Consider the following 71260-nt stretch of genomic DNA (forward strand, 5'->3'; position numbering starts at 1 on the left):
TTCTAGAGAAAAAGGGGTATAAATATTCAACACATGGGCAAATTAAACTTTGCCTAGAGTGCAGAATATCCAAGGTAAATTTTCTCTCCCTTCTCTCTTATTTTTCTTTTCTTTCTTTTCCCCTTCCCCTTTTGTTTTACACGGTCGGCACCACCACCACGCACCACCGGTCGACCACCACAGCCACCGGCACAAGCGCCAGCAGCCGCAACGGCACCGGCGGGCGCGGCAGCAGCCCAGCCGCGTGCCGTGGTGGCTGTTGCTGCTGCTTGAGGCTGTCTGAATTTTATTTTATTTTATTTTTTAATTCTTTTGCTTTAATCCTAAATCTAATTATTAATTATGGGTTTTATGATGATTTTATGATGTTTGATTATAGGTAATATGTAAATAAATTTTCAGATTTTGATTTTAATTAGCCCCAAATTGAAAACCCTAGGTTTCTAAATTATTGTATAATGATGGAATTTGATTATGGATATTTAAATATTTATTTTGGGTGTTTTAAAACAAAATTACAGCAAGTTTTAATGATTTAATAAAGCTGAAATTTTGGTTAGTAAGCCATAATTAAGTTTCTTGGAGGGATTTTTGATTACCCATTAATTGGGGTTAAAGTAAGGGGTTTTAAATTAATTTTCAGCTTGTTTTAATTAATTTATGAGTGATTTAATGAGTATAAATATTGCTGGAAATTTGTGGAGTAGATATTAATGTCTCCTTATGATTTTAAATTGTAGGAGATTTCCAAATGAGTGATTTCGCATAGTAGTGGCGATTCTAAGATTGTATTCAAGGTACGTTCGCGTATTTGGCATAATTTTTATGACGTAGTAACATAATAGGCTTTGATTAATTAATTCCAAATAGTATCATGCTAGATTATGGTTGGAATTTGTGGTTTGGTTGATATTGGTGATTGAATTGTGAAGCATGAATTATTTGGGATGGATTGATGGTTGAAAATAATTGTTTGGCATGTTGGATATGAACCACACTTTTATTAATGGCAGGATAGAAAGCATGTTTAATTAAACTACATGTTTAATTGAGTTTGGAATAATGAAAAGGAATGTTATTATGGTTCATATAATTTTTATTGATGCTATAAGCATGAGGAAAGAGCTATTTAAGTGTCTTTGAACACGAGGAATAAATTATATTTTGGTGCCTTAGTGCACTTAAGGTGTTTTCAACACCGAGGGATAGGATTTGTGGCGCATTATACGTTTAAGGTGTCTTTGACACCGAGGTAGATTTAAAAAGGGTTCAACATTAAATATTATGTGGTCACTAATTATTCAAGAATTAAATTGGTATGTTTGATTGTTTGAATAATTATAACGATTGATTGTGTTATGGTTTGAGAGTCATCACCAAGTCTAATAATATGTAAAACAACGTAAAGTGAAAGAGATTACGCACCAAAACTCTTGGAACGTATATACCTTGAGTATGAACATATGGGGGGGGGGGAGTTATGCGACTTTATGTTTGACCATAACTTCTATTGGGAGTACAGGACGCTATATATTTCTTTTTATTATTATGCGCAGGAATTCCGACACTTACGAGTGGTTCTTTTTGTAATACCCCGTATTTTTGAAACGTATTTTTAATTAATTAATTAATTAATTAATATTCTCTTAAAAAGGGTACTTTAATAATTTATTTTACTATTTGAATTTTGGAGCCAAAATGATATTTGAATTTTTGCGCCAAAATTATTTTAAAACTCAGTAAATATTTTGGATTTTGGATAAGATTTATTATCCATTTATTTTATTTTAAAAATCAGATTATTCATATATATATTTCGGATATTTTAATTAAACAAAATTATATTTTATTATTTATTTAAAAGGGCCGAAAATTCCTAAATTATTAACTATGATTTTCAGATTTTCTTTGTGTAGAAAATCTGATTTTCTTAGTTATTTTATTTAGTGAATAATTGGTATTTTCCTAATTAATTATTTTATACAAAATATATTATTTACGCAATCTTTTTTAATCCTTAAAATCTAGCAATTATTTCCCTAAAACTATAAGTGGAGGTCCAAAAATATGAGCATAGATATGCTCAATATTTTTGGCCACCATATGCTAATTTTGGGTTAATTATTTTGTTAGTTTTGTATTTTAATTATCTTCCTCAAATTCCTTACTTCCTTAATTCCTATTTTCCATCTCACAAAGATTTGATCATTTTATTTTCCTACCTTATTTCATCTTTGATTATTCCCCAAGAAATCTCTTTTACCATTTTATTTTCATGACAAACACACTTTCCTAAATTCTATTATTCTTAATCACCTTAATATCAAAAGTTTCCATATTTTTTTATTCACTTCTCCAAGTAATTTCCTTAATTTTTTTTACCATAATTCTTCCCACATTCTCTTGCCATAATTCTTGCATGAGCTAGCCTATAAATACCCCTTCATACCTCTCATATTCTTCACACCCAAAACCCAATTCTCTTCTTCTCTCTTCTTCTTCTTTTCCCTAAACCTTTTCATACTTTTCTTCTCCTCTTTTCATACAAATATTATCCCGTATACCTTTGAAGTCAGTTTTCGGGCACTTCTGGTCAGTTTTTTGGGTATTGATGTTTCACAGAAGATTTTTCCTCTCGAAAAATCCTTGAGGTTAGGTTCAAGAATCACCCAATTCGGAGTAATATTGAAGGAGTTATGGCCTCTGCAAGTTCTACCTATTCTTTCCAACAAAAATTCAATTCTCTTTAATCCTATTCTTTTATCTTCTTCATGGTTAGTTTTCTAAAATACAAATACCTATTTCAAAGCTATAATTTTATATCAAAGTAAAATTTAAAAGAGTTTTATAGTCCATGCACATTAGATTTGAGTTTATGTTGTGATAACCTTATGGTTATGTTATTTGCAAGGTGTATTCATGATTGAACTTTGAAAGTGCGAAGTGTTGATTGATATTCAGAATCAAGGTTCTTAATGTTCTTTTTGTGTGGTTTTGCTAGCAAGGATCAAGGTACGTTTAGGTGGCTAGATACCTTTGAAATTGATTGGTTCGAATAACATGTTTTGAATGATTTTATGATGATTGAATTTGATTTGAATTATGATTTATGAAATAATTATGTTTGGAGGTATTGATTTTAATATTTGTTTTAATAAAAGTATTTTGAATGATTGAGTTTTAAATCGTGTTTTGAATGGTTTGAATTACTTATTGTGTTTAAATAAAGGAATTGATTTTAAAAGGTTTGTTGAATTAAATAAAAGGTTTTTCAAGGAAGAGTTATTGATTTTGAAAAGTTATTAATATGAGATTTTATTCTCAAGTATCTATTTAAAAGGTTTTGATTTTGAAAGTATGTGGAATTATTAAAAAAAGGAGTTTGAATTATATTGGAATTTATTGGATATTAAAGGATTTATTGGATAAGCATGTTGGTAATCCTACTATGCGGATTTGGTTTATTGATAAGGCCTTGGACTTTGTATGATCGGGTCTTTCCTCAAGAATAGCCTTGTAATATAAGGAGACTAGCTTGGGGGGTGTGCACACTTGGGTGAGGAATTGGATTAAAAGAAATTGGTTCTTAATAAAGGAATTGGTATTATTAACTATTATTTTGAATATTGAATCATTGAAATTGATTTTGGAATAATGAGTTTTGTATTTATTGGCTTAATTATTGGAATTGATTTTAAAAGCATGTTTGCAAATAAATTGAGTTTACATTATCTTGCACTTATCGTACTTAGCATATTTTGCTAATCCATATTTCCTATTTGCTTTGCTTCGCCCTGTTTACCGTAATGGTAAGCAGTGTTGACTATTTTCAGGTGGAGTCATGAATGAGCATATGGGAGTCCCGAGATTTGCTTCACCTAGATTAGGAAATGTTGGTCTTTATGTTTTATTTTGGGTACTCATGACAATGGTTATTATTATGGTTTAATTAAAAAAAGAGTATTGAAGTTTCCGCTGCAAAGTATTGGTTTATTTAGTAAGTTTGGTAGCCTTGCGTAATCATGCGTCGGTAACACGCTCAAGTCTATCTCTACGGTATAATTATACGTATTATACAGGTATTTCCGTAGAGGGAGATTTGGGGGTGTTACACTTTTATACTGGCACAGTTAGCTCTCGTGTTAGTGCCCCTTTATTGGGGCAGGTTAGAGGGAAACCCGTTCGGTGCGTAATCAAGCTAAATAAATAAATTAGTTATTAATTTAGAAAGTCATGTTGTATGTTGTATGCTTGTAAACAGGTGCAACAAGGTAAGTTGTGTGATAGGATAAAAGCATGTTAGTGTGATTTAATACGCTTATGTACTCAGCTTTGCTGTTTGTGTGTTTGTTTGGCCTTATCTTTAATTTGGCCCTATGATGACCCATTTTAATGGAGAGTAGTGGAGGCAAGTAGAGAGAAGCTTTTCAGGTGATGAAACATTTTCATGATAGAGCATGAGTGAAGAGCGAATCATGCTTAATTTCCTTAAGTTTATGATGTGGTTTATTGCTTTGAATATTTTATTATTATATTTGTGAGACTAACACAAAGTTTTTAAGTTGTTTTGGTTTTAATAAGGGCCTATAATGGTTCCAAGTTGTGGGTTGACTTTGGTTTGACTTTACTTTCATTTGGTTGACTTTTTAAGTTGACTTGTTTTGAATGTTTTTTTTTTAAAGTAGTCTTCCGCTGTGTGTCTTTGATAGTTGTCTAGTCGTCATCACGGTGGTGGTAATGTCTTAGATTTTCCTATTTTGAGTTTTAAAAAGAGAGGTATTTTAAAAGAAAGGAATTTCTAGGGTGTTACATCAAGTGATTTATAAACAACTTTTATTAAATTAATCAACACTTTTAAAGATCAAACCTTTAAGTCCCCCAAAAATTATATTTTTAACTCATCACGAAAATCATTAACTCAAAATCTTTCATACGCAACATTTATTTAGACAATTATTAAATAAACATTCACCAACCCATGCATTCAAACTGTATCAAGGACTTAGCCACCTATACGTACCTTGTTCACGAGGAAAATTAAGGTACGACTACTAAACTTGACCACAATCGAGGGACTCCTTCTACGCAATTAAAATACCCTTAATTAATACTTCCTCCATTTTTTTTAGTTGCTACACTTTCTAATTTGGGAAATTTTAAATTAGTTGCTACACTTTTATATTTCCTTGTTTTAGTAAGTTTTTCTATTAAAATTACCATTTAACCCTTACTAATCTTTCCTAATCAATTCTAATTAGTTGCAATTAAATGACATAATTTTTTTTATTAATGATTTACATTAAATCAATTCTAATTAGATGCTGATGGTTTTAAACAGACTTTTCTTTTTTTTTTTTTTTTTTTTTTTTATGTACAAAGAGAATGTAAAAGAGGGTTAGGATTGAATGTGCTCTGTGTGTGCAGTGGCAGGTTCATTCATTTCTTACTTTCTCTTAACTTTAATTTTCCTTGTTTAATGAGTGGAAGGTAATGTTTATATACCAGGGGTTTGAATGTTAGATGTTTGAATGAAAAAAAAGGAGGGAATTTGAAAATGAAGATGAAGTTTCATTTAGGAGGGAAACTTTTCCCTCTTTTGGTCCTTGTAAAATCTGGCGGAAATACATGTCAGGGACCACAAAAAATTTCATTCCTAATTCCCTTTTCATTTGGTCCTCACCACCTTTAATGATATACACTTAAAACCAATTAATTACATTCATCAAAATTCATCTAGGAAACCGTGTTTGGCAAAGTGTAGCAACTAAAAAAACGGAGGAAGTATAAGGTTAACAAAAATAAACACAAAACTATAAATTTTACTCTACTTGTGCATGAACTACCAAAATATTAACTTTTAGAATTTAAAACTTTCAACAATCTATGCTAGTAGCATACTAGAATTATTAGTATCAAAATTTATATTATTGGTGTTTAAATTAAGTAGAATAATAATATTTTTGGTATCAAAATAATATAATAGTAATCATAATAATAATAGAAGAAAGAAGGGTGTTTTTTTAAAAAATAAAACATACGGCAGCAATGCAAGAGGAAGGGAGAAGGTTGTGCATGCAACACCTAAGCAGCAGCAGCGACCGAGGGAGGGCAGCGAGCCGACAACAAGGTGGTGGCAAGGTAGCCAGGTTGCAGTGGTGGAGGTACAGTAGCAGACAGTAGTTGGTGGCATCAGCTAATTAATTTGCGGTTGTGGTGTTTGTTTAAGTAAGAAGGGAGGATATATTTAGAGGAAGAAGAGGGTCGTGAGTTCTCAAGAATGTATAGGAAAATTTTCTTGTTTTTGGTGTGAGTAAATGGGAGGAATTAAGGGTCTATTTATAGGTGTTTAAGGGTGGAAAATATATAGAGTTCAAGAGAGTGTAGGATTAGTATGAAAACAAGATAAGTTTAATTAGTTAAATGAATTTGAAAGCAATTTAGCCTAGGTTAATTTATGTGGGAAATTATATGAAAGATGAGAAGAAAATAGGATAAATGTTGACTTGGTTGGAGTAAGGATTGAAACTAAGACGATCTAAAATTTAGCTATTTAAGAGTTAAGAAAAAATATAAACTATCATCCAAATTTTCGGCCACAAGTATTTGTACGTAAAATCTTTTCTCTTAATACGAAAATCATTAAGAAAATAATTAGTTTTGATAATTAAATCAATACAACTATAAAACACTTTAGATAATATCAAAATCGAAATTGGTTGTAAATCATAATTAAGGTTGTTAAGTATTATTAATTAAGATATATAAAATCTGAAAAATTATATAGTTAAGTTCAAAACGACGTACAACATAAATTAATTAATAAAATATGGACTGACAAAGATTATAATTAATTTAGAAATATGAAAATAGTTAATAGTTTGAATAATTTTGGATAGTTTTGAATAATTTTGGCATTGTTTGAATAATTTTGGCACCAAAATTTAAAATTTATTTTGGCTCTAAATTCAAATAAATTGAAGAAATTACTAAAATAATTAAGAAAATATTTCCAAAAAATCGGGGTATACAATTAATTTCTATTGTGGGTTACTAGAATGTTTATCATAAAGGTGGTGAAATCTAGGATATGAAGGGAGAGACATTTGATAGTTGTATCTCAAATAGTTTAGAAAGTGATTTGAATGATGATGTAGACCATGATGTATAGGATGGTATTTGTAACACCCCCAAATTACTCTCTAGTATTAACAATAATAATAACACAACTTTAGGGAGTAATTTGGGAGTAATTCCGCCACGTGATTATGTAAGGCTTAACAGAGACTTGCAATGGAAGAAAAGTACTTATCCTTTATTAATTATAATAATAATAATAATAGTAATAGTTCTGAAACACTTTTGAAGTAACTAAAACACTGATATTATATTTACTAAATTGAACTAGGTGATCACCGCCCATCGTTCCTAATGCAGCATATAATTCACGTCGTCTGATCGCTATCACCTATCCATTCATCATTAATGATAAGTAGGGTCAAGTCAAAACAAAAGAGAAATACGTATTAGCCAAAATGCTAAGTACATACAAATGCTAGACATGTAAAATCAATTTAGTTAATTAAACATGCTTTCAAAAGATCCGACTTTAATAAATCATAATTTATTCAAACCAATCATGAATAAAAGTTCCACAATCGTCATCTTTCAAAGATAGTTTCAAATATAATAGAATATGGGTTCAATCTCATTTTCGTAAATCATTTTTTCACCTAAGTGTGCACACCCCCCAAGCTAGTAACTCCTTACATAGTACTATCAAGTGGAAAGACTAGGTCATACATAGCCCATAGTCTTCAATTTTATCTCCGCATAGTGGGAGTCATAAAAATCCAATATATCCAATGAGTAAATCCGATAAATAATTATAAATCCTCAATACCCCATACCCGGGGTAATTCAAACAGTAAAAATTCCTTTTTAAATATCTCGAGTGTCAATACAAGTTTATAATCAACCACATAAAATATTTAAATATTTAAGATCAAAACAATTAAAACATGGTTCACCGAAATATATTTTATAATCATTCAAACATGGTTTGGAACCACTTATTATATAAATCACGTTGTATATAAAAGTCACTTTATAAAAGATCCAGCCACGTGTGCGTACCTCGATCTTTGCACACAAGTACGGAACTCCTAATTACGAACTCCAAAATCCTCCTACAACAAACCAATAATCCTAATCAACTTTTCAACTCATGGACAAAAGGACTTAACATACCAACTTTACTAGTTGTGCATGAACAATCGATTATTTTAACACTTTTAGGGGGTGTTTGGTTCACTTAAATAAGGCATAAGGTATGGGTTTAGAATGGTTTAAACCCATACCTTATGTTTGTTTTATGATTTTAAGAGTTTCAAACCCATATCTCAAACCCCCAAGGTATGGGGTTTAGAAACCTTGGGAGGAGGTGGGTTTGGCTCATTCCCATACTTTCAGGTATCAAATAAAAGAAAAAATTTGCATTCCATAATCATACCAAACATATGGTATTAAGAATCAAGTTCCAAACCCATACAACTATGGTTTCATTCTTGATTCCAACCCCATGCCAGTTTGCGAACCAAACGCACCCTTATAAATTCAATATTTGCTTTTATAAAATAATCTTTAATAATCCATTAAAGATAATAATAATAACAATAATAACAATAACAATAATAATAATAACAATAATAATAGTAATAACAACAATAATAATAATAATAATAATAATAATAATAATAATAATAATAATAATAATAATAATAATAATAATAATAATAATAATAATACTAAGATAGGAAGAAGTAGAAGCAGTACGTAGTAGTAGTAATAAATTAGTTAGTATAGAAATGTTGATAATCATTATTAGTAATAATTGTGACAATAGTAAGTAGTAGCGGTACGTAATAAGGTAGTAGTATATAATAGTGTGTGCATGGTAAAAATTTTAAGAAATATATATTTTGTTTGGGACTTACGGTCAACAACAACAAGGAAGGAGGTGGTGGCAAGGTGGTGGTCAAATGGTGGTAGCAAGTTGGCAACAAGGAGGTGCTCGTGAAGGAGCCCAAGACCACAAAATGAAAGCTAAAAGAAGGTAAATATGGAGGAGGAAGGAGAAAGGAGAAGAAGGAAGCTTTGAAGGAAGGAAGATGGAGTAAGAATGCCTTAATCCCATGGCTATTTATAGCCTCCAAATGGCATTATTGCAACCATATTCATTTATGGTGCCAGCCCGATAAATGCTATTGGCCTAATAAATGCAGCTAGCCCAATAAATGCTGCTGACCCAATAAATGCAGTCGGCCTAATAAATGTTGTGAATATGATTAGTATTAATATAAGGGTTGAATTTGATTATGAAAGGAGGAATAATTTGGTACTTAGTAGTTTGACTCGGAAGCAAAATACTGAAGGTTGAAATTCCAACAACTTTGAGTTGACTCATATAAATAAATCCTTTATAAAGCGTAATAAAATTATCTTTGTAAAATCATATATGGACTTAAACAGATATTTTTGTATAATAATGAATATAATATTTAAAATATTTCAGAAAGGAAAAAAAAATCATAATTAATAATGAGTAATGTGTTAAAAATACGGGGTATTACAATATTTCTTGAATAGGAGCCTCCTGAAATGTACCATTACTAGGGATGATTGTAATGTGGGTACATGGAGTGCAGGGTTAGACAGTTCAGGGTCAGCTTGATCTTTGGAGGTTCCTTCAATACCTCATCCAATAATAGGAATTGTATTTGCTACTTGGGAAGACATAAATAAGTATTGTCATAGTTACGGGAAGCAAGAAGGTTTTGGTGTTCTCTGCATTGATGAGGGGAAGCTGATCCCAAAATATTTGGAGAAGTCAAAATCATTTTGCACTTATGTTTGGAAGTGTGAGTGCATGGTAGGACAACATACAGGAGGAAGACGAGTGGTAAGAGGATTGTGGTCTATGATGAACCAATTGTGAAGATCAGAAGAAAACAAAAAAATGCAACTGTCCAATTATGATGTATGGTCAAGGTAATAATAAGCACAACCATATATAAAGTCAGTCCTGAGATGTCAAGACACGTTGCCATGTATAGAATCACTACAACAAATTGACCTTTGTGCCACGGGAAAAATCGTGGCACAAGTTTGAAATTCCCGTGGCTATGTAGTGTAGCCACGGGAATTCCAAAATTTACTCCCGAGGCACAAGAGGCCGTGGCAAGAAATTTTCCACAGGAAAAAGGATGTCGAGGTAAATTTTGAATTTTATGCCATGGGTATTCACGTGGCAAACAAATTCTTTTGCTACAAATACCAACGAGGCTAACAACTAATTTTCCACAAGTTATACTGTGGCTAATATACTTAGTAGGCACAAATAATATTGTTGCTAATATGGTTGTTTACAACAAATACTACCGTGGCACATAATATCCACTGCCACAAATACTATCGTGGCTAAAATTGTTTGTCACGATTTTTTACCGTGTCTACCAAATTTACTATCGATGATCTTTGTCGTTGGTTCGTGTTTTGAAAATTTTAAATGACATTTTTCAGTCAAATAAGGCACATTTGGTTTTTTTTAGACCAATATATAATTTTGTAACACATAATAAATTTGGAGAAATAGAGTTTCAAATTGATGTTTAATATCCATACAAACTAAAATATATGAAATTAGTATGATTCATCACTATTCGCATACATGCACGAAAACTCGAAAAAAAAAGAGTCATACCTTCTAATCCTTCTACTAAAGAAAAAGAAAAATATTACATTATATGTAATTTGATAAATGTAGTATATCTTGTGCTTTGCAGTCTTCATTTTACATACAAGAATGAACAACAAAAATAATTAGTTATAAAAATTATTTAAAAGCCTAATAAACTATAGATTATAAACATAAAACCAACACATACTTGGCAGACTACCTAAATAGGGAGGAATTCTTCCACTGAACTGATTTATAGACATATTCGGAGAGAAACGATAATTCAGAAAGATTGAGATGTACTTACTTCACTTTTGATGCACCTTCACTTCATGAATCATCATTATTCAAAGAACCTCCTGCTTCAAGAAAATCCAGAATTTGACTAAATTTTTTCTCCCAAACTGCATTGTTCTCTTCAATTTTTTGTCTACATCATTCCTAACGACTTTCGCTTCTTTTTTGGCTTGTTCATCTTCTATTTTAGCTTGTTCAACTTCTGTTCTAGTATTTTCAGCTTCTTTTCTTTCTTCTTCAATTGCTTGATTTTCTTTCTTTTTAACTTCATTCACCTCTTCAGAAAGATCTAATATCGAGAAGGCTTTACTTTGAAATGTTGTGTAAAACTTCTACCAAGTCCATAAGCTTTCAAGTACCCGTGTGTATCTTTTCCAAGCACATCTTGAATGATTTTCTCATCCGTTTTCTCACTGAGACCTTGATCTCTTTGCTCCTTAAGTTTGTTTATCTCATCCTATTATTACCCAAAATTTCTAAGTTAGAATCGAAGATAGAGAATGTTATATCAAATAATAATTAACAATTCATAACTTACTACTACACGGGTGTTATTTTCTAAATTTACCGCATTCACAACCTTCTAAAGTTACTACATTCACAGCCTTCTCAGACTTTCTTGTACGAGATGCAAGTAGTAGATCAACTCGAGAACACTTCCCACCATTCTTCTTCCTCTACATCACAGAGATTTTAAATTCATATCATACTCATTATTACTGGTACTCTATAATGTATCAATAACAAGTAATGCATTTAATTACGTACAATTTCTTGTCGAGTGCGACTGAAACTTTTAGTACCATTGTAGTGAGGCATCTTTTGATGAGCCTTACTTTCACTTGCTTTTTTGTTCTTCTCCTATAGTAGTGAAAATTTAAACATTTACATATGTAATTTATGTAAAAATAAATATACAGAATATCAGAGTATATTACCATAACTGTGTCATTACTCCAATAGTCGACCAAGAACTTCCATTCAACTTTAGTCATGTGACTTAGGCTTATTTTTGAGACGTTCTTCTTTTGTTTTCAGCTTACTAAAGTACTTTCTTTTCAATTTGCTCCTTGCATATCTAAACAAACGCTGTGCATGTTTCATGACACACTCCCTCCTTTGTTCAGGATCATCAAATGACCACTTCTCCTGAAATATAAAAAAATAAGTTCATTAATACCTCTAAAGCTTAACTATATATATTACATTATTGATCTTCTTAATACATGTGATTTGAAGGATGCTCATGCTAATGATAAATGATTTTAATTAGACATGATAATTATAGCACGAAGTAATGAAGAGAGGAATTAGAACAACTAGTCTGTGTGTAATCTGCAGAGAGGATTCAGAAATCATCTGTTTAGGCTCTATGAGCTCACAAAGAGAATTTAGAGGGCTTCAGCGCTAAATTTTGATTAGACACCATTATTTAGTTAAGATTGTCAAAAGTCATCAGTTTTTTAGTTCTGCAGGTGGGTTTGAATGCAAGAATAAACTGCACCAATTGGATTCAAATTTTGAGGCAATTTCAGTTCTTGTAGTTAAAATAGGATATCAATTGTTAGGGAAAAATATTAGAAAAATTATATAAAACTATATGTTAGGGTTTTTAGTCAGTTTTTATCAAGTGGTACAGCTGGAAATCTAATAAACTTTTTCTGCAAGCATTTTGATTTTTCAGTCCTTCTATAAGTCTTTTAAATATTATCAAGCTAGAATGTTGGTCAATTAACAATTTTTGCTTGAGCTTTAATGAAATGCTAATGCTTACTTGTTTAATAGGAGAAATAAAAAAAACCTTATGAACATGTGTATTATGATACGATATTACCTGGATGCAAGCCCACAAATGGTCTAATATTTCAGATTCATACTCATTCCAACCTTTGACTTGTAGTATTGGACAAATAGATTTATTATGAACTTGTTGACCCAAGAAGAAAGAAAATAATGAGGCATTGTCACCAATGGCAACACCATCCTCATCAAACTCCACATTTAGTTTTTCACCAGGAGGTAATAGGGTAAGCTTCATGCAATAAACTGTCCCTTTTTTTTCCCAACTGTACCTAGATCATGCATAAGCTCAGTAGGTATAGAATTGACATGACTAAAACCAAATTGAACATGTTATATATATATGAAGGGATAATTCAAACTTGTTGAAATGTTTAATTCCTTTCTCTGTTATATTCATGAGTTGGTTGTTGTTGAGTGGTTCACTATCTGAAGATGCATTTTCACATTCAAGATATTGGCCAATTTGTCCTTCCTCATCATAATATTGAGTTGTGTTGTTATCACCATCCCTTGTCCCTCCTTCATCATTTTCTGTTTATATGTATAGGGAAAAAACAAGTAAAATAGATTTGAATGACTATATATGAATAAAGTATGGACCCAAGTGGCCCAAGCCCACTAGCACTAGAAAATTCAAACTAATACCATAAGGAACAAGATTTTATAATAGGAAGTTTTATTAGCCATTTGTTGGCTCATGTACAATCTTTTAGGATAATGTGTTGCATCCCTTAATTATTAAGGATTGTCGGCTTAGTGCAATTTACATAAGTTCATATGAGAATAGTATCTTTTATGTATATGTTATACTATCTGCATTACAAACTAAACTTGAAAAACGCAAAAAAAAAAAAAAAAAAAAAAAAAAAAAAAAAACACTAAAATTAATGATTATAAATAGTAAAAAAAAACCTTGTTTTTGTGGGCTATTTTACGCTAAGGTCTTTTTTTTGGAAATTATTAATAAGTATACGATATAATATTTTAAAAATGAATTTATTGAATTTTATTTGGGTAAATGTCATACGATTATAGATTTATAATGGTGCAAAAACAAGTTTCATCAAGTTTGTATGTAAGAATTTGTAAATAAATTTTTTTTACACAGTAGTTTGTATCTCATGGTTAAAACTAATTAAATGATTGATAACATTAGTCTAAGTTTATTTTCCTTACAAATATATGTTTCGTTTGTACTAACATATTGTCACGGAAATAAATTTTAATGTGGCACAAGTGTTAGAATTATTGTCACAGAAAAAAAAAAAAAAAAAGTGACACCAAGTGTTTGTTTGCCACGAGAAAATTATTTGTTGTGGAAACAATGTCCATTTACCACGGGAACATAATTACGTGTGGCCAATCAGAAGGCGACACGTGTCAGCCCAAGATTTTTCCAAACTAGACCTATCCACATTTGACACGTGGCGTTCCCAGACTTTAGGAAAAAAGACGGCCTTCAGGGCCCAAATCCCGAGAAAGACGTAATTTGGCGCAGCCCATCAGAATTAGGTCAGAGTGACCTAATCAGGGGAACATTTAACAATGACCCTATAAATAGGAAGATTCCCCCTATTTTGGGGACATTTATAATTTATTACAACCTACCCTACATTCTCTTACATCAGAGAAAACACCTGATCTCGGAATCCTTTCCGCACTCTTTACATTCTCCTACACGTTCTAACTTGATCGTCGGAGGCGGAGCTCCTACCAACCGGAGTCTCCGTGTTTTGCAGGTATGGACCGCGCCGGACTAGTCTTCGAGCTGTAACTCTCCTGAGGGACAAAAACACCCAAAACATTTGGCGCCATCTGTGGGGAGAGTACCTCTAAGATGGTTCAAGAGTCTGTACCACCACCTGAACCCAGCCGGCCTAGATCCGATGGTGAGGTCTATTCAGACCATGATACAAACAACGACTGTGAAGTCAAAACCCAAGTGGGCCTTGATGGGTCACTCCTCTCTAAACACATCTGTTCCATAGACAAGCTGGAACAAGTCAACAATGAAGCTGGTACCGGCAAGACTACTGGACCACCGCCTGGTTACACCCAGGCTGCAGGAGCTCGGGCTCTAGTAACCCGAGATGAACTCATGAAATTCATGACAAGTTTCAAAGGTGAAATCAAGGACCTGATCAACAAGCGGACGGCTGGCTCTAATAAGGGCCAATCGGCCAAGAATACTCCTTAAACTGAGAGGAGAAAGTCAGTCAGAGACAGGAAGCCTACTCCACATCCAAAGGAGAAGACTACGCCTGCCATTGACTAGACCAAGATCCTTCTGCCCCAGACGGGCAAAAGGAAGGTCATCCGAGCTGTTCAGCCGAATGGCAGTAAGAAAACCTTCTCCGATGCTCGTCACATCATCGAGCACAACCGGAGTCGGCAGTTGTCTGAGTCAGCCTCTACATCGAGCTTTCAAGACAGCTTCAAAAATACATCTGCAAGGAATTCCCAGTCCTTGCATGAGAGCCATACAGGCGGCAAGTCCATCCATACTGGCCCTCAGATGATTGGGAAGGTCCCGTATGTGCCTCAGATGCCATACGGGCAGTGCACCCTTCCTTTCATGCAGCCCGCCCTCTTCGAGGGACAGGCGGCATATAATGTCCAACCCTTGGACTGACAGCTCCGTCTACTTAAACTTGGTGAACAAACTTCTGCGTTCACCAAGGAGATAACCGAGGGGGCACAGCCGCCCAAGGTTAAGAATGTTTTGGTTGGTGCTTATGATGGTACCACCAACCCTGAGGACAACCTCATGGCCTACACCAACCTTATGCACATGCAGGGGTTGGAGGAAACTATGTGGTGCCGATGCTTCCCGGTTACCTTGAAAGTCTTAGCCTAACAATGGTTTGGCAACTTGCTAACTGGATGGATTGATATCTTCAGGAGGCTTGCCTTCCTGTTTGCCTCCAACTTCTCGATGAACATCCCTGCCAACAAAACAAGTCTCGACTTGAGCACCATACGTCAGGGAGATAGAGAAGGCCTGCGCTCCTACGTCAGACGGTTCAATCTGAAGAGAATCTAGATACAAAGGCTGTCAGACGAGGTAACTTATATATACTTCTTCAAGGGTCTGAATGATGGGTCAACATTTAAGTTTGATCTCGTCCGGAAGAGGGTCTTCACCCTCCAAGAGGCGTTGATAGAGGTAGAGAGCTTTATTCAAGCTACTGACCTCTGCTTATCCAGCCATCAATCAGACTCCAAGAAGTCTGACAAGCAAAAAGAGAGTCGGTCTGCTAAGTCGCCTCAGAAAGCTGAAGGGAGCAAAAAGAGAAAAGAAGTTTGGGCGGTTGATGAGCCTAATCAACCGTCCAAAAAGAAAAAGAAAGAATTCAAACAGTATGTTATGAGGTACGAGTTTAATAAAGACTGCTACTCCATCCTCATGGAGATAAAGGATCAGCTGACCATTAAGAAGCCGAATCCGATAAAGAGTTCCGTCCAGTCACAAAACAAGAATAAATACCATCACTTCCATGAGGAAGTCGTCCATGACACCAACGACTGCTATAGTCTCAAGCGGACGTTGGATCGTCTGGCTGACAAAGGGGTGCTGAAATCCTATGTCTTGAAGTCCAAAGCGACTGTCAAGACAAATCTGGGGCAGTCGTCAAACCAACGGCTGCAGCAGCCGGTCAGCCAAATGAGCCAATAGACTTTGACGATGTCAAGGACTCTAACCCAGCCCCACCAGCAGCCGGAAAGAAAAGAAAGGCTGATCAGCTGGTGGAGGTGAAGAAATAGCAATCACTGACCGGGGAATGGTCAGATGAACTCCGTCCCCGGCCGGCTGGTGATCATATTGATATTCCTCTAGACGACAGCCGTCCAGAGCGAACTGTTAAGGTGGGGACGACTGCCTTTGAAAGGTTAAATGCAGACTTGCACCTCATGCTGAAAGAATTCAAAGACATTTTTGCCTTTGAAGTGGAAGAGATGCCAGGCATCAGCCTAGATCTTGTTGTCCACAAACTCACCGTGGATCCTAAAAAGGAGTTCATCCGGCAAAAGAAAAGAAAAGAAATCACGGCGAGGAGAGAAGTTAGGCGGCAATTACCTGTCAAAAAGCTATTAGACGCTGGGTTCATTCGGCCATGTAACTTCACCGATTGGGTTGAGAATGTGGTGCTTGTAAAGAAGCCAAATGGTACCTAGCGCATGTGTGTCGATTACACTGACTTGAACAAGGCATGTCCAAAGGACAGAACCCGCTTCCAAAGATCAATAGCCTGATCGACTCTACAACCGGGCATGCCTTGATTAGTTTTATGGATGCCTACTCAGGTTTCCACCAGATACCCTTGTGGAAAAAAGATTAAGAGAAAACGTCCTTCGTCACTGATCAGGGGTTATTCTGTTATATGATGATGCCGTTTGGCTTGAAGAATGCGCCGGCTACTTTCCAACGGATGATTAATACTGTCTTCATTAATCAGATTGGGAGGAATGTAGAGGCGTACGTTGACGACATGATAGTCAAATCCAAGCTACAGACGGATCACCTTGCTGATCTCCGAGAAACCTTCACCACACTCAGGCGGCATAAGGTCATGTTTAATCCTAAAAAATGTGTTTTTGGTGTTGAGTCTAGGAAGTTTCTCGGATTCTTGATTGATCAAAGGGGGATAGAGGCTAACCCTAAAAAGAGACAGGCGGTAATTGACATGAAGTCACCCCGCACTGTCAAGGAAGTTCAGAAACTCACCGGTTGCCTGGTGGCATTGGGGAGATTCCTCAGCCGGTCAGGTGACAAGTGCCTTGACTTCTTCCAGGCAATCAGGAAGAAGAATAGATTTGAATGGGGGGATAATGCTGAGGCGGCCTTTTAGAAATTGGAAGAACACTTACACTCTTTGCCAAGGCTTGTTAGCCCTCTGCCTAAAGAGACGCTTTACATGTACTTAGCCGTCTCATATCATGTCCTCAGTGCCGTTCTCCTTGCTAAGAGAGACGACATTCAGCTCCCGGTCTATTTCATTAGCCATGTGCTCAGAAATGCTGAACTACGGTACCCCATGGTTGATAAATTTGGCCTCACCCTTTACATGGCTGTTAAGAAGTTGAAACCTTACTTCTTGGCACATCCGGATGTGGTCTACATAGACCAACCTCTCAAGAGGCCAATGACAATCTTGGAGTCATCCAGTAGAATGCTCAAGTGGGCTATTGAAATGCAAAGTCTTGAAATCACTTACGAACCAAGAAGGCAATGAAGGGTCAGGCGTTTGCCGACTTCATTGTCTAAATGACAAGGCCGGTTGCTCCTAACAATCCTAATCAGGTTTGGAAAGTGTATGTAGACCGGAGCTCTACTATGAATGGTTATGGTGCAGGTATAATCTGTCAGTCTCCTGAAGGGGACAAATATGAGTATGCACTACGGTTTAAGTTCCAAGCCTCAAACAATGAGGCAAAATACGAAGCCCTACTAGCGGGCATCCGCATGTGCAAGGCGGCAAGGGCAACAAAAATTGACTCCTGCTCTGACTCTCAGTTGGTCGTTAGCCAATACCATGGTGACTATGAAGCCACTCATCCGGCTATGATCAAATACCTTCAGGCGGTCAAAGCTGAAGCTGGGACACTTGAAGAATTCCATCTGAATCAGGTGCCCAGGTCTGAAAACAATCAGGCGGATGCACTGTCGAAATTGGCATCCTCCGCCTCCTGTGATACGCCTCGGTCAGTCTTCTGGGAAGTTATGGAAAAACAAAGTATAACTGAAGAAGAGCCTATTGGATTACTTGACCGGAGCTCTACCTGGATGGATAGCATCCGGGCGTATCTTCAAGACAGCACGACCTGATTCACCACAAGAAGCGGCTATCCTGAAGAAGCGGGCAGCAAACTTCGAGATGAGAAACGGAGAACTCTTCAAGGCGGGTTTCCTTAAACCCCTGTTGAAGTGTGTTACCCCAAAAAAAGGGAAGGAAGTTCTCGAAGAGCTGCACGCGGGATACCGCGCCTCTCACATAGGCGGCAGATCTCTGGCTGTCAAGACGCTATAGAGATGGTCAAAAAATGTGACAAGTGCCAAAGATTTGGCAAGCTCATCCATCAGCTAGCAACTGACCTGACAACAATCCATAGCCCAGTCCCGTTTGCTAAATGAGGCATGGACATTTTAGGTCCTTACACGCCTGCACCAGGCAGAAAACGATATATTTTGGTGGTTGTGGATTACTTCACTAATTGGGTGGAGGCAGAGGCGGTCAAGAGCATCAAGACAAAGGATGTCATCTCTTTCATTTAGAAGAACATCATCACCCGGTTCGGGGTACCTATATCTATGGTGTTTGATAATGGCCCTCAGTTCGAAACGCCTCAGCTCAAGACTTGGTTCAGAGATCAAGGGATCTCACATTGTTTTGCATCAGTCGCCCGACCCCAAGCAAACGGCCAAGTTGAAGCCTTCAACAAACTCATCTCAGATGGCATTAAAAAGAAAATTGAAAGAGCCGGTGGTTTATGGGCCGAAGAATTAATTCACGTCCTATGGGCCATCCAGACAACTAAAAAGGGGGCAACCGGTGAAACTCCATTTCTCATGGTTTACGATGCTGAAGTCGTCTTGCCCATCGAGCATTATGAGCCGGCTCTATGAGTCATGCTATACGATGAAGAGGAAAATTGGGAGGCCATGCGGCTAGCATTAGACTCGCTCCCGAAACGCAGGGGCAATGCCGCCTTGCGTCATAAGATCTACCATCCGAGAATGACCTGTGCCTACAACAAGCGAGTATACAAACGACCCTTGAAAGTTGGGGACTTTGTGTTACGGAAAATGGAGGCAACCGGTAGGGCTAATGAGCATGGAAAGCTAACTCCTAATTAGAAAGGCCCCTACCGGATCTATGAAGAAGTAAAAGACGACACCTACCGCCATGAAACCCCAGACGGCAAGCGGTTGCCTAGAACTTGGAATGTAGACAACTTGAAAAAGTTTCACTTCTGAGACTTGTAAATTTTTGTAAATGAAAAGCCTATCAATGAAAAAGTTTCTTTTTGTTTTCAATTCTGTTAATTAATTTTTATATACATGCGGACTGATTAAGGTACCTCCTGTGCAATGCATAGATGGTCGACTATCACAATGCTAAAACTAAACTCAATTAAAAACTTAGTGGCTAAATTAATGTTCAAAAAACATGAGGCCAACGGCTGGACGATACTTATTTTATAAATTTGTCTGCTCCAACATGAGTATGGCGTCCAGTGATGCCCATCCGGGTGAAATCGCAGCAGAGAGTATCTCCCATTCGGGTTACAAAGTGCTCTACCAACTCATACAGACGGCAAAGATTGAACGACCTAATTGGTCAACTCATAGCCATCTGACTAGAATAATCTAAAGAACAATTAAGTCTCCTAAAACCGGATGTCCAAGGACATCAGCCGGTTACCGGCCAAAGTTCTAACTTAGCTTATTTTTTGAAATTATGTGAGCCCCCCCAATGGGACAAAAGGACATTGAGCATGATTGGATTGCGAGTATCCCAGGCGGAGTAGAAGAAAGTTAGGTATGACTATTTCACCGCCTGGGCTAAACGGAGGTTCCCTTGTGTGTTTGGACGGCTGTGTACTTGGTTTTAGGCAATCACTACTGTGATTGATTGAATTGAGAACCCCTCATACTCCTTCAAGTATCAAAAGTTTCCAAGCCAATCAATCAGCAAAGTACTGAAACCAACCACACAGCCGCCCAGGGGCAAGTACAACCGGTTTGTTATCTGCCGCATGCTCTCAAAGAGTTAGGCAAAAAATCAAGTATATATATACATGCAAAATTCAAATGCAAACGCAAAAATTGAAGCAAAATTTAAAAACAAATGGAATCAAAGCCGACTTAGTTGGCACTTTCATAGATAAACCCCGATCAAATTAATCGGGAGAAAATGTTAGCCGGATACCCATCCGGGGAAAAAGCAGAAACTGTTAATTCACTACATCTAAATACTCGGCACGCAGGCCGGAAAAGCAGACGACTTTAAGCCAGATTTAACAGAAAAACTTAATTGGCAGTGTCGCCTGAGCATTTTTCAGTGTCGCCTCAAAGTCAGAGGCCTTTTTCTTGGCAGTCTCTAGCTCAGCCGTCAAGCGCCTGATATTATCCGCCTGTTTCAGTTCAAATGCTTTAGACTCAAGTTCATTTATTGTATTTGAATAGAGAGCAACCTCTGCTGAGACTTGCGCAGCTTTATTGACTCGTTTTACCTCAGTCTGCTTGAGTTGCCATGGTCTCTTCAACTCATCCACCCTCAGCATAGCCTATGGTCACAAGCGAAGTGTTAAGAACCCAAACGGGAAAATACTTGATGAAATTTTATTTGAAGGGTCATACCTCAGACAGGAGGGCCATGATCCAATCAAGATTGAATGCTCAATGCCCGGGATGGCGTCCTTTTCCTTCTTGGGGATGGCCTTAAGCATGGACTTGGCGTACTGCTGCACATCCGGCCACCGAGGGGAATCTGCATCACAACCAAGATTGGGTGAGTAAGCTGCATAGGCGGCACCTATCTACAAACGGCTCCCTGATGAACTCTCTAAAGTCTGCTGTGAGTGAGACTTCACCCGCATGGGCCAGGGAAGCTCAAACGGTGATATGAAAGGACTAGCCATACCTTGCTCAATAATCTGCAGGCTGTAATCACCCACAGCCGTGGCAGAACTGTGAGCTGCCTTGGGTTTTTCATCTTCCTTAGGCACAGCTGCTGCGCCAAACTTCTTTCCTAGGTCTATCCCTAGGCCGAAGCCTTGCAAGCTGACGCTCTTCCCACCGATGGTGAGACAGGTATTCCCACCCGGTAGTTCAGGAGTTGTCTGGGTCGACGACATCTTCCGAGGTTTGGTGGAACTGTCAGCCGTCTCATCCGGCTTCCGTTTGATGAGCTTTCGGGAGGATCGAAGAACGTCCTGCAAAGCAATGGTACAATGAGTTCACAACCGGCAATGAACTGCCTCTAGTAAGAGATTAAAATGATATTCAGAGTTAATAGGTCAAGCGGTGAATACTTGACCCTTGGCTATTATTTCTACCCTTTGCTTCTCCGCCTTGTTTTTGCAGATCTCTGCGGCTGACCGCCTGGGGGTCTTGTCGTCTGGGAGCATCCTCAAAGCTTCTTCTGCAAAAGACAAACAGACAATTCAATAGAATAACAAGATGGTCAAAGAAACAATAGAAACGACAAGTCACCGGATGCACAGTAGACCTACGCTTTGTAAACATTGTGCTTAGCCCGTAGGTGGACAAGAACGCCTCATCCCTTAACCACTCATTGTGTTTATGACACTTATTAGTTCCCTGGTTGAGAGGGTGTTTGTTGTAAGCTCAAAGAACCCCGCCTCTATGATTTTTTCATAGTCCTCATCTGGGATAACGGGGAACTTACATTTTTGACCTAGAAGGTCGGGTTTTTTATTATATCGGTGGAGCTCGTAGTTCTCACGCCGTGTGGGGGTAGAAACCAGATAGAACCGGTGCTTCCAATTGTCCCACTTAGACGGTTTGTCTAAAGTCACCTGGTACTGGGGGTAGGTGGTCAAAGTATACCACGCCCTCCAGCCGCCTGGGTTGCGGCTACGATAGTGCATGTGAGCAAATGCCTCCCAGCCGGGGTGCAGGCCCTGCATCTCACAGGTGGCGACATACCCCAAAATTTTAACCCATAAATTTGGGGACAACTGCTAGACACCCAAGTCATACCCCTGCAAGATGGCCTTCACAGCATCATGCAAGGGGAATCGGAGACCGGCCAAAAATGTCGCCTCATAGCAGCCGAAGTAACTGTTGGCATTTTCTTGGTCATCCTTCCAGGAAATGGTGCCCAACTCAGGCGGCACCTGGATCCTATACCCTTCACCAAGGGGCCTTTTGAGTGTAAAGTTTTCAAGTTCCTTCTCCATACTCATTCTCTCTTTAGCAGAGACGTGAATTTTGAAGGGATCCGCCTTTTCACTCTAATTCTTTCTCTCCTCTACTTCACTATCCTCAAGCGGGGATAGGGGGGCATCGCTACAATCCTCAAAGCTTGACCCTGAGGCGGTGCTTCCTCCGTCTCTCTCCTGAGAGACTTCTTCACCGTCTAACCCCGAGGCAGATGCGGTTTCCTCCCTGTCTCCATCTTAATTCGGGATCAACTTCTTCAAGTCCAGCATTGGAGATGGCCTCCTCACCATCTCTACCCTCAGTTACTTGGGGTCCTGGGGATTCCAAACGGGGAGTATTCCCCCGAGTCAACTTGCATGTCTTCCCCCTCAACCGGGGTCACTTCATCAGACGGTACTTCCAATGTACCGTCTCTCCTTCGCCGTCTAGTGGCTGTTTGTTTGGTTCTAGCCATTGTGTCCTGCACGGACACAGAGACGAACGGTTTGGGGCATGTACAAAATTGCTTCATGCACCCAGAGCCGGCACTCCTAGTCCTAGACTCAGCCGTACCAGTAGATTGGCTGACTATTGACCTAGGTTGTGCCGTGTGTGTTGGTGATGAATCCATTTATTGAATGAAAGTATACAAACGGAAAAATCAAGAATAAGCTGAAGGGGGTAGAGACGGTACCTTAAAATCTGACTCTAAAAGGGGTCAAGCGTTGACCGGCTGCAGCAAGCGGGTTAAAAGTGATTTTGCTTGTATATAGCACAAGCGGTTGCTAACCGGATGGGCAAATGGTAAAAAAAGGAGTTGTTTATGTTTAACACAGACGGTGGTTAGAGTTTCTCTCTCTAGAACCCTTTAACTTTCTCTCTCTAAAAGCTTTTTGGAAACGTCTAAAAAGAAAGGGGTAAACCTGTATTTATAGAGGGGTAAATACAGGGGCATTTTCGTAATTTCCCAGGAATGTGAAAGTTAAAATTCACAGTTAAAATCCAACCAGTGGCAGAGTGACACGTGTCACAGATGTCACGTGGCGTGCCACATCACATCTATGAGGGGCAAATATTTTGGGTAATTTTTACCCAAGCCACGTGGGCAAATCAGAAGGTGACACTTGTTAGCCCTGGATTTGTTCAAACTGGACCTATTCACATTTGACACGTGGCATTCCCAGACTTCAGGAAAAAAGACGGCCTTTAGGGCCCAAATCCCAAGAAAGTTGTAATTCGGCGCAGCCTATCAGAAGTAGGTCAGAGTGACCTAATTAGGGGCATATTTACCAATGACCCTATAAATAGGGAGATTCCCCCCATTTTGGGGACATCTACAATTTATTACAGCCTACACTACATTCTCTTACATTAGAGAAAACACCTGATCTCGGAATCCGAAAAGATCTTACTTTTACCTTTCCGCACTCTTTACATTCTCCTAAATGTTCTAACTTTATCGTTGGAGGCGGAGCTTCTACCTACCGAAGTCTTCGTGTTTTGCAGGTACGGACCACGCCGGACCAGTCTTCGAGCTGTAACTTTCTCGAGGGACAAAAACACCCAAAACAGCCACGAACTCATTTTTCCTGTCGCATAATATTTGCTGTCATATCAAGTTTATAATTGAACTTATTTTTCCCGATTATGCCACGAATTTTATATTCCCATGGTATAATTCGTGGCGCAAGAGTCAATTTGTTGTAGTGAATGGACAATATCACAAAGCATTTGGAGCATAAAATCGACGATAACCATGGATCTGGCGCCCTTGTAGGGTAGATATGGCAAGCTAAAGAAAGCGGATCAAGTAAAAAGAATAGGGGAGAAGTATCTTATATGTATGAATTTAGAGTGTGATAGAAGAGATAAAATGAGTCTTAACTCTTAAGGTATAAATGAACAAAAAAAAATTGATCTTTTTGTATAAATAAGGAAACAAAAAATCTAGATACTTATTTCGCACAAATGAGCATATTTTATGACGTGTTATTTTTGTAATACATTTCTCACAAGTTATGTTTTTGTAATACATTTCGCACAACTTACAAAAAATACACTGTGCACAAATTAAAAAAGTTACAAAAATTACAAAATATGCATGTTACTTGCTAAAACAACAGGTAATTATATTAATTATGAACAAATTTTAATTTTTTTTCCCCGTCAAATATGCATATTTTGTAATGTTTTTTCCGTGACAAAACTCATCAATGACTTCCATTGAAAAGTAAATATATGAAGTTGCAACTATTTTTACCCTTATTAATAACGCATCTTTTTTTAGCAAGTATACTCTAAAGTCTCCAATAAAATATGTAATCTTAACTAATTAATTTACTCCCACTGCTTTATATTGATAGTCCCATTTTAACTATTTATAGTCAAACTTTTAAAACATTAACCAAAGACTAACATTAATATATATATATATATAAAAACTAGAGTAGGTCTCATGGCCATGCATAATTATTTCACTAAATTTAATCAATAAAAGAAAAAAAAAATTGTACTAAAAAATAGCATAGATAAAATACATCTATAACATATTTATTATCTTTTTATTTTGCGTATATAATGAAATGAAACGTGAAATATAACGAAAGAGTCAGTTAAACAAATGAGTATATTAAAACCATATTAGGCCATATGAGTGTTTTAAAAATTCAATGATAAATTAGTATAAAATTTTCTTTTTATTAATCAAATAAGTATTTAAAATTGTGCATTACACTTTATGGGCTGGAATGATAACCCCGTTTTGATATTTAGTCAATTTTTTTTCCCTAAATTATGATATTATATGAAAGTATTGGAGATACAAATACAAATAATTTAATCAAATTATCTTACATGATTACATGTACAGATAAAGTATTTATGATGTTATGCTATGTTTCTAAACTCTCTTCATATTTTTACTAAGCTATTCGTACGTATTAGAATTAAGCAAGAAACCAATTAAAGTATTAAAAAAAAAAATCAAAATTCCCATTCAATAATAATTTGTGTAGTACAAATCCATTATTTTATAGATTCATCATTTTAAATTATATTAATCAATTGAATGAAAAAAATTATGGTGTATTAAATATTTGTCTTACAAAGTAATATGTAATTGAATTTATTGAAATGATGTAGTTAGTTATACTTCTAAATTTCCATTTAATGGTTCATTGTAAGCTCCTATTACAGCTAAATTGGAAACCGAGGGTTCTGCAAAAGTTATTGATGGTAAAGCGATGGCAAAGCAAATTAGGGAGGAGATAGGTGTCGAAATAGCAAGAATGAAATAAGCTACCGGTATTGTTTCGGGGTTGGCTGTGATCCTTGTTGGGGATAGAAAGGACTCTACAACGTATGTTCGTAATAAGAAGAAAGCTTGTGTTAGAATATATTGCCATATATTCTAACACACCCCCGCGGTTGTAGCGGGAGATTCACGGACGCTAAGACTGGCACGGAAGTCATCAAATAGAACTCGGGGAAGCCCCTTTGTAAAAATATCTGCAATCTGATACCGAGAAGGGACATGTAAAACTCGTACCTCGCCCTTAGCGACTTTCTCACGAACAAAATGAATGTCCACCTCGATGTGTTTCGTGCGTTGATGCTGTACCGGATTGCCAGAGAGGTAGATGGAACTCACATTGTCACAATAAACAATAGTTGCTGTATGAATAGGAAAATAGAGCTCTAGCAACAAATTTCTGATCCAACAGGAATCAGATACCACATTAGCAACCCCACGATATTCAGCCTCTGCACTAAACTTAGATAAAGTAGGTTGCCATTTAGAAGACCAAGAAATCAAATTATCCCCTAAATATACACAGTAACCTGAAGTAGATCGCCTGGTGTCGGGGCATCCCCCCCAATCCGCATCAGTATAAGCAACAAGCTTATTAATAGAGAACTTATACAGATGCAAACCAAAAGACAAAGTGCCCTGTAGATAGCGTATAATACGCTTCAAGGCTCCCATGTGCGCATTGCGCGGATCATGCATATGAAGACAGACCTGCTGAACTGCATAAGAAATGTCAGGTCTAGTAAAAGTCAGATACTGAAGAGCACCTGCAAGACTCCTGTACTTAGTTGGATCCCCATACGGAGCATCATGAGAAGCACTAAGCTTGGATTTCGTGTCAACATGTGTCGGACAAGGACTACAGTTAGACATGCCTGCCTTGTCAATGATAGAAGAAGCATACTGTGTCTGAGATAAGAACATACCATTAGCATCACGAGTCACAGCAATGCCTAAAAAGAAACTCAAAGAACCTAAATCCTTCATAGCAAATTCGGTGCTCAAAAGATCCATAATACTTGTCCGTAGACGATCAGAAGATGCTGTAAGAATGATATCATCAACATATAACAGGATATAAGCAGTATCAGTTCCCTGTCTCAAAATAAACAGAGAATTATCAGATTTCCTGTTAGCAAATCCAGTAGAGGTGACAAAATCTGCAAACCACTGATACCAAGCTCGAGGAGCCTGTTTGAGACCATAGAGAGAACCTCGTAATAGACATACATGATCAGGGTGACTTTTGTCACGAAAACCCATGGGCTGATGCATATAAACTGTTTCATATACACTAACCAAATTAGTTATATACAAAGTCAACCAGAATATATTGCCATATATTCTAACAGCTTGTGATGCAGTGAGGATTAATTCTTTTGAAGCTCATTTTCCAGAAGATACAATAGAGCAGGAAGTGCTGAACTCTATCTCTAGGTTCAATGAAGATCCTTCAGTCCATGCAATACTTGTTCAGTTACCTCTGCCTTCGGTATGCTTCTTGGAATGAATTGATTCTTCCCGTCTCACATATTTTCTTCTGTTTATGTTGATATTATATAGTAATACTAAAGCTTTTCCTACTGTTGCTTTGTTGGGGATAAATTCAAAAAGGATTGCTTTAATTTGTCAGTATTATCATGTTCCATGTTAATTCTTTGTGTAGTAGTGTAACTATAATAGTATAACACACCTTATCACAAGATGGATGCTGCTTAAGGTGTTTGTTACTTGGTAAAATGCAGTTCTTCACTATTGTACCTACTTGTATTGTCCTAATTATATAGAAATTTTCAGTAGAAATTTGTTCTTGCAGCCATTAAAATCCACTACAGTGAAAATAAGGCTTATTGCTCCATTACTCAATAATTAGTTTTTGAAAGGATGCTGACTATGTAGTGTGCACTTCAATGATAAGGCATCCATGTAGGTGGCTGTCTAATGTACTAACTTTTTTACCGGTATATGCTGATAAAAAATATATACATGCTTTTGCAGCACATGAATGAGGAGAAAATTTTGAATGCTATTGGAATTGAAAAGGATGTTGATGGATTTCACCCTTTGAATATCGGCCGTCTTGCCATGCGGGGTGGGGAACCCTTGTTTGTCCCATGTACACCCAAAGGATTTATTGAGTTGTTGCATAGATATGGAATTCAAATAAAAGGGAAAAAGGCTGTTGTGATTGGCCGGAGTAATATAGTTGGGATGCCGGCTGCTTTTTTGCTTCAGGTAAATTTTAAGTGTTAGTTATTTTTCATGTATGCATGAAATCGATCGAATCATGTTTATTGAACATTTCTTTCTATCAAATATGACCTTTAGAACACTTATTGTTTGCAGAGGGAAGGCGCTACTGTTACCATAGTTCATTCCAGAACAAACAATCCAGAGGATATTATAAAAGAAGCAGATATTATCATCTCTGTTGTGGGACAAGCAAACATGGTTAGGGGTAGCTCGATCAAGCCTGGTGCTGCTATCATCGATGTTGGGATCAATCCAGTTGAGGTAAACCTGGAGAATCTTATGTGCTTAACTACCTTCGTATTGGGCATGTCGTAATTTAGATTAGAGAATAACTGAATAAATATATTAGCAGTTTATGCAAGTTTCATGAATTATCAAAATTAAATATGATAGGTTATATTTCTCACATGTGCATTATAAAGATTAGAAGTAAATTAGGAAGTGTCAGTGTATCCCTAATAATCCTAATTTAAATCAATAGAATTAGTACCAACATCACATTAAAAATTTTAGTTAGTTAGTCTGAGATAGTTTCATATAATTTTGCTAAGATTTTATATGCAACAACAGGATCCAGCAAGTCCTCAAGGATATCGATTAGTTGGAGTTGTTTTCTATGAAGAGGTTGTCAAGGTTGCTTCTGCTGTTACCCCTATTCTTGGAGGCGTTGGACCAATGACCATTGCTATGCTTCTTTCAAATACTCTCAGTTCAGCAAAAAGGATGCACAATTTCAACTGATAATAGTGTTGATAGTTTTAGATTAGGAAGGTAGAAAGCAATTTACATGTTAGCCCAATTGCTTTGCTACTCCTTATTTTTGCTCCCCTAAGTGTGGCTTTCACAAAGATGTGGGAATCATCACTGTTACGACAACAAATAACAATCCATGATAAGAAACACAATCGATTATCATTTGGGGCACTTTATTGCTCCCAAATGCCGAGAAGTAGATCCTGTAGGTTTAACTCCATCTTGCCCAATACATATTGGTTGGATGCATCTGCAGTTCTTCTTCCTACCAAACCTGTTTGTTGCAATACAAAGTTTGATCCCATGATTATCGTTGCAAGAATATGTCATATATCAGTATATATAGGAAATTACAAATGAAATTGTGTTGCGTGTGTGAAACCCATTTGTTTATTTGAGTGGCCCCTCTCCTTTTATTTTGACAAGAATAATCCAATACAATAACCCTTTATCTGTCAAGGTAATCTCATTTAATTATCAATTTAATTATCATTGTAAACCCTGGAAAGACCGAAACCACTTGTTTTAATGTCAATTCTGCCAAGTCCAAACTAATTTTGATTTTGATTTTGGATGCCGAGGCTAGCATTCTTGCCCGCCACTAGTTATATTACATATTTACATGAACTTTTAAATTTTGAAAAAATCCAAACACACAATATTCATTTTTGAACAAAAAATCGAACACGTGCCTGTGTTAAGCTTGTAAAGTCTAAACCCATACATATTTTTTCATTCTAGTTTTATTCCTGATTTCAAACCCAGGCCTTAGGAACAAGGGTCCAAAAAGTAAAATGGGGGCTAGCCCCGATGCCAACGAAAGGAGTAGATGCAAAATCCTGGCGCTCAAACTGTAGTCTACTGAGCAAAGAGCAAAGAGCAAAGAGCATAGAGCAAGCATGGCGGAAGTGGAGAAGGACGAAGGAAGTCCCCCGTTTTTCGTCGCAGTCCATGTTGGCGCCGGATTCCATGCTCCTTCCAACGAGAAGCCTCTCAGATCCGCCATGAATCGAGCTTGCCTTGCCGCTGCTTCCATTCTTCTCAAGATTTTTACATCTTCCTCTTTCTCTCTCCTTTTTTCTTCCTTTTTTACATCATTCGTTGCTTCTATTAAGCTTTTTTGATGAACTTGGAATTCTTAGATAATTGTTGAGATGATTTTTCATTTGGGAACCTTATTTAGAATTGATTAATCCCCCCAAAAAGGGGGAAGAATTGCATATGATATCCTGTGACTTGTTCAATGCTTAAACTTCGCATTATCTGCCAGTGCATGATTGCTTTGATTTATGGAACAAGGGTTTACTTTTATAGGATAAAGGATTATTAAAAATGGTTTCTTGTGAAATACAAAGTAATTTCTATGCTAATGCCATTGGAACTAATTCTTCTTTCTCAAATTCGACTTAGGATTCTAGTGAATGTGTTGATGCAGTTGAATCAGCGATTCGAGTTTTGGAGGTAATCTTGCTTATTTCTGTGGTTTCACATACACTTTGAGGTTTTCTTGTAGTGTGTAGCTATGCATCCTTTACCAAACGTTTTATTTAATGGAGGGACTATCTAATGACTATTGAGTACTAGTTATAATCCATCAAGGCCCTTTTATGATCACCTTAATTTCACTTATTTTAAGACTAATATGTTCAAATTAAATTCAGATAAAGGTTGCCAAGCATAGAGTATAATTTTTAATTATATTTAGTAATAAGTTCACATGAGTGAAGATCGGGTAAATAGAATGCACTCTAAGCTATGCTTTCTCGTGATCATCTATTGGATTGTTAATTACTTTGTTTTTCATGGAAACAATGGTATTATTATATTAAGATCCTTCATTCATCATCTTTATGCCATTGTTAAGGATGATAGCACTTGATTTATCTCAAAATCCTTTATCCTTAAACCCAACTTTTTGTTATGGTAAATATCCCATTTTCAACATGATTGTCTACTTAATGAAGTTGTTTGAACTTATGGGAAAAACATATGAGAAATTATTTTTGTTCCTGATGTTAATGCTAATATATTCATTGAGTCATTCTTTCTAGATGGGAGAAGCATAGATTCATCAGGTATTCCATTTTATTTACGTAATTTTCTTTTCTAAAGGATGATCCCAGCACAAATGCTTGTCGTGGCTCAAATTTGACAGAGGATGGCCATGTTGAATGTGATGCTAGCATCATGGATGGTGAATCTGGGGCATTTGCTGCTGTTGGAGCAGTTCCAGGTATCTAAATGCTGATTTAAGCATTTTCAGGTTGTCCAATTTTTTTTATTCATTTTAATTCCTGATTCTTATTTTTTCATCCATTCCTTTTTTTGTAGATTAGGTGTTCGAAATCCCATCCAAGTTGCCCCTTGCTTAATCAAGGAACAAAAGACGGGACCTTCATTGCTTGGCCGAATGCCACCAACGTAATGATTTTCTACTCTTGTCTTCTTTTATTACAAAACTTGTACTCTCCAGTCGAGTATGGAAGTTTATAAGCAGGCCATATGATTTCTAGAGCATGACTTAAGCCTTCAATATTAATTAATCGGGACCTTTTTGTATTAGGTATCATCTATGGTTTGAATAGATAGTATGGAATATGGGGTCACTATAGGGTAGTTCACTGCTAGGAAGTCATCCTCTATTTTGACTTGTATATGTAGCTCCTAGTTATATCCTCTGTCTGAAAGATTCTTACACATTATATATCTATTGGCTGTCTATGTCCACAAACTCCATCATCAAGGCTTCAAAGGTCTTTAAGAGAAGAAACAGAGAGAATTTCAATAAGGGCTTGATATGAAGGGGTTCCTTCTGTATGGAAAAACCGAAAAAGGAATTGGTGAAGACCTCCCCATCAAGCAAAATAAGAAAGAAAAAAAATAGTCTCCCTTATGCTTTTAGTGTGTAGAGGTGTCTCTGGTCTTTTACATTGTATATTATGATGAGCACTAAGGGCTAATCTCATTTAAATTGTTTTTGAGTTGTATATTATTTGGTCTTTTTGCAGCTTCTTAGTTGGTGAAGGTGCTCATAAGTGGGCAAAATCAAAGAGCATTATCTGTGCTGACACAGTAATAGAGGCTGAAAAGGTTCTTCCCTCTACCACCTAAAAATAGTTTCTATCTCAAAAGGGTGGTTATTCTCTCTGGTTCTAAATGTGTATAGCGTGACTTTTCATCTTATGGATACAGTGGTTATTGACTGAAAGAACCAAATTACAATGGTGCAAGTATAAAGCAATGTTTGACGCTGCCAAGACACAGATAGGAGCAATACTTCCTAGCAGTGGATCTCAGAAAAAAAAGAGTTATTATATGGTAAGTCTTTTCTACAAACAGTACTGATTTGTGCTCTGGATGTGGAAGCTTATACCTGTGATGCTTTTGTAGGGATTGGGGATGTTAAGTCCTCTACATTGGGGGCAATAGAAGAAGACTGCATCATGGACACCATTGGAGTCATATGTATTGATCGTGTTGGACACGTTGCCTCTGGAGCCTCCAATGCTGGTATTGCAATGAAGGCACTGAATTTGGAGTTGCTTCTTTTGGTCATCCAGTCCATCTTCAGTTAAGCTGGTTCTTTTTTCAGTTCTACTCAATCCCATCCCTGATCCTACTTAAATTCCTGCACAGGAGAAACAAATATATGATAAAGTAGCTAATTCAATTGAATAATTCTTCATTTAGTGTTTGCTGCTCTATATACGGAGTGTGGATCTCCTTGTTTCACCTCTCACTTTCCTGGTGTGCTGTGAATGAGTATAACAATTTAGACTATTAATTATAGAAACTATTATTCCTACATCAAAGAATTACACTAAAAGAGAGAGTTGGGAAAGTTCAATAAAACTGACAGGATAGAGCTGAAATGTCAAGCTGCTAGTTTCTGCCAGATTCTGACCTTTTGATTGGTGGCACAATGAAGCATTAAGAGATTACAGTAAGCGTAACATTTTTTTTTCATCCTTATCAACTCCATAATGAACTGAGTCCTTGAAAAGTGCTACGTAGCATTTTTACTTCATAATAGTTTCATGTAGGTTCTTGTAAAATTTACTTCATAATTTGCTTTCTGCAGGTTACAATTTTACGGAACAAGAAACTGCAGACCATGAAAGGGTTAGACCACTTTGAAGCCAAAATCAATGTTACAATTGGAAGCTGAAGTTTCAGTTCCCTTGGCAGTTATCATTTCTTTACATTCTCTTCCGTAGTCTGTGATTGCAATATCTTTGGTCAAAGTGTGATCACTATTAAACATTGAGAACCAGGGACAATGTACCGGTATAACCTGTGGAAAAATGCAAATTGGATCAATTCATTAGACAGTCGTTCAACTATTGTATTCCATATAAAACCATTCAATTTAGGAAAAATTGGCTTTATAAGCATAAACTACGATTTGGTGCACCCAACATCACCTTTGACTAATAGCCAAAACAACATGAACTATGGCGAAGGATGCAAAACTAATAGGGTGTTATTAGTTTTCTTGATCAATTACCTGTGTAAGTGATGAGACTGTAATGTTTGTAGTCATACAAAATTTACAAGCAGATATCATAAAGTTACAAGACAGCATGCCAAAAGCTGTTGTGGGATAAGCTTGAATGGAAAACATATAGATATGTAATGTAAAATATTCATACATTTGTTATGGTTTACATTCATTTTTGTCTAGTGGTGAATTTCAGTGGTAACAAATCTAACAATCATTTGATCAGAAATCGGTTTGAATATGTAATTCTTTTTATTCATATGAAGAAACTTCATTTCTTAAAAAGAAAAGACCAGAAGGTGAACCATGGGGAAGCAATGCTAATCTCACTGGACTCGCGCCCCCTTCTTCCCATGTTTTCATTGATATCTGTCCTAACATAGCCAGGGAAAACACAGTTGATGATGATTGACGGATATTTCTTGGCCACCATTTGTGTATATGCATTCAAAGCTGCCTTTGACACTATATAGGATGTCATATAAGAAGGCTAGCCCTTCTCTTTTAATGAACCGTCTTTAAAGTCTGTCATCAACTCGTTCAGAATATCGTCTACTCTTTCTTCTGTATCGTCTACTCGTTCAGAATACTATCGTCTACTTTTTATTCAGAATGTATCGTCTTTAATGCTCTCGGAATCGCCTAGGATTTGTTTGATTCTCTCATTTGGTATATTCTGTGAGGAAATGAAATAGTATAAAAGATGATACATTCCTCAGAAGATGAGATTCTATACATATAAAGGGAAATGCGAGTATGTACCTTCAGGTGAGTCTGATAACTCGAGGAGAGGAAGCAGAGCTTCAAGTTCTCTTTACTCCATAGTAGTTTGTTTCCAAGCATTCTTTTGCAAGCTCATATGTCTTTGTCATCATCTCAGCAATATTGTTCGGTACTCGAGATGACTACATTATTTCAATATCGATTACCATAAACATTACTACGTGCATAAACAGACTTTATAAGACATTATTTTATCAAGAACAAAGTCTTGTGTGAAATAGTCTTACATGATTTAATTGTCACTTTAGAGATTACATTGAACAAATAAAAATCATCATCTGCTTGGAAACAAAGAAAAATACTCGCTCAGAGAATACTTAAGAGTGCCAAAACCTGCTTCTTTTAAAGCATCATAGTCAGCCACAACTCCACCAATCCCAGCATTGTTCACCTACAAATGGCCAAGGTTTTCATTATCCAACAAAAACAACTCGTTCTAATAATATATTTGATCTAATAATACTACAAATACTCATATGTAGCTATTGTGCTAATTAATTATTGAGTTACCTCTATCATTTCTCGAACCAATTAAAAAGAGCACATATACATCGACTTACAGGGTCTATAGAGATCAGAATATCAGATGTACACAACCTTATCCTAAAAAAATGAAATACGTATTAAATTTAACATAAACAAGTAAATCAATATTACCAGTATGTCAAGCTTGCCAAATTTGGAGTTGATGAAACCAGTAAGAGTAGCAATACTGATGGTATCAGTAACATCAAGTTGATGATAAAGAAGATTATCGGCGCTAATTCTGGATTTAATGAGATCATTAAGGGCTTCTAATCCTTTCTTTCTATCACTTGAAGTTAGAAGTACCACCACTGCTTGAGAAGCAAGCTGTTTGCATATTTCTAGCTCAATTCCTTTGTTTGCTCCTGTTACCACTACATATCTGCATAATTAACAAATAAACCCAGAATTTTAATCCAGATAAATGATTCATTAGCAAATGTAATCAACAAAGAAAAAATTTAAAGGACCTTTTTTCAGCAAGAAAGTTGAATGATTCAGCCATTATTTTCCCGCTGAACAGGATAGTGTTGCTGTGCTGGGTCTCTTATTATAAGTGTTATTCCTTATGTCAGGTATTTGATGGAGATTGGATCATTGGAGGGCCAATAATGTGACTATGATTGTCGTTTCATGTTAATAATATAGATTCTTTCTATCTCTTTTTACAACGTGCTTAATCAATACGCCATTTTTTATTATATCAGTATACTAAATAGTCGTGGGTCAACTTTTGCTTATTGTAGTATTCATAAAGTCACTTATTTTGCATAAAGTTCTTGATTTTGGATGGTAACATTATATACAATACACCAGTTGTATACAATTAATTTGATGTTATCTACGGTGAAATTAAAATGATGATTTAAATCTGATCAAGGTTCTTCTTCTTACCATATAAATCAAATAAAATTATAATTTTCAAGAAGTCCTAAAACAAGTGGGGATTAGTTTTGATTCATTGAATAAATATTAGTAAGAAACAAACATAGAGATTACAAGTTCTACCACACCACAAAGTTTTTTTTTTTTTTTTGACAAATCACCACAACTTTTTTTTTTTTTTTCCTCTTTTGTGAAAAGTCTTCATGGCATTTTTTTTTTTTGCTTCGGATTTTTTTAGTATTACACTATTACCTACCAAATCAAGAAGAGATATGGTGCTCACAAAACATATGCTTGTAATAAGAGAAGGAATAAAAGAAAAGGCAGAGACAAACAAAAGTTACAAAACAGCATTACTCAATAAATTTAATTTCTATTGCTTTTGAATGTCGATTACAGGTAGCAAAAGGTAGATTCAATTCAAGTTTGTCATCTTGATCCAGGTCATATTCGAGTAATAAGTCATGTAAAATATTCATACACTCAGTTATAGTCTACATACATTTTTGTACTAGTGTGATCAATGAATTCCAGTGGTAACAAACACTTGATCTGAAATCAGTTTGAATGAGAACATGTAATTCATTTTATTCATTTGAAGAAACTTCATTTCTTACAAAGACCAAAAGGCGAACCATGAGGCACCAATGCTAATCTCACAGGGCTCGCGGCCCCTTCTTCAACTGTTAAATGTCCCAAGTTTCCATTGATATCTGTCTTAACATAGTCAGGACAAACAGAGTTGATGATAATTGACGGGTTTTTCTTAGCCAATATTCTTGTGTATGCATTCAAAGCCGCCTTTGACACTATATAGGCTGCCATTGTAGAAGGCCAGCCCTTCTCTTTGAATGTACCGTCCTTAAAGTCTCTTAGTAACTCGTTCAGAATATCGTCTACTTGTTCTTCTGTAAGGTTATCAGCATCACCTAAGATTCCTTTGATTCTCTCATTTGGTATATTCTGGGTGAAAAAGAAAAGTACGAGTTAATCGATGAGTATGCTTCTCAGTAGATGATGTTTTATATGCAAAAAAAGAAGTTAATACCTTTAACTTCCCCATAGCAGAGGAAACATTGATGATCCTTGGTGAGTCTGATAACTCGAGGAGAGGAAGCAAAGCTTCCGTGGTTCTCTTTACTCCATAGTAGTAAGTTTCTAAGCAATCTTTTGCGAGTTCATACGTCTGTGTCATCATCTCAGCATAATTGAACTTTGCTCCTGGCTATATTATTACAATATACTTCGGTTATCAAAAACATCACTGCAATTAAAAAAAAACTTTCTAGGGAACTTTTTTATCGGTGGCAAAGTCTTGTATGAGATGGTCTTACACGACTCATTGTCTTATTGTGACTCGTGAGAATAGGTTAAGTTTCAATTTTAAGATAACAGTTTATTTATTTTTCTAAGGGTTATATTTAGTTATACGTACTCGTTGATAGAGTATATAACATATTCCCGAGCCTCAACCATCAACTTAAGCTTTTGGTTGAGATGTTACACTCGTGTCTCACAATAAGTTAATTAGTTTGAGACGATCATTTCCCAGACTTGATCTTTCACATGAAAGTGGTGTTATTGAACATATGTAATCCCTAATCCATTCGGAAATAAAGAAAAAATTACTATCTCAGAGAATACTTACACTGCCAAAACTTGCTGCTTTTAAAGCATCAAAGTCAGCCTTAATTCCATTAATCCCAACATTGTTCACCTATAAATCCCAAAGGTTTTCATTATCCAACAATAACACTTAAGTACTAATATAATTAATCTAATATTGTGCCAATTAATTACTGAGTTACCTCAATCATTTCACAAAACAATTAAAAAGAGCATACATCATCTCGACTTACAGGGTCTATAGAGATCAGATGTACGCAACCTTATTCTAAATAGTCGAAAAACGTATTGAAATTAACAGAACCAAGTAATTAAGTCCATAGTACCAGTATATCAAGCTTGCCAAATTTGGAGTTGATGAAACCAGTAAGAGTAGTGCTCTTACTGGTTTCATCAACTCCAAATTGGTGCTCACAAAAAATACGTAGTGCTCTTTCTTGCTTAATTGGTGCTCACAAAAAATAAATAAGGAGAAGATATAAAAGAAAAGGGACATGAGTGAGACAGACAAAACAGATTCTCATTTAATTTAGTTACAATTGTCGATTATAGGTATTCAACTTTTAGGTCATGTACAACTATACAAGTAATGAGCCATTCAATTTATATTTGAGTTTTAATTGGCTTTTAATCAATAAGCTTGATTCTTTACACAACCATGATTTAATATAAATTAAGGCTCATTGTTTAGGAATCAACATACCATGAATCCATGATACCATATAGTCCTTCAATCACATTTTCACGTAATTGAGCTATTTTGAGAAGACCTTTACATAAAAATGTGGCCTTTTATTTAGGGGTGAGTGAGTGCTTGCCTATTTGAGAAGTACTCGAGATCAAAAATAGTTAAATAAATCGTCAGCATCCCACCACATTTCACATGAATGATAAACACAGATCCATACAGACTCTAAACACCCCATAATACCATATCCTACCAAAGTACCGAAAATATATTAAGTGTTAATGTATAATAGTCAGTTAACAAGCAAAGCAAGAATCAGTTAGAAGCTATAATGCACTGCATCTGCAAACAAATAATTTCAAGTAAAATGGACCCAACCTGAAGATATAATTCTATACAAAGAAGGATCCTAGTTTCAATAGTTTCAGTTCAAACAGACGAAGATGGCAAAAAATTTCACAACTCCCCATTTCTATGGTTCTACTCCCTCTGTCCCAGATTACTTGCAACATTTTGACTGGACATGCTTGCCGATGCATATGTTTGACATTCGATATGTTTTATCATATATTTATAAAAACTGTAAAAAAAATTATATTAAGAAACTATACATTAAAAGAGACCCAACAATATCTTACATGATTACATTGATTTTCATATAATAGCTAAAAAAGATGGTCAAAGTGAGATGTGTGAATAGTGCAAAAAGTCACAACGTTGCGAGTAATTTGGGACAGAGGGAGTACAATTTTTCTGTTCCAATTTGCAACAATACTGTCTTCTGAGACAGTCTTACAGTTTTCAGCTAGAACGGATTGTCCAACTGATGTAGCAGATGAAGGGGTTGATCGTCGTGGCCTCACTTCTCGTGTATAAGAGGGCTGTAGATGGGAAACCACATATTCCGCAGTCTCTTCCTGCATTTGATCAATACCAGTTACAATGGCAGCAGTAATGATTGGCAAATACATTATGTAATATTCAGGGGAGAGGTTCCTTTTTTTTTCTGACATATGGTATATTTTGAGATGATAAAATTTTTTGCTACCAATTATGTTTCTCATGCATCCATTTCATTTAAAAGTAGCATTGAAAAGAGAGATAACTTAGTAACTGAACCACAAAAAAAGAAAAGGAAAAGCTAAGCAGAGAGAACAGGGAGCCTCCTCAAGAGATCCAAGAGGAATTACTATACGGGTTCAGCTGGTAAAGTTGCTGATAAGTAACAAGTGATAATCTTACCTCTGACATACACCTGAGCTCTTTCCGCCCCACTTCACCATGTCCTCCAGCTAGGTCTTCAGCAATAGCTGCTCGCAGTACAGCAGTTCCAACTTCTGCTGTAATTTCTCGTATACTGAATTTGGCAACATGTGTTAGACTGTTTAGTCGTTTACTGTCATACCTTGTATTTTCACAGACCATAAACAATCGTAATGTTTTGGGGTGGGGGAATGAAGCTCTAAGCAAATGAGGTGCTAACCTTCCAATTGATGGATACAAAACACCCTTGCTTATTTCCTCGTCTGACATGTAGGTAGCAAGATTGCAGAAAAACCAGCAATTAACATGTAGTGAGAACTATGCTAACGATCATGCTAACCTCCTCAGCAATACCAATTATGCACGCTTCATATCAAGCATATGCCATGGCTTTTGAGCAGCCTAGCAACATAATAAAGTACTAACAAAATTGATATGAGTTATTCCCTATCTTGCAAGATATATAAAAGGTTTTTGAGACTCTTTAGTTAACTAGTGGAGAACTTATGAAGTCAAGGGAACAAAGTACTGATATTGGGAATAATATTCAACATAAAAAAATCCATAATTTTGCAGGGATGATATAGTGGCATGGTGGGTGAGTTGCAGTGATGTAGGGTTATATACTTGTATTTATGACACATAGAATAGCAGAACTTGGAACTCTATTTGCTTAAGTATTGCCTTGTGAATATATGTGGGCCACAAAACAAAAACTTTCTTAGAAGGGAGCACTACCAGTCCGACTTAGCTTAGGAAAGATGCCATTTCTTTTGTTGAAAGAATATGTTAATTTATTTACCATTCAGCAGCAGCTTGCAGCATGTTGTCAGTAATTAAGCGAGCACCTGAAAGCAATGCTCCCAATCTAATCCTGATGCAAAAGTTTAATAAATATCTTATTGAGCAATTAGCAGTCTCATAAGTCAAATTTATGTATCATAAGCAACTAAAGATGAATCGCAGTCACACACCCAGGAAACAGGTACATGTTATTCGCTTGATTGACATGACCAACTTTTCCATTCCCTGCAATTACAGATAGCAACAACAGTCAAACACGGCATAACAGTCCAATACAAAGAAAATAAAATCTTCATGTAGAGTAAACCAATATATCAGAATATTTTCAAATGGCTGAACCGTACGTACCAAGGTCTACATTCTGGAAGGGACTCCCACCTGCGAAAATAATGTGTTCTCCGGTATACTTGAAAGCATCGGCAGGAGTACATTCATCTGTTCATTGATGAAAGTTTAGATACTTTTTATAAAATAAAATATAAAAATGCAGTAGGGCCATGGGTGGAAAGGACCAACCATTCATCGTAGGGTTTGACATGGCAAATATAGCAGGTCTAGGGCAGTCTGACTCTCGCATGGCCTTCAGCACCTAAGTCAAGAATTATAACGAAGTCAAGGCTTGATACAGAAAGTGCCTCGAGGTCTAGGAAACCTACTGAGTTTCATAATGCAACTAAAAGACACCTTGCATCACATTAGTTTCCAACATGAAAACAATAATATATCAGGAACCATCTCAGAGATGTGTTTTACGATCCTTTCACATCTCATGATAAATAAGATGAGATCAAAAGGAATTTTCCATTGACTCATTACTCCATTTCAATCCTACTACAAAATTCAAAAGACCTTATAATAGGCTCACCTCTTCATTGAAGATGCCACCAACTCCAGACAAACCAAGAAGCACATCTGGTTTAACCTTTCTAACCTGAAATTTTGAAGTTTATATCTAGAAGATATGGAAGAACATGAAGGCTTCAATTCATAGCTTCCTGTGTTTCTTATTACAGCAGAATTTACAAAGTGATATTTCTAAAAGCATGAGAGCAAGATTTACCACTTCAGCTAGATTAGCTCCCTCCATAAGTCCCTTGGTTTCTTCTGGATATTTTGCGAAGGGTGCAGCAGATGGGTCTAAATTCTTTCTCTCTTTCGTTACTAGCCCCTGCAATGTATAGAATTACAATCAAGCAGAATGGTCAGGTGCTCATTTAACATTGCCCTTCACTGAAATTTCTACCATCACTTGAGAATTATTCTTTTTTTTTTTTTTTTTTTGACACAACTTGAGAATTATTTAGAGACAAAAGAAAACATGAAACTATTAAGCATATTGGTGGTAAGAAATGTCTAGGTGGAAAACTGGAATAGATTTTCGCAAATACAGATCAGCATAGTACATGGGAAGTCTAGCTGCAAGCATAATGGAAATTTGTGGAGTACAGAAATAAAAATAAAAAAAAAATAATAATAATAATAAAAAATAAAAGTCAGCCATTAAAACATTCCCCACCACAAAAGGTAAAAAAAATTCACCTTTGCACAACTGCACTAATAAAGATATCAACAGATATCTGGTGCCTGCAGTAAGAAAGTCAATAGATAAATGCAGGGAGCACAGGTCATTCATATGAATACTAGATGAATTCAGAAACACTTGTCCAAATTGCAAACTATACTATTGTCAATACTGCTGACAAGGCTTGTGGATAGGAGGGCGGGGGGAGGGGGACAGGTAGATAATGTTAATTATACAATTGCAATGTCTATTTTATTCTCGACTAACTTAGCACATGGTCAGCTTGTGTCCCCCAAAATGGCCCAAAAGTATAGGGGTGGGGGTGGGGGCTGAGAAGATGCAGGTAGATAATGTTAACCATGAAATTGCAATTATTTTGCACAACCCCAAATTTTGAGCATATTTAGCGCCAAATTCCAATTAATCTATTTGATTGCTGTAATATGTTAATCTAGGCCCATTCATGGTATTTCTTACATATACAGTAAGGGTAACATGGTCAATACCACGGAATGACATGTACATTTTGCCAAGTATTGTCTGACTCAACAGTGCACGTAAGTTGACGAAGGGGTTTCAAATTTTAACGACGTTGAACTCCTAAAATAGGTTGTACGTTAGGGTTTGTAATCCTCAGTTGTTTCTCTGTCTCCTCAAAATCGACCTTGAGGAAGCAATTGTTTAGCTGTGAGCGTGAAGGTAATACTCAGTTATCCAATTAAAGGTAGTAGTTTTAGAAATAATTGGTTAATTGATATTTGAATTTGTTGTATCAGGTATGGTATCATCACTGACTGTAAATGGGAGGCATTGATTTGGGTAAATGGAGGCGTTCATTGTTGGAGAACAGAGGTGATGAAATAAGCTTCGATGAACAAAATGTAAGTTGTAATTGTTATGTTTTAGGTCTGTGGGTAATCATGTGTTGAAAAATTGCAGTAGCAATTGTTATAGCATGAGCTTATGAGTTGTTTAAAAATGATGGGAATCACTTGACTGCAAAATTATGGTGAAATTAGCTGCAAGGACCTAAATATTTGGTTTTTTTTTTTTAATGCAGATTGGTCCTATTGGAAGGAGAAATACCCCAAAATCAATTGACTTGCACCCTGAACTATTTTCGGTAAAGTTATTTGTTTAGATTTGATTGAGATATACAAGATTTGTTGTTCATGGATAAATCTCTCTAATAGTCGTTGCTGTGGTAATATAGAATGACTCCGCTAAGTGTGGGTGGTTTATTGAAAGCAAAAGGGTAAGTCATTCATCAGTATTCTATGGCAATTAGCAGAGTGAGTTTATTGCTCTTATTGTGCTAATATGTAAAATGTGTATAAACTTTATATAAGTGTTGTTTATGTGATTGCATGTTGAATCCAATTATTTATGTTCCTCACTGAATTACAGCCCCCAAATATGAATTGTCGGGTAGAATCCTTTGGGAGGATATGTCATAAATTCGATGAAAGGAGAATGAGATGGGTTAGTGAGATGGGATTTGGGGGACTACTCCACTTTGCTTCCAATATGAATCTACCACGACAATTAGCTTATTGGATAATGACCCGTATTGATCCAATAAGTAAGGCACTAATAGGTACCAACGGTAGAATTTGCCAATTTTCAAAGAACCAAGTACATTGGGTGTTAGGAATACCTAGTGGGCATCAACCGTTTCCCGCAAAAAAGGACATGGAGGGGGAAGTTCAGGCAAAGGTTCAAAAAATTGTATTAAAATATGGTAGGAGTTAGGAGACGAAACCAAAACAACAATTTGGAAGGACATACACATCAGTTGGCATCCCTGTTACAATAGATATGATGGATAGATTAGAGGGACATTTTGAGGCACATGAGGAAGAAGAATTCAAAACATTATTCCTAATCATAGCTCTCCAGATGATCTTATGTCCCACACAGTCACCGAGATTGTCCTCAAATTTGTTATCGGCTCTAAGCTGTGCTATGGATTGCACAAACTATGATTGGTGTGAGTTGGTCCTATCAAAATTTATAGAAAGCGTATCAAGTTTTGCAAGGTGGTTTTATGCAAATGGATTTGCCGGTGGTTATGGAGGGTGTGCTATATTTGGGGTGGTGAGTATCTCAGATATAAAGTGAATTTTGGTTAAAATATTTCAGAATTTTTTATTGTGTACTAAGTTAAAGAATGTCAATTGTATTATATGTTGTGCAGATTTTTTACCTGGACCGACTGAATTTGACCCCAAATGAGTGGGATGTGTTTCCGAGAATTAAGGTGTGGAGCATGGAGAGGATTGGGACTGCAGCGAAGCTAGACAAAACAGTGTCCTTCGACTATGGAAAAGTAGGGGTAAGGGATCTTGCAAATGTCAGTCAGTTTTAAAATTGAGTTACAATTGAGACTTTAGTGGTTAATGAAAGAATGTTAATGTGAAGAAAATATTGTATTATTAGTTGATTGATGTGGCTTATGGAGAGAGATACCTTCGGGTAGCAAGGGACACATTTGAACCCCCACAGTTTCCATTGTATGCTGTAAGTGGTTTGTATTTCAAAATGGAAAATATGTACAATTGTCAAGTATTAAAAGATCAAACTAAGTTGTCAAATTTGTGTTTTATGAAGGATGTATCTCAGCTACTTGTGTCAAGAAGTAAAGATAGGCGGAGGCATGCTGATCTATGTGCCCTACGTGGGTGTAAGAAACATGTACACAATGGATGTAATGCCCCTACCAATCAAGTTCCGAAATCTAATGAAGGGGGTTGATTACTATCAGGCAGGAAGGTTTGAATGGCTGTAACATGAAGCAATGATGTAAACATGTACAATTGCTGCAGAGTTAAAGATTTGAATGTAGGGAAATATGCTTGTATTACATATTCGAATTTATGTGTAACATGTATATTGTACAATTTAGGTCGTGAACATTGTCATTGTATTTTTATGAATGAGAATTGAGAAACCAACTCGGATTATGTTGCATAAGCAAGAACAACTATTTATATAATAAAATGGTATTAAAAGCTATAATTGTGATAAGGGCAATTAGTCTACCGTTTTTAAAAAAGGTACCTAGTCTGATATGAACAAATGAAATCGTTAAGGATTTGGAAATTGAGGATGAGATAGTTGAAGGCCCAACGATTTATTTGTAACCCAGTACCCTAGAATGGGTGGATAAAGTACTTAAAAGAAGTGGGTCATAACAACCGGTCCACATGTTGTTGTATTAGCATAAGATGTTAATACTGTAGGTGAAATAATTATGTAGGAAAATAAAGTTTCTGTATATATTACAAACAAAAAAATGATGTTGTACTTAGCTGACAGAATAATTTGTACCTTACTTAAAAACAAATTATACGTATATATTATTAAATGTACAGTTATGAGACGTATTGAGTATAACTAATTTGATTGTATCGTGAATAAAATTACATACAAGTAGAGAAAAATATAGATATAGAATATGAGTTGTTATTATAAAGTTAGGACACAAAGTTTTGAACACCAAAAAAAAAGTTGTACTACATTACGTATAAAAGTTTATGTTTTCGTTACTCTAAAATTTTCCATATATATGGTCGTTAACAAATCATCTTCAATATTTGACATAAATCATTCATGTACTCTTTAACGACGACAATGATTTATATTTATCAGTTTCGTTAATGAATTTGAATAACGACATATGCGTTCAATAACCAAATGCGGCACTTTTTTTAATTAGTGTTAGAAATCCTAATTTGACAATAAGTTACACCATCCATATCATAATGTTAGTCCGATATAGCATAAAATTACGATAATAACATAAATGACAACATAAAATTTTTAATAAGATATAGTGGTTTTAATGTGCCATGGAGTATTTTAAAAAATTGAATTGATTAATCTATACTAATATATTAAAAGGCGTTACTAAGAACGTCTTTGTGCCACGTAGATCACGCCACGTCACCTACTCCATTTCTCATTATGCCACATCATCACTACTCAATCAACTAGAATATTGCTTTATATTAAAAAACCGATGATAAGGGGATTCAAATACCCAACCTTTTATAAGAAAGATAGTTACTTAACCATCTAAACCAATCATAAACTATGTTATAAACATGAAAATAAATGTATACAATTGATAATCACAAGGTCTAATTAAAGTAGCATTCGGTGCAACGCCCGGGCTACACACTAGTTTGGATTAAAAAGCTGAATTCATACTTTATAATTTTAGGTAGAGATCTCGTTACTTACAAGTAGTTCATCGATGCACAATGTTAATAAAAATTACATTATAATTAGATAAAATTAAAGTGGGTGTACGAATATGAAACGTCCAAAAAATTATATGATAATACCATTAAAAAACGATATGAGGACATTAATATGTTGTACTCTCTTCATATTTTAATAAGTGTTACATTTATCAAATCCGGCTGTATTTTAATTAGCGTTACACATCCTTTTTATGGAAAATAATTACATTAAAATATTAAATCTTTCTCCTCTTATGGTCCCCACCCAAACCCACTACTACTTTTTTTTTAAATATTTTTCCTCTCACAATCATTGTTGTTCAATAAATTATTAACTCCACTATCTTATGTTTACAATTTTTTTTATACTTTAACTACTCCACTTAACTCTTATTTCATTTAAGGCAATTAAATTGCCTAAAACTATGTGTTGGTCTAACTATAGCACTTATTTATACACGGAAGGAGTATCTCTTTTCTTTCATGGTCTCCAGCCACACCTATCACTCTCTTTTTGTTTATATATTAACTTTCCAATACACTATTAAAATCAGTAAATTATTTTTTAATAATCTGAGATGATTTATTTACAGTACATACTATTACATTAAGTGGTGGTGAAACTGTAACACTTACTAAAACACGGAGATGGTGTATAAGTTTCTAGTTTTGTTGAATCTTAAGAAATTGGATAATTTTTTTAACGCATGGTACCATTAATAGTTTAGTATTGTATTTAGATAGGGTGAACTATGGTTTACATGTTTCTAAGCAAGAAAATAATCAAGTTGTTATTTTATTTATATATGCATTAATACTGATTTTGGGTGGTTTATATTTAAAATGAATCACATCTACATTTGCTAACCTTATGCTGTATTGAAACATTTATCTTTAATAAATGGAAACCTAACTCCCAACTTATTTTATCATTTCTCTCTATGTTGTGGTCGCTGCTAAAACAATTAAAATAAATATTATTTGTCACATACTTTATCTTTCACTGACCACATCTTCGTTTTACAATAAGAATGTTATCAACCACCCATTATATTATATTAGTATTACCCCCAGAGTATTCTAAGAAAAAAAAATTAGAGATGCAGTGGAATATAATCATTTGTGTAATACAAAAATTTCCCGGATTATGTGGTTATATTTATTTTCGTACAATAAAGATAAAATAAATTTTAATAGTTTAACTTTGTAGGTTAATGAAATTTTGTCAACGGCCGAGACCACTTGTATTATGAGTACAAAAAAGCAAAGATACTGGCTAAATATTGGTACTGCAACTACTAATGTATGCAATGTAATCCTTAATTTAGGTGAATTTAAAATTGATTACATTAAGGGAAAATATATTAATAATAGGAATATGGGTGTGTGTGTGTTTATATACCCATCCGTCTTCTAACAACTATCTAGTCAAAGGCATAAAAAACTAACTAGTGGTAGTCTTATATTATATAAAAACTTGTAGTCCAAGTCTTATAGTTTAATGAGGCATGAATTCTATATAAAGGACCTCTACTTGTTAAAGTATTCACACCACCACTTATACTCCCTCCTCTCCAGCACCTTGTAAGTCCTTACTAGCAGCTCTATCCCCCTATCCTGCATCATGGCAAGACGTGCACGCACTAGACGTGGTACTCTTGCCTATTTGTATTTCCGTCCTCTTTCTGGGCTTGTTTCGGAAATGGATTTCACGAGCTTTGAATACCTACTTAAAAATGAAGCACAGGAAAACACCTTCACCCTCATTTCTCTTGAAACCATAGCTTTTCTCATTCTGAATCCATCAACCCCCGACATCAATGGCCTCAATAATTTATTAATGAGGGCAGTTGGAGGTAACGATGTTGCTAGACCCGCACATCTACCCAACTACCACGACTTGTACCCTATTCGTGATGAATTCCATATATTCATTAGGTGGTGTCAGGACATCACTTTAATCCCAATAATGTTGTACTGGCTTTACATGTTCTTGATTCAAGGCCTGTTATCAATTTTGCAGCTCCGGTAATAGAATTGGATGAGACTCCAATTAGGCTATGTAGGGGAACTTACACAGATGCCTTTCAAGTTATGAAAGTTCCCCCATTCCCCCATGTGTTACATCTATGGGTAGGGTTTAACTCATACACCGAGTTTGTGGCTGGTTACCATAAGGTTGACTTTACTCCATTTCAAGGTGGTAGAGCGGTAGCTCTTGTGAATGCACCATGTATTCCCGTGCTTAGTGACACCATCGTGTGTTGTTGGAATGTTAGAGGCCTTGCTAGGCCATCTCTTATTGAACATTTTCAACACATGTATGGCCTCCACAACCCTAGTATTGTGGTGTTGTTGAAGTTGAGACAAAGTTTCCAGAATGTCCATTAATTACTAAGGATCTTCCCGGTAATTATCGATTCACATGTACCGCACCTAATGGTCTATGTGGAGGTGTAGTCGTGCTTTGGAAAGACGCTTCGATCAAAGTTGATTATAGGCGCACAGTATCTGAATTTGTGAAGATGGGTATGTACTTCAAGGTAATTATATTTAATTTTGAAATCATTTTCGTAATAATTTATTTTTGTGCACTCTCATACATAAATATGACTTGTCTATCTGTTAATTGCAGGCGCACCTAATTCCAAGGCGCCCTTTATTCTGAAATGGGGCTGTGAATTGGGAGTGGGTGGGACTCAAGTACCCTAGTTGCGACGTTCATGAAGTTGTTGTTATGTCTTATCTGTATTATTATCCTTGAATGAACTTTCTAGCTAATAGGATGTTGAAATGGTTTTATTTAGTCGGTTTATCTAAATAAATTTCATGTAGTCGTGCATCGTGTTATGGAGTTATTTACACGTGGTAGAGTATGTATTAAGTTAATGGTGTTTTAAGTTTATCTAAGGTGCCTTGAGAGGGTCACAATTATTGGGCCTTCATGGATATGTGTCTGGTAGAATTTGTAATGTTTTCAAACTTCCTTTGAAAAGTTAAATGAAAATGCATGTTTTAATTATATAAATTACAATCTTTAATAGCAATAAAAGTAATTTGCAAAAAGATTATTCAATCAGATTTTGAAATACGTAGATGCAAGTCATACAAAGACAATTAATAAAGGACAATTACTAATAGTTTGTTTAGAATCTCCACATCATACACTTAAAAGCTAGTCACACATTGTTCGACACTTTAACACTCACTTATTACTACATAATCTAAATTAGGAGCTTAATTGGAAAACAATTAGTCCTATCACAACTACTGCTACAACAATCCAATGACTCCTAGATAGACACTTGATATTTTCGGAATATAGCTTGTCATTCAAGGCAACCAATCTAGAGTTCTCCAATTTGCGTTCTTCAAGTTCCTTATAGAGGCCTTGTATCTCCTTCTCAAGTTCTGCTATCTTATTTTCTGCTTCCACTAGGTTGGATGAGGAGTTATCTTCCCATCAGAAAAACCGACAATCCTTCGTTCTATCCTGTAGAATCCATTGGGTTATAAGAAACATTGATATGTGATTCAAAATAAGTTTGTAAATGCATATACATTAAAAATAAAGGAAGTAAAAATACCCTCCAAAATGGACGACCATAGAAGCGCTTTCCGGCGTTTGGACCTCTACGTACTGTGGATATTTTGGCCGGAATCATCTAAGGTGTAGTTGGCGGTTGTGCTCGAGGAGGAACTCATTTCTACGATATTGCTTAATGGCCTAGTAGGTGATGTCTTGCATATATAATAAGAAAAAGTTTAAATTAATTTAATATATTGAATGTTATACAAATATTTACCTTGAATATTTCCTATAAAAATTATTAGTACTGTTAATATAAAGGTGTGCTGAATAAAAGGTGACCCCTTTTATATTTTTATTTCTAGTAAATAAGATAAATTTTATCCTACTCAGAAAATTTTTAAGGGGGTATATTAGTACACGTAAGGACTATTAATTGAAATGGAGAATATACAAAATGTACAATTTAAAATGTTAAATTAATGGGTGGGTTGAAATAACAAAAATTCTAATTTGCTTAGGCCTATTCGTCAAATTTGCATATCCAAACGAAAAATTATCCATGACAAATGCATTGATCAACACATTCTACAAGATTTAAACTAAAATAGTGATCATTGCTTAATATTTTTGAATGGGTTGCATAAAAATGTTATTTAATTCATTTTTAAGTAGACGCAATATAATTTTTCAGCCCCATCAAACCAAAAAATTTATAACTTATCAGCATAGGCGGAATGGTGTAAGTGGCATTTCAAAAATGCAGTTACGAACACATTGTACATGATTATAACTAAAAGAGTGAACGTGACATAAATTTTATGAACGGTTGCATAAAATTGTTACTTAATAAAGTGTTAAGTACAAGCTATATATTATTTCAGCACCTTAAAAAAAATTATAATATTTCAGCATAGGCGGAATGATATAAGTGGCGTTCCAATTATAGGATTGATTTATATAGTCATCAATTGAAGAAATTAAGTAGGAAATGTTGTACGTAGGTGGTGTAAATAAGTACAATTTCGTAGTACTTAATTAGTATTATAACTAAATGCGCATATTAATCGTTTTTACCAACTATATAATTATAATATGAAGTAGAATATACTGATTAGGATATCACCTAAGCTATTGTTCCGTAAGTACCTACAGTTCTTTTTTGTGGTAAGATAACAAGTTAAAAATTTATTTGATACCTGTATTGAACTCTAGAAAGCCTGATAAAGTAAATTTGAAACAGGTTTGAACGGAAAATGTAAAATTGGTCTTCACCTTTGGTCAACACCTAATTTTTTGACGGCCTATCCAAGAAATAACTTCCCCTAGGACACTAGATGACTTGCATACCAGACACATACATAAAAGACATGCAAAAATTATTTGACCTTATATCTTAGAGTTCTTTCTCACAATATTGCTCTCGCTGGAAATAATCACAATGGAAACCCAATCTTTGCTTCTCACCAAACAGAATTTATGAAATTCAAGGTATTAACTAAAACTTTAGTTTAATTTGTAATGGTTGTTCAGTTACTATTATTACTATGAATTATATCGTGTTTCACAAATTGCTTTCGAATTTTGCATTATTCGGTTAGAGATAACTAATTATTAAGAAATTAAATGTTTTCTACATTATAGATCGGTTAGAGATAACTAATTATTAAGAAATTAAATGTTTTGTACACTATAGATTGCTTTACAGACACTTTGTTGCATGCATATATAATTCCTTAAGCATGTAAGTAAAGGAGGAACTTGTGATTTTTTAATTTATGCAACACTTAATGGAGAGATGTTATTGTGTACTGATGTCATTGATTTGCTTAAATTATAATACCTATCGACTTGGAACATCGTTGCTTATATACTTTGTTGCTTTTGTACTTTGAAAACCTTCAATATAAATATCTCCATACCTAGCTAATTGTTTGAGATGGAAGTAAAACCTTAAAATTAGTAAATGTCATTTACACATCTGTGTTGAAATACAAATTTTTTTTAAAATTAAACCTTCAAGATGTATTAATTCTTTAGTTTAGTTTTAGTAAGTATGCGCTAATTAGCGTTCACTATGCAACAAGGACTAAATTATAATAATTGTATGATAAGTATCTGAATTAGAAGAAGTTACCTTTAAGTCGAGTTGTTAACATACATGTGATTAAAGTTTAAGACAAATATGCCTTAACACTTAAAATGGTTTGATCTAACAAAATAATAATAAATGAAGTTTTCATTTCAGTTCTTAAATTAAGATTGCACGTATTTTTTGTCCTATCTAAATTTGTAATTGGGTGGTTCAATGTTAGGTGAAAATTAATCTTGTCGAAATAGAAATCATTTCATGTCCTACTTGGGATGTATGATATTTATGGAGTACCTTTAATAATAACTTCATTGGTATGGATATTGTGTTGATATACATGTAGTGTTAAAGAATCCGACAAATAAATCAGAAAATTATTAATTTAATACTATGGAGAAATTATAAAAAGTGCTAAAAAAATATAGTTTACTGTCGTTTATAGACTCCATATTTTACGAATGTTCCCTTGTTTTATAAAGATTGTGTACATTTTATCTTGTTTATGGTTTTATATAAGACTAGAGGACTGTGATAATGGAAGAATTTTGTCCACCATGATTTCAATTCATGGTTTTGGCGTCCACAACTAAGCGCTTGGTAAGCAACATATATTGATGAATTTCAGTCTGATAATATTAGTTCTATTTAACTTCGTATGTGTTAATGATGCAGTTTGTTCCTGATCGGATTCACGATATTTTGAATTCCACATGTGGGCAATTCTTCATTGTCTGGGGCAACTGGATTCAACCATTCCCTGTTACCATAAGACTGATTGAACTAGGTAGGCAATGGGAATGTTTTATTGAAGATGGGTGGAAAAAATTTTTGTTGGACAATGGTATTAAATACGGTGATATTGTTGAGCTTTACTACTATGGTAGTCACTATTTCCGAGCCAGAGTCAATCGAAGTGGATGGGAGATTAAAAATGGTAACGAAGTGCTTGACAATGAGTCTTTAGTTGAAGGAAGCATTGATGACCTCACTTCACACTTAGACAATGACCCTCCAGCATTTAAGGCAAGGATAACAGATCCTTACATAAAAATGGGGAGAATGGTATGGTCCAATTTGAATTGTGTTTAAAACAAACGAATTGACAGGTGTTAGGCTAATTACTAATATTAATTTGAAGTTTTTAACATAGTTATTTTGTACATGTTTATCATGAAATGTGCAGTACGTTCCAGCGACATTCGCGAGAGACAGCTTAAATGGATATCCAACAACAACTCCCGTGCAACTACTCATTGGACACAGTACCTGGAATGCGGTCTTGAAGATTAAGTACGACGCATTCGACAACATCAAGTATTGTATGCAAAGGAATAAAGTCAAAAAGATGATGAACGATCAATGTATCCAACATGGGCAGCGTATTAATGTGGAATTTTTTGAAGATGTCGTGCCACCCATTTTCTACATCTCTTATATTTCGTAGGAAGTTATTATTTTAAGTTCGAACACTAAATAATAGACTCCTTCACAAGGAGCAGTATAATGTGGTTGTTCTATTGGCTGTGATTTCTGGTCTTGTTTAATGTTGATTCAAAACTTATTATATTTTGTTAAATTTAAAAAATCACCGCTCTATGTTTATTTGCGTAGTATATGTTGTTATTATTTCAGGCTGATTAGTATTGTAAAGGTTATTCCTCTAATATTATTATATTACTTATCTATGAAACAGTTGAAGAAAATGATTTATGGTATTCGTCACTCGTAATACATGATAATATCTTACTATCGATGCGCAATATCGAAGTAGACGCATTTTTTTTACTAATGATATGTAGAAGTCGTTATTTTTCTAAAAGTATAATGACAAAAATAAGAAATATAAAGTTCAGAATCAACTAGACTTATAGGGTACCCTGCAAGTTTTAAAACCTTATTAAATAAGGGGTTAACTTGTCATTGCATAGATGTAATGATGTAAAGTTTTAGCCCAAGCCATTTCGAAATTATTAAAAAAAAAATTTCTACATAACTATTCTAAATGTAGGTGGCTTAGTTATTAAATATATCACAAACAAATAATCTCATAGTACTTAAAGTGATTACATAAAAATATCATTTAATCTACGAAAATTAGATTTTCATATCATTAGCAAGTTAGAGCATGGTGAAACTTTGTTTGATTGTACTAATTTTTTCCTCTACTTAATAATCAATCCCATAAATAGACTGATGCAATGCATTCAACTTCGACGCAGGATAATAGTCGAACTTTGTATTATTTCATTAATTACGAGAAGGACACACCATTTAAAGAAATTTTTTTTAAAAGTGCAACTTTGCTTAATCGTGAGCGTAGGAGTATACTTTTTGTTTTAAAATACATATCGTACAAAATTGATAATCTATAATTACATTTATAGACTCATCAAGTTATTTACTTTTGCTAAAACATTGGAACAATAAAATTGTTCTTGTCCATTCATTAAATTATTGTACAACTATATATTAATCCCTACAGAGTGACAAGTAATTTAGGATCATTTACCAAAATGGCTAATTTAACAAAACGGCTAATTATAAAATTTAATTCCCAAACTAGCTAAATTTATTGATTTGAAAGGATATTATGTATTTTTTATATTCCTTTGAACCCGTTAAGTTCACTTTATGTTTTTTTTATTTTTTTTGGTTTTATTTAAAAAGAATTAGTTTTTTTTATTTATTTTGGTTTTATTTATATTCTAACGCCATAGTTTAAAATATCTTATTAATTTGAACAATAACAATCAACGTAATATATATGCAGCAATTCTCAATTTTTATAAAAGTTACACAACAAAAACAACCACTCAAAAAAATGATCCAAACTTCCAATCAACAAAAGAAAAAAAAAATATACAACTATTTTTTTTAACACATAAAGATAGAAATAAATATATGTAAGTTTGATTTATCATACACATTAAACAAAAAAAAAATATTCATACTAGCCGACATGAACAAAGTGTATACAATTAATAGACATGAAAAAGATGAATAATACCTTAAAATCTCTTATCGTCGTTTAAATTTGCGGTAGTCTTGATAGAACAATACTACTTGAAATTCCAAATTTTTGTGATTGATATGATCAAGATGAAAAATTAGTGCTTTAAATTTTTATTTTTATTTTGATCGAAATTAGGGTTCTGCGAGTCTGCGACTGTTTACATTCTTCGTAGTTTTGTATATTGCTTAAATTTTCCAACTTAAAACAATCTTTAAGTAAATAAAAATAAAACCAAAAAAACAAAGTTAAAAAAAAATAAATAAAACCAAACCAGTTCAAAGGAAATAAGAAATATATAAATTCCTTCCAAGTTAATAAATTAGCTACTTTGGGAATTAAAATTTATAATTAGCCATTTTGGTAAAAGATCCAGTAATTTATGGTTAATCATATTGACAGACATTAATAACACACTTATGTAAGAAACTTTTTTTATTTTTTTAAGGCACACTTATGTAAGATGACTAGATGAGTTATTAGAATTACGTGTATGATATACCCCCATAATTATAGCAGTCGACCAAATTCTTGCCAAGATAAGTGTACATTTTTAATATGCTATATCACAATTTTATAATTTTACCATGCTTATGTATTGAAACACCAATGTAGTTATCCCATTATTCTTAAATTATGATACGTTATAATTGTTGTGGAATGCTCTACTTAGAAAATATTAGTAATAACAAAGGAATTCCAGCACTATTGACATATTGACCAATAACTAATTTTACATTACATTAAAGCATCTTAAAGAAAGGACGACTGATTTGACACAATATTGCTTCAGCTATATCAACACAAACCTTTATCTATTCATAGAGCGCCGGTAACAAATTAAATTGATGTATCTTCAGTGGTGATTTACTAATACCAGACTGACAATGAAAAAAATAGCATTTAGTACATGTTGAAGTAAGAACCAGAAGCCGAATTCTCATGTCATAGATAAAAAACTTGACCAGTGTATTTAAATAGTAGTTAGACGGAGAGCACTCTTTAAAAATACATTTGCGTCTTTAGTATAAAATATCTTACCTAGATTTAGGGGTGAAAGTTCGGTTTTTTGTTTTGGATTATAGTCAATGTCGAATCCAAAATTATGGTCTTTAACTAATTGTTAATAGGGAAATGATAAATAAGGGTTAATTTGTACGCCTTGTTAGAAGGATTACACAAATATAATGTTCTAGTATCCCCCACGACGTTAAGATGTTATTCAATTTATTATGTCACGTTAAGTTAAAAAATAAATCTTCTTCTCCCGAACATAAAGGTAAATTGTCACTTTAAATACCAAATGACTTTCAAATATTGGAATAATTATCACTTAATAAGTTCTTATTCCAACAGATGTGTGTGATTAATTTCTTTGTAATTCAATAACATATAAGGTGATCGTGTTACTGTCCGCAAAAATTAATTACTAATCAGTTTCTGCTTATGTCATATATTATGTATACAATTGTATTTGTGCGTATGTACATATGTTGCTTTACTAGTTATACTGCGGACATAATCTGGAACCCCAAAAAATCATTATGAACTATATTGGTATAAAAAGCACATGGATATATCAGTGATATTGGTACCTAATAAGTGCTTAAAAAAATAAAAATAAAAAATAAATAAACAAAAATAATTACCTCAACAAGTTATATAAATATTTTTAAAAGTTAAAAACCTTATTTTTGATATACTCCAAATATTACTTGCATCTTATAGCTGACTTGGATTTTCCAAACATTTTTAATTGCAAATCATGTATTTATACCGACGATATCAACTCAAATAGGTCGTTCTTTCGGGGACGGAAGAGGAATTAAGATAATTTTATTTCATTAAAATTATAGGCCATTTTTAGTAGTTACCATCCTATCATCACTTACTTTGCATTTATAAGTTCTGGAAATATAGCTAGTTGCTACAATTTAGGTTTTGACTATGACCATAGCTAGAAAGAGAGGAGCAAAAGCTATTCCCTTGTTGATGAATGTAAAATCAGTTTTTACTGATATGGTATTCAATGTAGTTTCAGCAATAGTGAAGTTTGTTGTTGTACATCATCGGCCTCACGAATCAAAAAATGCCACGTGGTTCAATACTTCAGTTAAAGGTCCACAATAACTAGGGTTTTACGGTGTACAACATAACATTAACATTTCTACTTCAGGTTCAACCATGCCCCTGTGTCGCTTGTCCCCCACTGTTATAGTATAATCATAGTTGTGACAATCAGGAATTCAGGGACTTTTTTTTTCCAACTCGTGTCAGAATTTTCATATACATTTAGTTTGGAAGGAAACAACTACTCCTTATGGCAGCCTTCAATACGTTAATTGGGGATTTCATTCTTCATAGAGCCTTCTATACTACCTGACATAGGTGGATGTATACCAAAAATACAGTCAATAAACTCCGTATTAGCCTTATATACGTCTCGCACAAAAAAACATGAATTTTTAAGAAAAAAAAATTATGTAAGGTAATTATGGTTTAAAAAAAACTACAATTCAATTAGATATTCTGTAGTAACTGATGTGTTCTTTTGTTCGATGCCATTCCAACTTTCCAAGTTATACGTAGGCAAAGTGTCAATATAATTACAAATTTAAAATGACCCAGTAATTTAATGGTATTATACTGTATTTGTACTTGGAGGTATAAAAGTACGGTTGCACTTGTTGATGTATAATAATTTAAGTGTCGTATTGCTGTGGCAATATGCGCAATTACAGCCAATTCATTTTATCTTTATTGGCAATTCTCATGTTTTACCCGAGTGCAAAGAAACATAATTGTGCGTGGGGTTCTGAATTAAGCAATGGATCTAAAAAATAAGAACCACTGCTGACTAGGATCAAAACGACATTTGCTAAAACCGAAATGTGTGCGTTTTGCATGGTTTGTACTTTTTAATTAGTAAAAACTAGGTTTGGCAAAGGTTAAGATTTATTGTTAATAACTAGTGCAATTCTTAGGTTTAGGTTGGAATTGACTAACCTAAAATCGACACGCACAACCCGAATATGTAAATGGGGTGAACGACAACCCGTCAACCCAAACTCGACACGGTTAATCAACACTAGTATTCTTGTAACAAAATTATAATTTTCATTGTTGTAAATTAAAATTTAATTCGGACGTTAAGTTGACAAAATTCTTATGTATGGTTTGTATTGTTAAAGCTACAACCTTTAATTGTTCGTGGTATTTTTTTTCTAAAAACAACTAACTTTAAACTATTGTAGTATCTTTAATGATGTAATGATGTTTGTCCTTTTTATTTATGAATTTTATAAAAATAGTTTGTTACATACTATGTGGGTAAAAGGATACCCGCGTAACCAATTTGAAATGCGGGTGAGATTTGGGTCAAGGGTGTTCAACCCGTTTAATAAATGGCTTAGGTATGGGTCAAAGGTTTTTCAAAACCTTAACATGGATACGAACATGAACCCGACACGACACGACACGTTTGACAGTCCTTGTTCCATTACATGGTTATTTAATTTTACGTATTAGCTCCAAGTATTTTTAGCTCTAAATTTTTAAACGTCAAATCGGTTTTGGTAACCTGTGGTATAGAAAGTATATTAAATCTGTGTGTAATGAATAAATTTTAAACATATTTTCTTCTATTTTTGTCATTCTTTACAAAGATTATAGTCAGTGAAATGTATTGTAAACCATTATGAACATTGAACCATTTAATACACTCAAAAATTTGATATCTTTTAGGGACTGTACAAAAGGAAAAAAAATTTTAAGACATCAAAAAGTATATGGTTTACTTTTTTATGTTACTAAACTTTTAGAAACCGGTTATGTTATCTTATAATTCATTCGTTTTTTTTTAAACATGCAACACATGCCTTTGATAAGCCTATTAAGGTACATATTAACAATACTTACTCGGATTAATTACTATGTTTACATTTTACCACGTATAAGAACGAAGAATTAGATAAGTTGCTTCATTTGTAACATTATTAGCAGCACTCAGTTCGTTTGTCAATTCAACTTCTGTATGCATAATTACCAACCCCCTTAAGTCGTAATACACATAATGAACTTTTTTTTTTTAAAGTCAGACATAAATATGAGGCAGAATTAATATGGGGGCATGGTCATTAGGTTTAAGACAAAAGCGTGTATGTAAAATTTAGAAATTCAAATCAACATAACGACACATAAGTAGGTCGAATTTCCTTTGTGTATGCGCTAACAATTTCCTTTGTGTATGCGCTAATAAAAAGATTGGTTTGTTATGGAAATAAAATACATAAAATTATATCATTTCTATAAACACATGGTTATAATGAATAAAGTAATTGAAAAAAATCCACTTATTTTAGCCAAAAAATCTGATTTCCTTGTAGTGTTGTATAAGAAGTCATTAACGTAGTGAAGTATAGAAATAAGTAGGAGTACTATTTGATGTTTTTAGTCTCACATCAAAATCTCCCCTCAAAAAAAATAGATTGTTTCAATCGCAAGGAAGCTAGTGACACCCTAATAAATGTTCCTTCCTAATGTGTCCTTTTCTTTGTATAATTTTTTTAACACACATGAAGAGTGAAATAGGTCACATATACTATACTAGACAGTGGGTTCGAAATTCACAATGTGAAATTGGATTTGGTACATGTGTTGGGATGCATTTTGTGCTTACGTGAAATAATATGTGCTAAATAATTACCCCTGATCAACGTTTGTTTTCATTTAGGACTTGACATACATTATGAAATTTCTATAGAGATGTGGGTAAAAAAAAAATAGGGGTGACTGGTAATCTAGGTTAGGAAAACCAAAGGAGTGGTATATCATGGAGTTTTATTAAGGGCTTTATAAATTTTTAACAATAGTTCATCTTTTAGAAACGCAAGGAAATAATAGGACAAATCCTATTACATAATGAGTTATTAAGTATTAATATTGCGTTTGCAAAACCACTTAAAAATTAAGGAAATTTATTTAGGGAACAAACAATTCTAAAATTTATGTGGATCTTAAAAAGGTCTGGCAAATCACGACTCTACCCAACTATAAAAGTCAAACCCCACCCGGCCGGAACATACTTCAAGATAATTGAACCCGACGCTACACGTACCTGAACAAGTAAAATCCTTCCAAATTTTTGCATAAATTTCAAAATTTGTAGCACTATTAAGAGACAAACTGCCCTAGGTAATTTTTAAATCTAACCATAATACTACCCATAAAATTTTCCAAACCCAACCCAATAACGTAGAATTATATTGCAACCCTTATGCCTAAATGGGTGAGAGTAATGAAGGACTGAATGACTTGCGTGTCGAAAATTGTTAGGTTACAGTTTTGGGAGTAATGTTAGTCCGTAATGATCCATTTAAACCTCAAATTAGCAACCAAAAAAAAAAAAAAAAACCAAAAGTCTCATATTCGTTTACATGCATAATGTCTCAATTTGGGTGTCTTTAATTTATTGTGATAGTAACAGTTCAGTTAAGGTTATAGGGGTCATTTTGACCGGTTAAGGGTCTAAATCGAACTTGAATTTGTCAAAAAATTAACTAAAGAGTCTTGTTTTACGTGTCATGACAAAAAAGAAAGATTATGACATGCAAAATTAGATATTTTCGTTAAATTTTTGAAAATTTTGAGTTCGAAATAGATCCATAAAGGGTCTATGTAACCCCTAAAACCTTAATCGAACAATAGCTATCACAAAAATGTAATTTGAAAATTTTTTTAACACGCATATGAGACATTTTCTTTATTTTATTTCTAATGTCGAGGTTGATGTGGTTCTAAGTTCTAACATGACTCTAAATCTTAAAGTGAATACTTTTCAACACGCAAATCGAGACATTTGATGTTTTAAAGGGGTATTATAGTCTTTTTCTTAAATACTTTAACATAATGACATACTTTTAAACGGTGTTACTCACGGTCGGGAAAGAGAACAATACACGAGTGTACCGATAAGAAGACATAAATTTAAGAGTGTGTCAATGGGAAAAGTCAAAATCACGGGTGTACCAATGGGAATTCCCTCATATTTCAGAATACAATATTATATGATTTTGCTAAGAGTTGATATGAATTGATTTTTGAATATCCAAATTTACTGTGCAATTATAAAGTTACATTATCGTTACAGATTGTAACATTATTGAAACTAAAGATACAATCAAAGTGAATTGTTTCATATAAAATATCTATATTTCATCATAAATAGTACACTAAATTTGGATCCCTAAAATTGAGTTCATATCAACTCTTAGCAAAATAATAGAATATTGTACCCTAAAATATGTGTTTGTCATAGGGAAACTCTTCCCACCCAGTCATAAAAAAAATTGAAAATACAAAATAATAAAGGAAAATTTGTCAAAAATAAGCAAACCTTTGTGGAATTAGCTCAAAATAAGTCAATCTTTCAATTAACTCAAAATAAGTAGACTTTTATTAAATATCTTCTCAAAATAAGTCGTACCCTATTAAATTCAAAGGTGACAGGTTGTTAAAGTAAAGTATAACACGTGTTATTATGTAAGTGGTTGGTATGTTTTTTTAAAAAAATATTAAGTAAGATTTACATTTTGATTAATTTAATTTATATTCAAATAAATAAAATAAATGAAATTAAAATAAACATAAAAAATTAAAAAACAGAAAACTCCCAGCCACCACCCGCTGCCAGCCCCCCTCCCCTGTCCAGCGACCGACGGGCAGCAACTTGGGAGGGCCAGCGACACGACCTCCTCGTCGGCAACCCCGTTCCCTCCCTTTCCCCACCCCCTTCCCTAAATTTAATCCTAAAACCCCTAAAACCACCGTCATCGACATCCAAATTCAGTAAGGGTGGTTTCCTGGGTTGTTTTTTGGGTTTTTTTTTTTTAGTTACGTTGTTGGGTGGGGAAGGGGTCGATTCAAGTGTGGTATGGGGAGAGGAAGTTGTTTCCGACAAGGGGGAAGGGGGAAATGGGTGGTGTCGGACTGTCGAGGTAGGGGGTAGGGGAGTGGGAATGGGAAACTGTTAAACTAACTGCGTAGCATGTCCTGGGTGGGGGAAACTGGGAAAGGGAGGTTAGTAGGGTCGCCGGCGCCGGGAGATTAAGGTGGTCGACTGCGTCGGGGGATGGCAGGGGTTGGCTGTGGTTAGGGGTAAAGGGATGGCTGGGTTTCTTTTTATTTTTTAATTTCATGATTTGTTTTTATTTTTTTATGTTTATAATTTGTAACTTAATATAATTATAGTTAAACACTTATTTAAATTTAATAAAGTATTTTATATAAATAATGACCTACTTGGTAGGTTGTTGGTCTTTTGGCCTATTAAAGGAAAAATACCCCTTAATAGTCATCTTATTTTGAGTTAATCAAAAGGTTGACTTATTTTACGCTAACCGCGTAAACGTTGGCTTATTCTTGATTGTATTTTATTAAATAAAATACAAATGAAATAGGTGGAGCCCGTGAAGGAGTTTCGAAGATTCGAACCCTCGCAGAGCAAATATAGAGATACAGGTTGACAGTTACTTAATACATTGTGCATTACTAGATAACGTATGGTTTTGTAGCACGTGTCCCCTTTGCGCATTAACGTGAACTCGAAGTTACATCTTAACTATCCATAAAACATTCAAGTAACGTTGGGGGGCCCTGTCACTCCATATATTTATTGTTACAAATGTGGCAACAGTAACAACTAAGAGTTATAGTACTACGTAAATACAGTAAGTCAAGTAATAGTCCAATATTTTATCAAAAAAAAATATAAAGAAAAAATGTACTAGTCAAATATGACTAAAAGGATTGGAAAGTCCTAGAGTAAAGTGTCTGGCCTCCCACAAAACAATAGTCTCACATCCATCTCGTACTCGATTCTTGTTGTGGATATACAGTTTTTTCATTTCTTGTTGGATCAATGTTTAACGGCCCATCATCAATAAGCCCAATGAAGATTACCCAAACCAAACCAACCATATGTTTAAAATTCCAATTGTGTGTCCTCCACAAAGTCTAGGAAAAGTGACAAAAGGACACATATGTTCTTTTAACCTACTATTTTTAAAACATATTCTCACCCAATACATTTAACCTTCAATGCAATTATCATCAAGGAATTAACCTTTAAACGTATAACCAAACATAATTTTTCAAACCACAAATTAATATCATGAAATTATTAAATTCAAATATTTCGAAAAATGTTGCCAAAAATTAGGATATTTTTACATGTAGGTGTAACATGTTCATACTATTAATATAAATAGCTAATAAGTATTCATCTAGAGGAAATTAAAACAGCATTTATTTGTCATACAATAGTCAAAAGATAAATTTTTAGTCCTGAGTCATGACTGTTTGCAATTGTAGCTTAGTAAAGGCATGGAAGACCATTTACAAGAAGCAGTATAATAGTGATACATATGCAATATGATCAACAAGCCGTGACTATGACCTGCCTCTCCATATGTCTTCCACTAATCCAAGTCCTAATATTAACGCCTACCCAATCCCTAGAGGACTTACGCGACATGGGCCAATGCACCGGTTAAAGGAGCAGCCTCCACGGGAAAGTGACCGAATATTCCCTATGGTTGTTGTCGGGAATTTTATCCCAGAGAAGGGTGCAAGAATGGATCAATAGAAGGTGGAGAACTAATGGTGTAATTAAAGTAGAAAATGTTGGCATAGTGTTTATGCTTCATTGTTCGGACATCAGGGATAGGGATAACTTTGTTGACCAAGAATCAAGGTCGTTAGATGGCGCACTATTCGTCATGACCCCATGGTTTCCCCAAGCATCTGTTCAAGCGTTTCTCTTTAAAGAAAAAAATCTTTGGGTACGTGTTGAGGGGCTTCCCTTAACAGCAGCAAGTCCGGATTTTGTTAAGCCCATCCTCAGCAAAATTGGGAAAGTGTTATATTTTGATGAACACTCCTTGGGCTCGGAAACTAAGGAATATCTAAGGGTCCGAATGATTGTCCCATTGGAATTGTCTTTGTTCCCAGGTTTTTACTTCGAAACACTACCCGATGAGTTCTCCTGGGTGTATCTAAGGTACGAACATGTTTTTCTATATTGCAAAGTATGTGGTCGAATTGGACATGACAATAGTGGATGTAAAGTATTCGTGTCTGACATGCAGAGATTATTAGGCAAAAGGATGGGAATTGTTACTAAAGCTCAGGAGAATGTGAAATATGAAGAAAATCATATAACCCTTTTCACAAATAAGTTAATAGGGTTGAAAAGATCAAATATATACAAAACATCTTGTATCAATCTGGTCAATTACACAAGATGTATACCAGAGATGGTTATAAGAAGGAAAAAATCAGCCTTAGAAAGTAGTGATTCTAGTAGCAGCTCCGAAGGGTCTGGCTATGGTGAAAGCCACATAAGAACTACGAAAAAAAGAAAGGTTCGCTCACCATATCCAACTAAGGTAGAGGCACATGAATGGGAAGATATGCAAGCTTTTAATAAAATTGCAACACGTAAGGAACCGGTGTGCAGGCGTAGAGAAATTGAATTTATGTCTCCGATTTGTCTTGAAAAGAAGATTTGGGAAGAGGTATCTAGAGATGACTCAACTAGTTAATAGTGTGTAATTCTTTATGCCTTCTAATGTTGTGCTTTTTTATATATTTAATCATTAATTGATGATTATGGAAGTGTTTTGTGGCTTTATTGATCTTATAAATAAAGAACCAAATTTTTGGTCATTCTTCATGTACCTGGAATGCTATATGGGCCGTTTGTCGCTGAGCTGCCCATTACAAGGACCACTCTGCATTTTGGCCTTTAACATTGAAGAAATTGCTGCAGCTCAAATACAGGTTCAAGTTACCCAAGTTAAAAAATCTTACACTGGCACTAATATGCATGTTACAGGGTTATATAATACACCCCACTGTGTTCGTTTGGCGTACAAAAACAACATTATTATTTTAACAATTATATTATAAATCACACAAAAATTTACAATATACCACGAATTGGATGTCAGTATTTTTCATTTTAGCTTGTATATAGTACCACGAATGTAATAAGGCACCGCTGCTTAGTAGGTATTTATAGAAATAATGTTTCCATTATATCTACATAATGTTGTGTGTTTGGGTAAATCAGTTATAAAAAAAATTCACTAACACAAATATTACATTAAATAAATAATGTCACCATAAAAAATGAGAACAATTTGTAAAAGTTAAGTAAAAGTTCCACCTCTCAATGACGTAAGGGGGGATCGAACCTCAGATCTATGAAATAATTTTAACTCATCTAACCACTGAGTCATTTTCGGGTATTCATTTACAACGGTAATTTCTATTCTATGTACTTATTAATATGCTTGGGAGAGTGGAATAGGTGTCGGTGGAGTCCATTACCATTAAAATAATCAACTACATAAATTAGCACCTTATATTTATTCCTCCACCTAAATGCGCCGATTTAAACTATTCACTCAAAATTAGATTAATTAACTTGGCAAATGTAATTAACGACCAAATGTCACAAACACTACACCATGTGTTCTCCATCACCCAATCTACATACAGTGGCGATCTAAGGGAACAATAGTAAGGACTACTTACAAACGCCGCCGCCCACAGCATCGAATTCGTCCCTCAAACCATGTAGGTGAAGTATCTATCCAAAACACCGGTGAGCAAACTCCTTTTATACATTTCCATTAAACGAGTCTTTAATTTTTTTTTTCCAATTTCGCATATCAATTTAACTTCGCCAACCCTTATCCAGTTTTCCATTAAACCAGATAGGTTTTATTGTCAATAACAAGTGCAAATTTTTTTTGGTTTTGAGATTTTTGAATGATTTATCAATTAACTAGTACAGGTATCATTTATGCAAATATGTAATGTGATAAATTTATCAATTAATTGTGTTTTTTGGGTATCAAGACCCTATTATGTTTTCATCATATTGTATTTTCTAAAATATGTGTTTGCATTCGAAGGAGAATGTCCTTTTCATTCTTATTTGCCGATACAGGCCATTTTGAATCGGATGGCCATGTAAATAATGGCCTACATTCCGCACAAGTACTGTACATGTATTATTTTTGAATTTGGGCCTTAAAATATCGATGATATGCTGATGATAACATAATGTAAAATGTTATCGAGTTACGATATTTATTAATAAAAAAAGGTCTAATCTTTCAACTTAAACACACATACCAGTTGGAGCATATTAAGTGTCTTCATTCTAACCACACTTATAGTACTGCGAGAAATAAAATAAATCCAATACCGATTACATTCATAAAATTAAGGTTTAAGCCCAAGATGTCACTTGCCGATAGCTAAGATCAAATTAGGTTCCTCAGATGCATCGAGCCTTAGTTGGGCGCTTGGTTTTGGTTGCAGTGGTAGCCTTCCGTTTGTTCTGGTTAATGACATTACACAATTAAAACTATGATATTATATAATAAATAATGGAATAGAGCGTTGCCATTACATAACATCTGATCATGTACTGTGTATATCATCATAATTCTTACCCCTTTAGAAGGTTCTCCAGTGGAAATAGGCACCAAATCGTTGAGCAATCTCACCTTTGAAACCTGCATCAATGTTCAAGAACCAGCTTTAGTTATTGTTCTTAAAATGTTCCCTTTCACATTTCCATATCAACTACTCATAAGGTTACTACCAATTCTTACCTTGACATTTTTTCCCCGACAATTCTTCACACCAATCTCTGTTTCTGTATTCCTGGTTGAGGCCACTTTGAATTTCGTTTTACTTCCTTGGCAGCTCTTGTTGTTTTTGGTCACCCTCCCTTCACTTCCTTTCTTCCTGTCAACCTTGCGATTTTTTTTCTCACTACTACAAAAAAGGGAATATAGAACGGTCGAAATAGGCCTTATAAAACGCCTTAGAGATGTTCTTCTGATAAGCGATGTGTAAAGCTTATAGAACGGGTGCAAGAGGTGTTCTATGTGAAAGAGAAAAAAGAACGGTTATGTGAGATAACCGTTCTCAATTCTCTTCCATATGCTTAATAAAAAAACAAAACAAAAGAGAACGGTTGACTAAGATAACCGTTCTCTTTGTCTTTCTTTTTTTAAAAAGAAAAATTATCGTAGTATTAATTTGGCACGAATTGCGGAGGTTGTATATCTACTCATCTTCATCATGAATCAATAAATCAACTTAAATTGAAACTGTAAAAGACGAAGTCAAATATTAAATAAAAAAAAAAACTTTATTATCCTTTGGTTTTAATTAATTACATTTTGATACAATTTAAGTAGTGCAAAATTGAAGAATATGATACTGGAAAACGAATCCATGCAGATGTTTAAGAATTTCTTCTCCTTTATATCCGATTAATCTGTTAAAAAAAACAAAAAAAAAGTTATAAGTCCATAAGAGACATTGACAATAAAAATAAAACATGGTTAACAATAATATATATTAAATCAGATGAAGAATCACAATAATAATTGACAACTAAACACAAAATTGTAGAACTTCAACATCACATTGAATTTAATCAACAAGCACAAAAAATCATTAATTTAATTCATAAAATCTCACATTAATCAGATGAACATTCAACAAAAATGAAAACCAAACAATAATAATAGATCTAGGAAAAGAAGAAAATTAAATAATACATGATAAATTTACAGTGAACTATAGAAATCCTTCCTAATATCACAACCTTCACAATCATAGATTCAAATGAAAATTAATGCTCATATAGAATTAAAGAGAGGAGAGAGAAGTTGACTTATTGCTTGACGAAATCGTTGGTTATCGCTAGGCGAACAAAAATTGTTGGTGATGTGAATGACAGTGAAGGATTGACGATGGAGTGCGGAGGAGGTAGTTAGACTTCGACCAGCCTGACACGAAAATTAGGCAGCCATTGTTGTTGAATCTCCAAAATAAGGTTGTTGAGGAGATGGGTGTTCTGCAATTAGAGAAGGTGATGGAGAGGAGATAGTGTTTATTAAAGCTCTAAATCAGATCTGAGTAGAGGAGAAGGAGAAAGAAAGAGAAAGAGGAAAGTTTTGAAGAGAGGGAAGGGGAATCCATGAACGGCTATAGAGGAGTTCGAGAATATAAGATGGGCGTTCAAACTTCAAACCGGCCCACAGGGAATATGGTTTTGCTTTTTTTTTTTTTTAATATCTGAAAATCAAATAGAACTGTTATCTAAGAAAGCGTTCTATATAGTAAATTCACAATTTAATAAAAATAAATAAATATATTATATAGAACAGTTAACTTAGGTAGACGTTGTATATAATCCTAGAGATCGCCTATCTAAGTTAACCGTTCTATGTCTTGCGTTTCTTATTCTAGTTTTTGTAGTAGTGTTTGTCTATTGTCATTTATGGTGGTGCAATTTGTCTTGCGGTTTCCCTTCAACCCTTTCTCCTTAATCTTCGTATTACCCTTGTTCTCTGCATCTTTTTTGGTTCTTACTGGCTCCTTACTATCTTTTCGAGACCTAGTTTTCTTGAAACCCATCTCTGCCAGTGTCTTATTCTTTGAACCTTTAGGCCTACCACGCAGTTTTTTAGTTATTATAGGGTCCTTGATAATGATATCACACTGTGGAGGACAGTATTCATAGTCATCAATGTCCCCATTCACCTGAGCTTCCATTCCTTTCACAGCCTGTTGTATATCACCTAGTCCGTTGCTCTTGTATGAATGAACCAAATCTGACTGCAGGCCCATATCCGGATAAGATATGTTACAACTTTCAGCTGCCTTCCTCAACTTGGATGTTTCAAGTTCTGATCTTATATGCTTAAGACATTTCTTACCACTTCTACACCCTTATCATTACCAAAGCAGCTTCATCACATAGAGCTTCAAACTCATGCATCAGTGTATGAAACCTTTTACCAACCTCTGATTCGTTTGGATCTTGGTATGAAACAACAACTATTGTGTGTTGTCTAACTATATCTTTCCGCCATCGGTTAACAATATATTTTTCCGGTTTATCCACAACGGCATTCTGATCAAGGATACGCATCATATGCTTGCACATTATACCATGTGTAATATATTTTCGGCAATTGCATTCTACATCCTTTGAAACCGTGTTAAAGAATGCAATAAAATACCTTCGGCGCTCTGTAATTACTTCCTCACTTTAGCCTTGTGGAACAACCCACACTCGGTCTTCCACATCGTACTGTATTGTATTTTCGTTCAACCTTCCTTTCACCGTGCAATAACATTAGATCATTTTAGTACATTCCATTTGTACTTCCTGAAACTTGGTGTCAGTGTAAAGTGGTTGGAAAAACTTCTCCACTGCGAACCCAGTTGCAAGCCTCCTAACATACTTTGCACAATTCACATCAACATCTGTCTCATCGCGCAACCGCTTCTCCATTGCCCTAACATACTTCTGAGGGAATTCAAATAGTCTAGTTTTGCGATTAACAAACCCGTAAAAAAAACTATTAATGCTTTCGACGCGTTGTGTTGTCTTCATGCCGGCCCAGAAATAGTCTCTCATGTACGCTGGAACCCACATGTGGCGCTCCAAATACGGACCTGTCAACCATTCATTATTCTCCAACCCAAACTCATAAATGAGTTCAGCCCATCGTCGCTCGAATTCTTCCACGCTTAAACTCTCATACACTATAACCTTCAACACACCCTTGAATTCTTTGTACCTAAGGATGCATTTAAAAATTTAATTACTATTCTTTGAATTGATGTTGTTACAAATTTCTGGATTTTTATCTAACAAAAACAAATTATGTAGCATAACATTTTACCCTTCGCATTTTTCGAGTTTTTTTGGAATCTTCCTCATGATGTGCCATATGCACCAGCGATGCTTCGTTGAGGGCATAACCTCCTCCAAGGGCTTCCTCATTGCCGCTGCCTAATCTGTAAGAATTGCAAGAGGTGCTTGATTGTTCATACATGCTAACCACTCTTTGAATACCCAGGAAAATGTGTCAAAATCCTCGTTAGTAACCAATGCACAACCCAATAAGATAGATTGTCCATGGTGATTTACCCCTACAAAGTTAACAAATGGTAACTCATACGCATTTGTTAAATAGGTAGCATCAAAGCATACCACATCACCAAATTCCACGAACGCTGCCCGACTATGCGGATCAACCCAAAGAACGTCTTTCAGCCTACCTTCTTCAATTAAGCGTTGTGCATGATAAAAATTCTCGTTCCCTTCTTTCATTTTGTTAAAGAAAGACATCATAGCTACTGAATCCCCCCCGAGCATTTTCATTCTTCTTGCCTTGTACACCTCATGCTCTAGGTCTTTTACCGTAATCTTAAAGTTTTTCGGTCCTTGTACTTCAGTCGCCATGCATCCATGAATTTGCGAAACTGGCACACATCTTTCAAAATACGTAAGCAACTTCCTCCTTGCCGTTGTCGTAAATTTCTTCATTCAGTACTCCTTAACAAGATTGGCATTCCCTGGACTTAATAAGTGTGAATGTTTCAACACGACTTTCTTTATCACCCAACCCCCTGATGGAATAGCCCCTGCATAAATCTTTACCTCACACTCACATTTTTTGACTTTCGCTTTCTCTGCCTTAATTGGTCCACACTAATTATCCCCCCTACTTGACCTCTAGTGCCTGACACCTCCATAGCTTTATCCCTCTTCTTTGCATCCCTCATCGCCCTCATATCCGGTCTTCCCCAGCATTCACACCTCCATGTTGTTGCAATTCGGTCTATACCCTCCCCCTTTGAATACACCCCTTGTGCCCTTGTCACTCCAACACCTTGTTGCTCAGCATATTCTTTGTAGTACATCTCTACATCATGCCAATTCTTAAATACCATTCCCACTTTTGGGGGTTCTACAGCCGTCACATCGCTCACGTGATTGCTACCCACGACAGTCGCTGCTGTCTCGCTTGTGTTGATTGGCGTTCGATTTTTATCACCACTCGATTCAGGAGACCCGGGGGTCTTTGGTGTGTTTTGACCATCATGAAGTGGGGCAAATTCCTTATCACATTTTGTCGAGGCTTTAATGTCTGGTTCATCACCACACCCAGGTTCGCTCACCCTCCCATTTACGTCGCAAGCTTCGCTGCCATCGTCCAAAATGTCAACCATTTTGATTAACAACTACAAGATGTTACCCCTGCATATCGTGTGAAAAGTTTTTAGTTACTCACGATATTTATTTTCTCTTTCAAAATGTACTAAATTTAGCTACACTCTTATTGTTTATAAATTTTATCCAAACAATAATCCATCATTTATGTCCTAAATAATTCAATACTTTCCCCCAAACTTCAAAAATTTTAATACATTTTTCCTTACACATCTTACTACTTAAAATAATCAACCACATATATTGTATCCAATCGTTTTAAGACCATTGTTTATGTACATATACAACTTATAATATGGAGGTGATATGCGTGAAATGTTTAGACGACAACTTCTCTTGCTATCTTTTTTTCCCTAAGGCTTTAATCAATTCTATTATTTTTAACACATTTAATTAATACCCATATATATCTAAAATGTTGCATTGATTTACTTTGACGAACAAATCTAATACATTTTCATCCCTATATGCTTACGAGTAGTAACCTTTGTTGCACCAACAACTGCCGTTTCTATAGACAGATCGATTTTAATACGTAAAACATCTTAACGAATGACATATTACAATCGTTGATTTTTTATTAATTAATTTATTAATTATATGATTTCAGTTTCCCTACTTT

The 71260-nt window shown here is 35.0% G+C and overlaps 7 protein-coding genes and 2 pseudogenes across 8 annotated transcripts; 3 read left to right on the forward strand and 6 right to left on the reverse strand.

The window, feature by feature from the left end:
* The first annotated feature begins 22956 nt into the window (after positions 1 to 22956).
* Positions 22957 to 29028, forward strand: LOC145577875 (bifunctional protein FolD 4, chloroplastic-like; annotated as a pseudogene).
* Positions 29029 to 29777: 749 nt separating this feature from the next.
* LOC145580120 (putative threonine aspartase) lies at positions 29778 to 32568 on the forward strand. Its single transcript, XM_081637472.1, has 6 exons — positions 29778 to 30501; positions 31153 to 31273; positions 31372 to 31461; positions 32049 to 32130; positions 32233 to 32358; positions 32431 to 32568. The coding sequence occupies exons 3-6, from the start codon at positions 31451 to 31453 to the stop codon at positions 32467 to 32469; spliced, it is 258 nt and encodes an 85-aa protein (XP_081493598.1). The 5' UTR covers positions 29778 to 30501; positions 31153 to 31273; positions 31372 to 31450; the 3' UTR covers positions 32470 to 32568.
* Positions 32569 to 33645: 1077 nt separating this feature from the next.
* LOC145580119 (short-chain dehydrogenase/reductase 1-like) lies at positions 33646 to 35452 on the reverse strand. Of its 2 annotated transcripts, XR_014099284.1 has the most exons (5): positions 35320 to 35452; positions 34982 to 35231; positions 34552 to 34715; positions 34304 to 34446; positions 33646 to 34217 (listed from the first exon to the last, which is right to left on the reverse strand). XR_014099284.1 is itself a non-coding variant. In XM_081637471.1 (3 exons), the coding sequence occupies exons 1-3, from the start codon at positions 35352 to 35354 to the stop codon at positions 34599 to 34601; spliced, it is 402 nt and encodes a 133-aa protein (XP_081493597.1). In that variant the 5' UTR covers positions 35355 to 35452; the 3' UTR covers positions 34493 to 34598. The 2 variants fall into 2 exon arrangements, 1 of the variants encoding a protein (XP_081493597.1); XM_081637471.1 differs by lacking the exons at positions 33646 to 34217; positions 34304 to 34446 and having other exon boundaries at positions 34493 to 34715.
* An 869-nt stretch (positions 35453 to 36321) lies between these two features.
* LOC145577876 (short-chain dehydrogenase/reductase 1-like) lies at positions 36322 to 38074 on the reverse strand (annotated as a pseudogene).
* A 639-nt stretch (positions 38075 to 38713) lies between these two features.
* LOC145577878 (NAD-dependent malic enzyme, mitochondrial-like) lies at positions 38714 to 39924 on the reverse strand. The gene is made up of 3 exons (XM_081635300.1): positions 39532 to 39924; positions 39291 to 39405; positions 38714 to 38965 (listed from the first exon to the last, which is right to left on the reverse strand). Exons 1-3 carry the CDS (start codon positions 39579 to 39581, stop codon positions 38714 to 38716), a joined length of 417 nt encoding a protein of 138 aa, XP_081491426.1. The 5' UTR covers positions 39582 to 39924.
* A 141-nt stretch (positions 39925 to 40065) lies between these two features.
* Positions 40066 to 41452, reverse strand: LOC145579053 (NAD-dependent malic enzyme 59 kDa isoform, mitochondrial-like). Its single transcript, XM_081636330.1, has 6 exons — positions 41176 to 41452; positions 40981 to 41046; positions 40632 to 40704; positions 40464 to 40550; positions 40286 to 40340; positions 40066 to 40185 (listed from the first exon to the last, which is right to left on the reverse strand). Exons 1-6 carry the CDS (start codon positions 41200 to 41202, stop codon positions 40110 to 40112), a joined length of 384 nt encoding a protein of 127 aa, XP_081492456.1. The 5' UTR covers positions 41203 to 41452; the 3' UTR covers positions 40066 to 40109.
* A 735-nt stretch (positions 41453 to 42187) lies between these two features.
* LOC145579054 (uncharacterized) lies at positions 42188 to 44529 on the forward strand. The gene is made up of 6 exons (XM_081636331.1): positions 42188 to 42336; positions 42414 to 42518; positions 42698 to 43734; positions 43835 to 43972; positions 44077 to 44157; positions 44248 to 44529. The coding sequence occupies exons 3-6, from the start codon at positions 43456 to 43458 to the stop codon at positions 44389 to 44391; spliced, it is 642 nt and encodes a 213-aa protein (XP_081492457.1). The 5' UTR covers positions 42188 to 42336; positions 42414 to 42518; positions 42698 to 43455; the 3' UTR covers positions 44392 to 44529.
* A 24222-nt stretch (positions 44530 to 68751) lies between these two features.
* Positions 68752 to 69405, reverse strand: LOC145577879 (protein FAR1-RELATED SEQUENCE 6-like). The gene is made up of 2 exons (XM_081635301.1): positions 69305 to 69405; positions 68752 to 69199 (listed from the first exon to the last, which is right to left on the reverse strand). Exons 1-2 carry the CDS (start codon positions 69403 to 69405, stop codon positions 68752 to 68754), a joined length of 549 nt encoding a protein of 182 aa, XP_081491427.1.
* Positions 69406 to 69414: 9 nt separating this feature from the next.
* On the reverse strand, positions 69415 to 69951 carry LOC145577880 (protein FAR1-RELATED SEQUENCE 8-like). The gene has a single exon (XM_081635302.1). The coding sequence runs from the start codon at positions 69949 to 69951 to the stop codon at positions 69415 to 69417; it is 537 nt and encodes a 178-aa protein (XP_081491428.1).
* Between the last annotated feature and the right edge of the window lie 1309 nt (positions 69952 to 71260).

Source organism: Chenopodium album, chromosome 14, assembly GCF_948465745.1.
Source record: "Chenopodium album chromosome 14, dcCheAlbu1.1, whole genome shotgun sequence".
Lineage (NCBI taxonomy): Eukaryota > Viridiplantae > Streptophyta > Magnoliopsida > Caryophyllales > Amaranthaceae > Chenopodium > Chenopodium album.

Excerpts from the sequence above, each read along its gene's own strand:
- LOC145580120 (XM_081637472.1), top strand. Across the intron at positions 32,131-32,232 it reads CAGTAATAGAGGCTGAAAAG|TGGTTATTGACTGAAAGAAC; the intron begins GTTCTTCCCTCT and ends TTATGGATACAG. Across the intron at positions 32,359-32,430 it reads AAAAAAAGAGTTATTATATG|GGATTGGGGATGTTAAGTCC; the intron begins GTAAGTCTTTTC and ends ATGCTTTTGTAG.
- LOC145580119 (XM_081637471.1), bottom strand. The coding sequence starts at position 35,354 with ATGGCTGAATCATTCAACTTTCTTGCTGAAAAAAG. Across the intron at positions 35,232-35,319 it reads AACTTTCTTGCTGAAAAAAG|ATATGTAGTGGTAACAGGAG; the intron begins GTCCTTTAAATT and ends TTAATTATGCAG. Across the intron at positions 34,716-34,981 it reads TTGGCAAGCTTGACATACTG|GTGAACAATGCTGGGATTGG; the intron begins GTAATATTGATT and ends GGCCATTTGTAG.
- LOC145577878 (XM_081635300.1), bottom strand. The coding sequence starts at position 39,581 with ATGTCAGACGAGGAAATAAGCAAGGGTGTTTTGTATCCATCAATTGGA. Across the intron at positions 39,406-39,531 it reads TTGTATCCATCAATTGGAAG|TATACGAGAAATTACAGCAG; the intron begins GTTAGCACCTCA and ends TGCCAAATTCAG. Across the intron at positions 38,966-39,290 it reads AGCTCAGGTGTATGTCAGAG|GAAGAGACTGCGGAATATGT; the intron begins GTAAGATTATCA and ends GATCAAATGCAG.
- LOC145579053 (XM_081636330.1), bottom strand. The coding sequence starts at position 41,202 with ATGGAGGGAGCTAATCTAGCTGAAGTG. Across the intron at positions 41,047-41,175 it reads GAGCTAATCTAGCTGAAGTG|GTTAGAAAGGTTAAACCAGA; the intron begins GTAAATCTTGCT and ends TCAAAATTTCAG. Across the intron at positions 40,341-40,463 it reads CTTCCAGAATGTAGACCTTG|GGAATGGAAAAGTTGGTCAT; the intron begins GTACGTACGGTT and ends CTGTAATTGCAG.
- LOC145579054 (XM_081636331.1), top strand. The coding sequence starts at position 43,456 with ATGATGGATAGATTAGAGGGACATTTTGAGGCACATGAGGAAGAAGAA. Across the intron at positions 43,735-43,834 it reads GGTGTGCTATATTTGGGGTG|ATTTTTTACCTGGACCGACT; the intron begins GTGAGTATCTCA and ends TATGTTGTGCAG. Across the intron at positions 43,973-44,076 it reads TCGACTATGGAAAAGTAGGG|TTGATTGATGTGGCTTATGG; the intron begins GTAAGGGATCTT and ends TTGTATTATTAG.
- LOC145577879 (XM_081635301.1), bottom strand. The coding sequence starts at position 69,405 with ATGAGGAAGCCCTTGGAGGAGGTTATGCCCTCAACGAAGCATCGCTGG. Across the intron at positions 69,200-69,304 it reads AAACTCGAAAAATGCGAAGG|GTACAAAGAATTCAAGGGTG; the intron begins GTAAAATGTTAT and ends ATGCATCCTTAG.
- LOC145577880 (XM_081635302.1), bottom strand. The coding sequence starts at position 69,951 with ATGAAGAAATTTACGACAACGGCAAGGAGGAAGTTGCTTACGTATTTT.